Source organism: Rattus rattus, chromosome 17 (assembly GCF_011064425.1).
Source record: "Rattus rattus isolate New Zealand chromosome 17, Rrattus_CSIRO_v1, whole genome shotgun sequence".
In the NCBI taxonomy this organism is placed as follows: Eukaryota; Metazoa; Chordata; class Mammalia; order Rodentia; family Muridae; genus Rattus; species Rattus rattus.
The window spans coordinates 44,035,758-44,101,155 of record NC_046170.1 but is presented as its reverse complement, the minus strand read 5'-3'; the positions used below and the strand labels follow the sequence as shown (position 1 = coordinate 44,101,155).

Sequence of the window (65,398 nt, the reverse complement as noted above, 5' to 3'; positions counted from 1 at the left end):
AGCCTTCCCTACAGACTGGGGAATTGGCTCAGGTGGGAAAGCGTTTACGCTACACTCATGAGGACTCTGAGTCTCCAGGATCTGCATAAAAAGCTGGGCAGAGTGGCATCCCCTTATAATCCCAGCACCGAGAAAGTGGAGAGAGGTGGATCTCTCTGAGGTAGCTCTAGGCCAATGAGGGACACTGTCCCAAAAGAACAAGGTGGCCAAGCTGTGGTGGCACAAGCCTTTAATCCGGGAGTTCCAGGCCAACCCCGTCTACAAAATGAGTTCCAAGACAGCCAAGGCATTGCACAGAGGGACAAAAAAAAAAAAAAAAAAAAGAAAACCAAAAACCTGGAAATGGTGGCCTAACAGCTAACAGCACTGACTGTTCTTCTAGAGGACCCTAGTTCAATTCTCAGCACCCAGTTGGCAGCTCACACAATCTGCGACATCATTTCTAGGGAACCAATGTTCTCTTCTAGCTTCTGTAAGCACTACAGATGTGCGGCTGATATGCATGTATGTGTGTGTGTGTGTGTGTGTGTGTGTGTGTGTGTGTGTATGTATACACAAAACACCCATACAGATAAAGCAACAAGAACAAGGTATATGATGTGGCATCTGAAAAATGACATCTGAAGTTGACCTTTGGTGTGTATGTACACACACACACACACACACACACCCCTTCCCTACAAAAGCTTGAGATCCTGGTGGTTTGGTTCTGAGTCCGGTGAGCTCGAAGGACAGCTATAAATCCCCCTCTAGCCCTCACGACATCCCTCACCACATCAAACTCCCCAATCAGGACCTTGCAAGTTCTCAGTGGCCTTGAGCAAAGACGTAGACTTAGGCGTTGTCTGGCCCAGCCTGTCTCCCTGGAATCAGGACAATGGCATCTGAGCAGCTGGCAGTGTCTGCAGCAGGGTTCCCAGGTCTCAGGTAGCCACTGGGAAATGCCAACCAGATCGCTGGTTGAGAGAGGAATGACCTCTAACATCACAGTGTTCTCAAAGGGACCCTGTCAAACCGGTTTGCAGGAAATAGGGCTGAGACTATAGCTCCATTGAGAGAGCACGTGTGTAGCATGCAGGACAGTGCGTTTGATTCTCAACACCACGGAAACAGGCATGGCGATGCGTGTCTGTGATGTCAGCCCTCGGGTGGTGCAGGCAGCAGAAGCGGACATTTAAAGTCATCCTTGGCTACTTAGCCTGGGCTAGAGACTCTGTGGAAAAATGGGATCAGGGAGGAAGGAGCGAAGGAAAGAGGAGAGAGAAAGGAGAAAAAGAGATTTCGTTAACTCCTCCCCATCTGAACTCCACGGTCAAGTTCTCCAGAACACAGAGTCCCTCAGGAGCCTTCTGTTTTCACTCACCATGGATGACATTTTCTTGTGCCTTACTGAGCTGCAGCAAGTGAGACAGCCTTCAGGGTGCGGGAAGACGAAAATGTATGTCACCGAGTATGAAAACCTGCCTCATAGCTGAGGGTTTCGAGTGGGATTTCCTTCCGTGGGAATACAATTTCCGATCCTGTGCTGATCATGTCACATTGACACGGCCGTGCAGTAGGACAAGACGGGAGTGGGGCAAGGAGGTGGTCGCGGAACTCTCTGCGGGATCCCAGACCTGTGTGGTCATGCTGCATAGTAGGGAACGAAAGCATCCCATTGTGCTGGCGACAGACGTGAGCTCACCGTGTTGGACCAGGGGGTCAGGAGACAGGTGCTGTGACTACAGAGAGGAGGAGGGTGCCCTGCATGGGGTTGCACACTAACTGAGAAGGCAGCCTCAGGAAAGCAGCTCTCTGGGAGGGGGGGTTGGACAGAAGTTTGAACAGAAGAAAAAACTCACTTCCGGTGGTGTAGCAGGGCCAGGTAGAGAGAGCTGAACTCTAGAGTCATGAGAGCATCTGACCACCAGGGGGCACTGTTGGAACTAGACCCGAAATCAAGCCCTGGTCCCAGGCTGGCTGCTTCCACAGCGGCAGGGGTGCTCACCAAGGGACCAGGTGATGCAGGGGCTTAGCCGCTAAGATCTCAGACAGAGAGGAGCTCAGTGGCTTCATCCAGAGGCAAGGCAAGCTTTCAGCCTTCCTGCAGGAGGGCTTGGTTCCTTGGGGCAGATGCATCCCACAGAAGGGTGGCCTCTTTCCCACTCTGTCTCCAGAGATGGCCCAGGACCCTAAGGAATATTTCTGGTTCCTACAACTGTCTAAGCCTGACTAGTCCTTGAAGAGATATTTCATACCCACAGGAGAAAGGTCCCATCATGACAGGCTGCACAGTCAGTCCCTCATGAAAAGGGAAGTAGACTCTTCTCCTGTCTTCGATAGGAAGGGTACATTCTTATTTTATCTAGTACTCGTCTTGATCAGACAGCATTCATTAGGGGGTTAACATTGCTTCCTGGAGCTGGGGGAGGGTGACAGAAGGCTCTGTTCCCCAGGCTCTGGGTGAGTTTGGATGAGAGCAGAGGTATTGGGTAGCAAAGGACACAGTCGGAGGAAGGTTACCTCAGGCACAGGGTCAGGTCACCTTTGCTCTTAAACAAAACAAAAACCCAAGCATTTACTTGGGGTGTGTGTGTGTGTGTGTGTGTGTGTGTGTGTGTGTGTGTGTGTGTGTGTGTTATTTTGCCTTTTTTTCCCCCAGAGCTGAGGACCAAACCCAGGGCCTTGTGCTTGCTAGGCAAGCGCTCTACCACTGAACTAAATCTCCAACCCCGTGTGTGTGTGTGTGTGTGGGGTACACGTGGAGGGTGCATGTGTGTGTGTGGTGCATGTGTGTAGGTGCATGTGTGTGTGGTGCATGTGTGTGTAGGTGCATGTGTGTGTAGGTGCATATGTGTGTGTAGGTGCATATGTGTGTGTAGGTGCATATGTGTGTGTAGGTGCATATGTGTGTAGGTACATGTGTGTGTAGGTACATGTGTGTAGGTGCATATGTATAGGTGCATGTGTGTGTAGGCGCATGTGTATAGGTGCATGTGTGTGTAGGTGCATGTATGTGTAGGTGCATGTGTATAGGTGCATGTGTGTGTAGGTGCATGTGTGTGTAGGTGCATGTGTGTTGGGGCCGCACATGCACACCAGAGGTCATAAGTAAAAGTAAACCATTGCTGTCCTTCCTTAGGCGCCATCTTTTTTTAAACCTCAGGGACTCTCACTGGCCTGCAGCTCACTAAGTGAACAAGGGTGGCTGTTCAGTGAGCCCCAGACATACACCTGCCTCTACCTCCCGAAGGCTGGGATTACCAGTATGCACCAGTATGTACCAGTATGCACCAGCCTGTTTGGCTTCCTTCCCCTCGCCCCCCAAACTCAGGTCCTCGTGCCTGCAAGACAAGCGCTTCTGTTTTAGGCACTGTGAATGGTCTCCCACTGGGGTCATCAGTGCAGCATCCCTAGCTGCACGGCTGGAGCACTGCCCCTGACAGTGTGCAAGGCTGCTGTTACACGGCTGTTACACGTCATCACTCAGATGAGCTCAGCATCCATTGTGGCCACTTCCACATGAACATGCAGGCAGTGTGAGCTGCTGAACTCTCCACACGGGCAGCTGTCACAACTTAGTGGCAGGCAAGGAACACCAGCAAACAGAGTTTCCTGGCAGTCCTCCAGTGATGGCCTTTGCTCCTCCTCCTCCTTCTCCTCCTCCTCCCTCCTCCTCTTACTCCTCCTCCCTCCTCCTCCTCTCCCTCCTCCTCCTCCTCTTCTTCCTCTTTCCCTCCTCCTCCTCCCCTCTCCCTCCTCCTCCCCCTCCCTCCTCCTCTCCTCCTCCTCTTCTTTACAGGGTCTTACTCTGTAGCCCACACTGGCCTTGAACTTGAGGTGTCCTCCTGGCTCTATTGCCCTAGGATTGGAATTGTAGCCTGCCCCACCACGCCCCGTATCCACTCCGCCTTGCCCCCTCTCTTCCTCGTCTGCAGTGGAAAGACACTAGTGTTTGTGTTTCCAAATTTCTTTGCTATGTTTTCCATAGGAGAACGGACCATTGTGTAAATATTATTTCCAGAGCTCAGCTTTCGCAAGAGACAGCCTGCCAGACCCACGGGACAGCTCTTCGGACCATTGCTTGGAGCTCTGGTGGCAAGAGGGTGACGACATTTTTCCATAGGAAGGGCCATGACTTATCTGACTCACAGCCTGGGCAGAAGCACCCTTCCGTAGACTTTCCTAGTACCTGCGCCAAGGCAAACACGGAGTTTGGACCGGCAGCATGAGGCTGGGGCTATGGGCGAGAGTGCTAATGAGCTAGAGTGGAGGGAAGGGTTGGGAAACCATACTTTCTGTCTGCCCCGTGGCCTCATTCGGCTCTGACGGAAATAGTACTCTGTGTGTCACAGGACCAACAGGCACCCTGAGGACATCCCCAGAATCTGCCACTTTAAATAGGAGACTTAGTTTTGGCGTGTGTGACTGCCGAGGGATTCTTATTGACAAACAGTTTCGGGAATTGACTCCGTTAAGCTGCCTGAGAGTTGCTCAGTGGGTAGTGTACTTCCTGGCATGGCCGAGGCCCCGAGTTCCCTCTCCATACACCAGGTACGGGCATGCATGTCTGTAACCCCAGCACTAGAGAAACGGAGGCAGGAGGGTCAGGAGATCGAGTCATCCTTGGCTACATTGTGAATTTGAGGCCAGCCTGGGCTATATGAGATGCTTCCTTAAAAACGAGAAAGCCACTAAAGTCATTTTCCTTAACTAGTTGATATATTTTTAACAATACTTTTCCAAATTGACAACCCATACTTCGTTTTTACTTCTATCAGGACGTCAGGTCTACGGTGGGAGTTGGGAGGCTGGCATAGCTCCCTGTACCTGTGCAAATCCACCCCCAACACCATAAAGAAAAGGCCCAAACAAGCAGCAAAACCAAAAGACAATAGAGTCCTGACTTCCAAGGCCCTGGTAATGTCTATCCCTGTCATACACAAACATGCATGCATGCATAAAACACACACACACACATACATGCAAGCCACATGGATATGCACACACACACACAAACTGAGCAAGGCATGCAGCTATGCACAAGCCAACACAGACAAGAAAATATCACATGTGCACGCATGCACTGATCATGCATAAATGCTTGTGGGTACAAGCCACGTACATGCACACACAAGCACACAGACAACAACATACACATACATGCACAGCCTTTCTTAAAGACAAAAATATGCCCATTCGTTTTCCTTCTGGTGCAAGGCTCTCGACTATACATGCACTGACAGGGATTCAGGAAGCTCCAACAGTTGAGCGCAGGAATGTGTGTGAGCCTCTGTGCTCTGAGCCTGGGCTTGTGGTTTCATAAACGTAGCAAACCACAGTGAGACCCCAGGAGAGTCAGGTACCTAGCAGGCGTGGTGTGGGGCAGGTGGCTGGCAGCTGTGAGGGGGCCACTGGGGAACCCAAGCCAAGGGATAAGCCTACCTGTGTATAGGCTTAGGTCAAAAAGAGATCTGGGGAGACATCGTGGCGGAATGGGAGAGACACTTGGCGTGAGCTGGCACATGCTTGTGTGGTAAGGGAAGCCAGCCATGGAGGTCCTAGAATGCAGATGGAGAAAGCTCTGCCTCCCTCTCACACTCTTTCCTAGAGAGTGAAGGAACAGGAGACCATGCTTCAGGCCAGTCAGCTGACCCCCTCAGAGCAGACGGAGGCTACACAGCCAGCCTGGACCAAGAGCCCTGTTGTCTGACTTGCCACTCCAGGTGGAGTAAATGAGTCTGTGGAGTGGTGACCAGCCAGCAGAGACTGACGCAGAGGAGGCTCGTGCTCAGACGGCCTTAGTAGCAAGGGCTACCCGCTCTCAGTACAGCGCGGTTACACCTCAGCCTGGTCCCTGGCTTCCTCACGCTGGACAATTGGCTTAGAACGGCTCCAGCAGTCACGTTGCCTCTGCTGACTGGTTTCTCATGAGGCCCACAGAAATAGCCAGGGCAAGAATGGCTGACAGAACAGGACCTCGTCAGACGGCAAGTACATCTTCATTTCTGGCTGTGTTCCTCAGCCTGGGAGTTCTCCAGACCCCAGGGCAAAGGCTCTTTACTGAGGCTCCCCTGCGTACAGGGCTGGCGACATCCTTGCTATCACTGGCCAGCTCTATATCCACCCTTCTCTCTTCGCAGAGGGCTGAGGCTGAAAGTTCCTTTGGATCGCAGACTCTCTGGTCACTACCCATCTCCTGAGCTGACCGTGAGGCCTTCATCTCCCAGACATCTCACAGGGGACAACAAGATGTTCAGTGAGCTTAAGAATCCAGCCATCTAGTGCTTGCCTAGCAATCGCAAGGCCCTAGGTTCGGTCCCCAGCTCCGAAAAAAAGAAAAGAAAAGAAAAAAAAAGAATCCAGCCATCTGTGGTCAGAAACAGAGAGGAGAGACCTATCTATCACTATACTCGGGAGCTCTACTCTTGTGTCCCCAGCACAGGGCCTCCTGCTGAACCCCAAAGCTACTAAGGCATCCACACACTCTTCTAGGAAATCTATGCACCACTGCCCTTTCCTGAGCTCTTACTCCTTGTACATCCCTTGGTCCTCTGGCGTCCTTAGTCCTGAGTGCAGACCGTCATGGCTGTTGTAGCCTTGATGCCTCCGACAACTGGCCTCCCACTGAGATAGATCTTCTGGTAATTATTTTACATCTGTGCGCAGAGAAGGTCACTCTCTAGAGCCCAGCTCAGACACCATCAAATCCTGCATGGTTCATCTAGTTTGTTCTGAGCCAGGGACTGCTCTGCCAATCCTCCCTTTCTGCCTTCACTTTCCAGTGCCACTTTAGGGTAAAGGCAGGTTGTGCCTGTGTCAACTCCATGGCCAAGAGATTACTTGACGTACTGGATGCAAGGCAAGTTAGTCGCCCACCCATGGTGGACTACAGGGGCAACCGTCTACCAGGCCTACTCCTGCTGTCTTCTCAGCTCCTTGGTATCCACCCGTCTCATTCTCTAAACCTCCATGACTATTCCACACTCAAGGGCGGCGCTCCGAAACCTCCAGCCTCCAAAACAGCCACCTTCCATCCACAAGCCCAGAACATTTTGTTTCAATATGGCTTTACCACAGTTGGGATTTCCCAACCTGATCAGATGTGCTAGAAGTTTCTCAAAGATGCGGGAAGGGACTGGAAGCCCCTGTGCAGAACAGGCAATTAACGTGATTACAACCATTCAAGGTCGACCATCCTGAGAGCTGCTGATGACTTATGAGAGGTTCATCTCCTGCAGGTAGGTCCCTTCCTGGCATGTCCCGAGAGGCTTACAAGCAGATCACGAGGGGCTTACGTCCCAAGGTCTGCATGGCTGGCTTCAGGTTGTCACAACCCAGCCAGTCCTGTGACTGTGATCCCAGCTCCAGGGAACTGAGGTAAATATGTAACTCAACGCCAGCCTTTTTTTTTTTTTTTTTTTTTTTGCCTGAAGCTCATCTGCCACTAGGGCTTCCTGGAAGGGACCCAGCGGAACATCGCCCTGGCCTTGCTCCTCTTGGCTAAGCCTGGATTCCCATGGTCCCCCGACCTGGGTCCTCCCCCAGCCTCTGTACAGAGTAGCCTGGGAATAGATCCATCTTCACCCCCTCGAGTATAAATAAGGCTGCTTGGTTCACCAGGGGATAGCTGTGCTTGTCTGGGCTGGAGCTGAAGGTAAGCAGAGCCCTCTTGGGTCCTTTCTGGTCCTTCATGGGATCTGACTGGGCAGGAGCTGAGCTTCGGGGAAGAAGAGGAGGCAGGGGTTGGGTAGAGACACTAGAAGGGGTTGGATGGCATTTGTCCGGGAGTGAGGAGCTAGAAGTCTGTGGTGGCAGGCGCTTCAGATGTGACCACTGACTTGTGTCTCCTCTCCCGAAAGGCTAGATGTCCAGGTAAGCTGTCCCCTGCGGGTCACCACTCTGGGCTCACCGGCAACTGCTTGTGTTTTGTTAGGGGATGGCCAGGACTTCTGCTTCCCGTGAGCCCAGATGGGTCCTCAAAGGCAGAGGGACTGTCACAGGCTCAGCACCAGAGTGGCTGAGTCCGCTGAACCTCTTCCAGCTCGAAGGGAGAACAAGGCTCCATTGTTTGGACTGCAAGCAGCAAGGAGGGACAGGTCCCATGGTCATCTCAAGTAGCATCTCTGTCCAGGCTCAATGCCGGGGCCTGTGTCTTGTGGCTTCTTACCACGTCCTGTAGAGCCTCAACTTACCCCTCTGTAAGCAGGCTCCTCGTGGTTCGAAGGTTCTCTAGGGCTGGGGATACGTTAGGAGCACCCAGTAGCAAGGAAGAACTTTGATAATGTCAGGCTAAGCAAAAAAGGTAGCTCCTTATTTTCAGTGTGTGTGTGTATGTGTGTGTGTACATGTGTGTGTGTGCATGTGTGTGTGCACGTGTGTCCGTGCACGTGTGTCCGTGCACGTGTGTCCGTGCATGTGTGTATGCACATGTGTGTGCATGTTTGTGTGCATGTGTGTGCGTATGCGTGTGTGCTGTGTAGTGTATGTGCATCTTATTTATTTATTTATTTATTTATTTATTTATTTATTTTTGTTTTTCGAGACAGGGTTTCTCTGTTGTAGCCTTTGCTGTCCTAGAACTCACTCTGTAAACTATGCTGGCCTCAGATTCGGAGACCTGTCTGCCTCGGCCTCCTGAGTGCTGGGACTAAATGATTTTTTTTTTTTTTAATTTTAAGACAGGGTCTTAACGTGTAGCTCTGGTTGCCCTAGAACTCACAAAATTCTGTCTGCCTCTGCCTCTTGATTCTATCACCATGCCCTGCCCAAGGTATGTGTGTATTTATATGAATGTGACATATGTGTATGATGTGTGTGTGTGTGTGTGTGTGTGTGTGGTGTGTGTGTGGTATATGGGGAGTATGGAGACTCAAGAGCTATGAACACAGATAGAGGCCAGAGGAGGACACCAGCTGTCCTGCCAGCTACTGTCCTCCTTAGTCCCTGGAGACAGGGTCCCTTACTGAAGTTGGGGCTAGGCTGGCAGACAGAAGCCCCGGAGGTCATCCTGTCTCCTCCGTCCACATCTCTAGAGTTGGGGGAGTATGTGGTCATGACTGGTTTGCTGAGCCTGCCCCGGGCTCCTCAGTTCCTTCTTTCTTTCAAGAGGAAATGTGCGTCGTGTCTAGATACCACTCATGGAGTCAGGCGTCAGGTCTGAGTCCCAGCCGTGTGACCTGGTGCTGGCCACAAGACTTGTCTGTCCCTCTACAAAGCAGCACTGACAACTCCACCCCGTGGCTGTCCCAGGATGACCTTAGGGAGGTGGGCTAACCTGTGGCTGCTCGGTAGAGAGAAGGTGAGGGAGGGGTGTGGGGAGCCCGGGGTAGACTTTGAGAGGTGAAGAGGATGCACTTAGGGTGAACTTGACTGGCAGCAGCTTATGGCTGAGAGCAAACAGTCACTTGTGCCTGAGGACAGTGGTGACGTGCTTCCTGGGACAGCGGCTGTGGCACAGCTCCCCCCTCCCCCCCTGGACAGAGGCCATTCACGGGGACAGCAATGCAGGAAGCATTGTATTCACCTCGATGGCTCACCCTGCCCATGCACCCCCCCAGGCAGGCCCGACCCTACTGTGCCTTGGTTTATAATAGCACAGTGAACAGGATGCTGTCATTCCTGGGAGGAATGGGAGGGCCAGTGGGTACAGGCAGAGTTTTCTACTCTGCTTTTCCTAACCACAGCACTTTGGGAACAGTGAGTAGAGCCAGATGCGTGTGCCAGGAGGGTGAAGTGCAGGACAGTCAGAAGCCAAAGGTGACCAGTGGGATGACCAGAGCAGAGCAAAGAGTACCTTGCCTGTCTGGGGGCGATATTCTATGTGCGGCCCAGGCCAAGTGCCACGACCCGGGTGTGGGGGAGCCAGGGTGACCTCGGAGCTTTGCAACACCAGAGTGACATCCTGAGATCATTAACTTACCAAGAGAAAAGGTTTGTCTTGGCTCGTGGGGCTGGAGTCACAGGTCAAATTCAGACAGACTTGTTGCTCGGGACCTGCTGGGGGTGTTGGCTATCAACAGCAACAGCGGCATTTGGCCAAATAAGCTGCTTCCCATGTAGCAAGGAAGCAAAACCAGTGAACAAGGGAAGACGCAGGTCCTGCGATCACTCTTAATTGCACGGCCCCAGTGGCCTCAGGGCCCTCACTAGGACTTACATCCTAAATGTTTACAGCACCTCCCACGGACCAATGCTGGGCATTAAGATTGTCACATAGGGACCTTGCGAGGGGTTTGCCGAGCACAGCAGAAGGTAGGAGAAGCAGAAAGGAAGGGTCAAGGTGACCTCCAGTCAGGGTTGAGGCACCAAGGCCCAGCGGTGGTCGCCATGGTGAGGTAAGGGGTAGGAAACCACACATCAGGCTGGTTCCTTCTATTGAAGCAAGAGCACATGGTTCACACGGTCAGAACTGAAGGACGGATAGAGCGCTCCTCCCCACACCAGGATCAGAGGAGTAAGACGTGGGTTTTTCAGAGTCAGCTCAGGACCCTTCTGCTAAGATCGCAGGCTAACTCTATGAACTGTGTGTGGTAGCCGAGGCTGGAGCTGAGGTTCAAGGGGAAAGGCTATCCAGTTCAATGGACCACCTCATCCTTGGTCCATGGCTGGTCAGAGCCCCAAGCCTTTCCTGGGCTCCACAGCCATCTGGGCAGTTGGCAAATCAATCCTCGGCCTTTGGCTCCCAATTCTGGCTGCAGGCTAGGCTCGAATGGACACTAAAGTCAATCAATCCTAGGGCGCACCCATGTGGGTACAACGGCTCCACAGAGTGGGCAGTCCTCATGTCCTTCTCTAGGGATGAGCTCATAGCCTTTGTCACTCGCACGCCTGGTTCCGCCAGGACTATGCTGCGGTCTAGTATGATAATGAGAGGACCTTCAGGAACCCAAAGCAAGGCGTGGTCAGAGCCAAGTTCTTCTGAGGCCTCTCTCTGCCTTCGGCTTGCAGATTCCCTCCTCTCCCTGTGACTCTAATAGATTTCTCTGTTCCTGTATCCTGATATCCCTCTGTGTGTGTGTGTGTGTGTGTGTGTGCATATGTGTGTATGTGAGTGTGTGTGTGCATATGTGTGTATGCATATGTATGCATGTGAGTGTGTGTGCATATGTGTGTATATTTGTGTGTGTGTGTGTGTGTGTGTGTGCATATGTGTGTATGTGAGTGTGTGTGTGTGTATGTGAGTGTGAGTGTGCATATGTGTGTATTTGAGTGTGTGTGTGTGTGTGCATATGTGTGTATGTAGTGTGTCTGTGTGTGTATATGTGTGTGTGAGTGTCTGTGTGTGTGTATATGTGTGTATGTGAGTGTGTGTGTGCATATGTGTGTGTGCATATGTGTGTGTGCATGTGTGCATGTGTGTGTGTGTGCATATGTGTGTGTGTGTGTGCATATGTGTGTATGTGAGTGTGTGTGTGTGTGTGTGTGTGTGTGTGTGTGTGTGTGTGTAGAGCCTGGATGACCACCTTTCGTGTCATGTCAAAATGGTGTCCATCTCCTTTGAGACAGAGTCTCTATTGGCTTAGAGCTCACACATTAGGCTAGACTAATTTGCCAGAGAACCCTGGGGAGTCAAACCCCAGGAATCATCTACCTGTCTTCGGTGCCTGAGCACGGAGGTTATGTGCATCTGCTGCCATACCTAAAGGTTTATTATTTATTTTATGTATATAAGTACACTGTCGCTGTCCTCAGACACACCAGAAGAGGGCATCAGATCTCATTACAGATGGTTGTGAACCACCATGTGGTCGCTGGGAATTGAACTCAGGACCTCTGGAAGAGCAGTCAGTGCTCTTAACCGCTGAGCCATCTCTCCAGCCCCACACCTACTATTTTTACATGGGTCCTGGGGATCCAGCCCAGGTCCTCAGGCTTGTAATAGAAGTACTTCAGCACCTGATCTGTATCCCTGCCCCTCCTTGCCCACTGTGTAGAAAAATGCCAGTCAATTTACATCCGAGCCCACCAGGAGGGCCTCATCTTACCTTGGTCGTGTCTTTAAAGGCTCTGTCTTCAAATACAGTCACATTCTCATGACCTTGGTGGAGCAGGCCTGGAATCCTGGCTATGGCAGGGGAAGAAGCAGGAGGGTCACAGGCTCAAAGCTGCCTAGAAGACAGAGTGATTTCAAAGTTAGCCAGGGCGACTTATTGGACCTTGTCTTTTAAAAAAAAAAAATTAGTCAAAAGAGTGCTAGAGGTGTGGCTCGCTGGGAGAATGCTTTCTGAGCGTGCGCGAGAGCCCGGGTTGATCTCCAGCCCACTTATAAACTACAAGGGGTGGGGTGCAGGAAGTGGAGGCAGGAGGATCAGAACTTCCAAGTCATCCTAATCTATACGTAGGGGTTCAAGACCAACTGGGGCTGCATGAAATCTTGTCTGGGGTGGCATGTAACAGTAAAGCACGTACCTAGCAATTCAAGAGGCCCTGGGTTCCGTCCCCAAACAGCCACACTCCAGGGTCTGGGAGGTGGGAGCAACTCGGCGGGTGACAGTGCTTTCCACACGGATCATCCTGGGTTCCCACGGATCTCTGACTGTACTCCTCCTCCTCCTAACTGACCCGAGCTGTAGGTGCCTCCTCCTGGGTCGTCTACAGTAGCCTTGCTTCGAGCCTTGAGTGAGTTCTTAAGTACATAGCAAACAAAAGCAGAAGCAGATAGCATGGGATGGGTAGAAGCACCAGACACATGGCAAACATCGGATCAGGCTCTCAAGACGCCCAGCAGAGACGACTGAACAAGTGCACCCAAACACCCTGGCATGGGGATGGGGAGTCAGCCCTATTTCCAAAAGCCAGTAGCTTGGAGAGCGGGAGCAGCACATGGCAGTTTAGCCACAGAGGGCATGTTACACACAGCCACGGGGAATACCAGGGCAACTAAAGGTTTGGCTTCAGGGCTCCAAATAACCACTTGTCACTCTCACAAAAAACCCGTTATTCCAGGACACACGGAAGCAAGCCCACAGATCCGTGATGACTCCCACGGGGGCAGGCCTGAAGGCCACCATCTTCTGCATCCTGACCTGGGGCAGCCTGACAGCTGGGGACCGCGTATACATCCACCCCTTTCATCTCCTCTACTACAGCAAGAGCGCCTGCGCCCAGCTGGAGAACCCCAGCGTGGAGACGCTCCCAGAGCCAACCTTTGAGCCTGTGCCCATTCAGGCCAAGACCTCCCCCGTGGATGAGAAGACCCTGCGCGATAAGCTCGTGCTGGCCACTGAGAAGCTAGGGGCCGAGGATCGGCAGCGAGCCGCCCAGGTCGCGATGATCGCCAACTTCATGGGTTTCCGCATGTACAAGATGCTGAGCGAGGCAAGAGGTGTGGCCAGTGGGGCCGTCCTCTCTCCACCGGCCCTCTTTGGCACCCTGGTCTCTTTCTACCTTGGATCGTTGGATCCCACGGCCAGCCAGCTGCAGGTGCTGCTGGGCGTCCCTGTGAAGGAGGGAGACTGCACCTCCCGACTGGACGGACACAAGGTCCTCACTGCCCTGCAGGCTGTCCAGGGCTTGCTGGTCACCCAGGGTGGAAGCAGCAGCCAGACACCCCTGCTACAGTCCACCGTGGTGGGCCTCTTCACTGCCCCAGGCTTGCGCCTGAAACAGCCATTTGTTGAGAGCTTGGGTCCCTTCACCCCCGCCATCTTCCCTCGCTCTCTGGACTTATCCACTGACCCAGTTCTTGCTGCCCAGAAAATCAACAGGTTTGTGCAGGCTGTGACAGGGTGGAAGATGAACTTGCCACTGGAGGGGGTCAGCACGGACAGCACCCTACTTTTCAACACCTACGTTCACTTCCAAGGTGAGGCAAACACTTGGGTCATTGGCCCTGGCTGGGTTTCTATGGCATCCCCACGGTTCATGCGTGAGAGGGAATAGAGATGACAGGTTTCTGCCTCTGTGTTACCAGTGACTCCCTGGAGACCAAAAAAGATAACCTGACTCAAGATGGCATGGCCCTGCCCAACTGCCCTTCTGGGCTGGGTGATGCTCTTGAGGCTAGAGTGGCCGACCCACGCAGGAACACCCAGCTTACTCCCTCCCTCACACAGGGAGCTGCCGTATATCCCTGTCCGAGAAGTTGCCCGTCTGTTTCTACTTGTAAACCGGGCAGGGGGCTCCGAGGGGCAAGAGATCCTGACCCTCCTGGTTTCTCAAGAGACGTCAGCAAGTATGGAGACTCCCCCAGGGCAAATGCCTGGGGCAGCACTGCAGGGAACAACACTAACTGAGGAGGAAGGGAGTGAGTTGTAACAGGCTGGAGAAGGCCACGGGCAGACATCCTTGGGAGACCAGGTTAGGAGTGTGCAGGGGCTGGGCTCAGAGAGGGCAGACCCTGGGAGGATGCTCTTTTTCCAGTGGGCTGAGGGGGACAGTTTTATTCCTAGGACATTGGACCTTGGCCCACGACAGCATGGCAGGGGTGTGTGTGTGTGTGTGTGTGTGTGTGTGTGTGTGTGTGTGTGTGTGTGTGTGTGTGCAGGGTGTGCAGGGGTCCAGGGACACCGTCCTGAGAACATGTGCCAGGGCCCCAGGTCTTCAGATTGATGGTTACTAGGGGAGGGGTGACCAATGGGGCCAGCAGCAGGGAGACATCACAGTCTGGGGTAGAGGTAGAAGGATCAGGGATGACTGGGCCACTGACAATATCTTTGCAGCCTATAAATTCATGTGGGGAAAGACCTTGGCCTGCTTTGAGACTGGGAAAGGGGTGGGGGGCGGGGTAGAATGTGGAGGGAAAGAGGCAGCCCTGAGGCTGGTGGAGGGTGGCTACACCTGTGTGAGTCGGAAAGGAACCCAGAACTGAGCCATAGTCCCTGTGGGAAACCCTGGGAGGACTATCACTGAGAAAGGAGCACTTCTACAGGGCATCAGTGTCACCCTGGGAGGACTATCACTGAGAAAGGAGCACTTCTACAGGGCATCAGTGTCACCCTGGGAGGACGATCACTGAGAAAGGAGCACTTCTACAGGGCATCAGTGTCAGTGACGGCTTGATGTAGAGAATGCCTGTTTTCACACCCCAGACTGTGGGGCCAGCAGGGAACAGAGGAGGGCGTAGGGAAGGAGTGGAGGAGGGGGGGAGAGGGAGGCGAGGAGGGAGGGGGAGAGGAGCGAGAGAAGGAACGGGGAGGAGGAGGAGTGGGAGGAGGAAAAGCAAAGGAAGGGGAAGGAGAAGGAAAAAGAGGAGGAGTGGGAAGAGGGGAAGGAGGATTGGGAGGAGGGAGGAGAGGAGAAATGGGAGGAGGAAAAAGAGGAGGAATGGCAGGAGGAAGGGGGAATAAGGGGAGGAAGAAGAGGAGAAAGAGGAAAGGGAGGGGGAAGTGGAGGAGGGGGAAAAAGAGGGTGGGAAAATGAAGGAAGAGGAAGAGAGGGAGAGGGAAGAAAAGAAAAAAGAAGGAAATGAGGAAGGAAAAGAGGAGAGGTTGGGGGTGGGGCAAAAAATGAGTTGTGCCAGCACTCAGAGGCCTGGATGCTCACTCGTACTCTGTCCTGATCTCACTGCTGTTTGGCCTTTCCTGCCCATCTCCATCCGCCAGAGGCTTGTCCTCTTCCTCACACCCATGAGGTTGCAGACTGCCTCACAAACTCCAGGTCCCCTTAGCAATAGCATTGGGGACAGTTAAGCATTTGTATCTAGCGAAGCCTCAAGGCCTTGGACTCGTGGTCTCTACAGTGTTCTTTGCCCAGTACTTGATGTCTCCAGAGCTTGAATAGCCCTGGTGGGTTCCATGACACTAAGGGACATGACCAGGGGAAGTTTACTCAGTCCATAATAGGACTGGTGAACAGGGAAGGATCCGGGGAGCATAGGGAGAACAGGAAACAGACAGCTTCACATCTCTCTCAAAGCCTTGTCCTGTTTCACATTTCTCATTTCTTTTTTCTTCATTGATTTATTATGTATAGAGTTCTGCCTGCAGGTACACTTGCACACCAGAAGGGGGCATCACATCCCATTACAGATGGTTGTGAGCCACCATGTGGTTGCTGAGAATTGAACTCAGGACCTCTGGAAGAGCAGTCAGTGCTCTTAACCGCTGAGCCATCGCTCCAGCCCAATGCCTGGCTCTTACGAGGGACTGGGGCTGTAGGTGCAGGTCATCAGGCCCATAGAGCCAAGTTATCCATGGAGCCATCTCTCCAGACCATAATAATGTCTGAGGTTCTAAAGAGTGAGTTTGCAAACCAGAACGGGTCTGGGTTGAGCTTGTCTGTTCAGGTAGGAGCAGACTGAGTCCCTCGGGTGTCCGATGTGAGACCTCAGACTCCACACCAACATGGGCTGTGTTTTTTTGCTGCTCTTGGGGTCTCTGCAGGGAACTCAAGTGGCTACAATTAGAAGTAGCATCAGAGAGCACCTGAGGGTGACGTCTCCAGGTCAGTGCAGCATCACAGAGGGCGTAGAGGTGAGGAAGCTGAGGCAGGGGCCAGGGTGGGAGAGTTCCAGCCCTGCCTCCCCATCCTACCCCTGGTTGAGTTTCCTTTGGTCTCTGTTGCTTTCAGGGAAGATGAGAGGCTTCTCCCAGCTGACTGGGCTCCATGAGTTCTGGGTGGACAACAGCACCTCAGTGTCTGTGCCCATGCTCTCGGGCACTGGCAACTTCCAGCACTGGAGTGACGCCCAGAACAACTTCTCCGTGACACGCGTGCCCCTGGGTGAGAGCGTCACCCTGCTGCTGATCCAGCCCCAGTGCGCCTCAGATCTCGACAGGGTGGAGGCCCTCGTCTTCCAGCACGACTTCCTGACTTGGATAAAGAACCCGCCTCCTCGGTAGGAAGCCTGTGGGACCCTTGGGAAGTAGATTTGCATGAATGGTACCCAATGCACGCTCACACGTCAGCCTGTCCAGGTCTGTCCTGTCACCACCCCTCCCCCCATCCTGCCATCGGGAGCAGTGTGGTTGCGGGTATGGCTGTTATCTGTGAGGTTACGGATACAACCTTCCTCCACGGGGAGGCAAGGACCCAACCGGGGCTGTTTTTAGGGTTAATATTTGCTGCAAGGAAGCATCGTGACCAAAATGCAAGTTGGGGAGGAAAGGGTTCATCTGGTTTACACTTCTAGATCATAGCCCATCACTGAAGGAAGACAGGACAGGAACTCAAACGACAGGAACCTGGGAGCAGGAGCTGATGCAGAGGTCATGGAGGGGCGCTGTTCACTGACTTGTTCCTCCTGGCTTGACCAGCCTGCTTTATTATAGAACCAGGACCACCATTCCAGGGTGGAACCGCCCACCATGGGCCAGCCCCTCCCCCATCAATCACTAATTAAGAAAATGCCCTACAGGCCTGTCTACAGCCTGATCTTAAAGGAGGCACTCTCTTAGTTGAGACTCTAGCTTGTGTCAAGTTAACATAAAACTATCCAGCAGGGGTGGGAGTGGGGGTGGGGGCGGGCACTATCTCATTAGCATTTTGGTTTTTAGAGAGCATCTAGAGTTTGTGGTAATTTCCCCACCTCTGATTCTCAAGCGCCTGGATGATAGGGTTGAGGTACTCTGTCTGTCAGGCTAATAGCCAGTTACTCAAAAGCATCTTTGGCTTTTCCAGGGAAGGTGTTCCTCACGCAGGCGGGCTGAGAATGAAGGGCAGACAGCTGCCCACCAGCCCCGAGCTCTCCACAGTAGATGTTCCAGGTTCTCCTCCTGTTTCAGGAGGTTTTGTTGTGTGTGTTTCCAAGAAGTTCCTTGGGGTGACAACGTCCTGTGTTGTGTGACCCGTCTGGGCGTATACACAAGCAAATATGTATTCACCTCAGATAGGGCAGCGACTTCGGAGCGAAGAATCAATTCCCTCCGAGTAGGATTTGGTCATTCAGAGCATTCATTGTGTTTACCTCCGTGAGGCAGCATGGGCGACCACCCGTGGAAGCTGCACCCTTGGAGCTCCCTGAACAACCTGAGGCATCTCTACCAGTCCTCCTACCCCATCCACTATTTCCTGTTTATACAATGCTAGAAGGAGCCCGTGGCTCTCCCAGCTTCCAGAGCACCGGTTCCCAGCTGTGTCTTATGCAACTGTTTCAACTCGGGACATAGCTGCACAACACGGGCTGGCTGAGCAGTTACTCTCCTTTCTCAGTGGGTGGGAGCTCCCCAGCACCCTAAAGGCATTATCTCCACAGGGCCATCCGTCTGACCCTGCCGCAGCTGGAAATTCGGGGATCCTACAACCTGCAGGACCTGCTGGCTCAGGCCAAGCTGTCTACCCTTTTGGGTGCTGAGGCAAATCTGGGCAAGATGGGTGACACCAACCCCCGAGTGGGAGAGGTGAGTGCTGCCCTGGCTGTGTCTCAGGGGAGGATGGGCGGGTGGATGGCCACATGGAGGAAGCTGTGTGCAGGGTCAGCAGGGCAGGAAGGAAAGAGCAGGCCCAGTAGGCACTGCCAGGGCTCTCTGGCTCCCAGTGGCATGGGTTACAGCGGTCTCCCTCAGCTCTCTTGGCATCTCTGGTTCCTGGCCCATCTCTGTTCCTGCTTAGTCCAGCTTTGCATCCTCCACGAAGCTGAGGTAGATTAGGACGGGGATGCCCCGATGCCCTGATCTGCAACTTCTTTGGAGAGCATCTCTGCAGAAGACAGAGAACTATGTAAAACAGAGGAGGTGTCTGGATACTGTTGACGTTGCAAAGGATGCTGGGAAACAGAGGGGAGTCACTAGAGAAAGCATGGGCCAGCCATGCCGATTAGCCAAATATTGGAGAGTTCCCTCAAGATGGCAGGTGGAGACGGGGCACGCTGAACAGGAGCCTCTATGGGAGCTGGGTGTCGGTGCTCAGCCCCCACGTAGAGGACAGTGTGTACACATTGCCTTCTGGCAGGCTGGACAGTGTCCCCCCTCGGGGCAGTTGAGCCCAGTCCCTGTCCTGTAATCCCTCCTGAAGGAGAGATGTCTCTGCTTTGCAGGTTCTCAACAGCATCCTCCTTGAACTCCAAGCAGGCGAGGAAGAGCCGCCCACAGAGTCTGCCCAGCAGCCTGGCTCACCCGAGGCGCTGGATGTGACCCTGAGCAGCCCGTTCCTGTTCGCCATCTACGAGCGGGACTCAGGCGCGCTGCACTTTCTGGGCAGAGTGGATAACCCCCAAAATGTGGTGTGATGCCTCCTGTGTAGCCATGGAGACAAGGCCAGCGTCAGAGAGCTATCCTGGGCAAAAATCAGTGCCTTCACCCCTGGCTTCCCGTCACTCCTTCCAGCAAGGCAGAGGCCGTCTCCTTGGAGATGGCGCTAACTGAGAATAAATGATGAGCAGCGGCCTCCTGGGCTGTGGGTTTGTTTGGACACTGGGGTGAGAGCCAGGAACTGGCACTCTGTATAGGAGGACTGCCATTCTGGAAAAAAAAAATTGGACCAAACAACTGTTCGTGAAATAAAAAAAAAAATTCCCTTTTTATTTGAGAACACAAAGTGGGTTTTAACATTAAAATGCACACTGTCCCCTTGTTTTGGGTTTGCGATTAGCTGAGTGTGAGACCACGACCTCGGAGTCCCCTATACCCTGAGTTCCTATCCCTGGCACCACACATTCCTCACTTAGCTGAGAGTTCCTCTCAGTGGTAAACTCAGACATGGTGTTACCACTGGCAGAACAGACAAACTAGTTTCCCTGACGGACTGAGCAATGTGACTGCAGCTCTTGACAGGTAGGTCAACGTGTGCTGGCTGGGTGGTGGACGAGAGGGCTGTCACCAAGTGTCACTGAGAGATGACCTGGGCGGAGGGGCCTTCCTTTATATGTGTCCAAAGACGACACAGGGTTGCTACTGCTTCTCTACCTGTCCCCTTGAGATTAAACCCACAGCTTCCAGATCTGGGACTGTGCTGAGGAAGGAGCGAGACAGGGTAGGTAGTGGTGTGTCTGTGCGTGTCTGTTTGTCTGTGTGTGTGTGTGTCTGTCTCTGTGTGTGTATGTGTCTATCTCTCTGTGTGTGTACGTGTCTGTGTGTGTACGTGTCTCTCTCTGTGTATGTGTCTGTGTGTCTGTGTGTGTCTGTGTGTCTGTCTCTGTGTGTGTGCGTGTCTGTGTGTGTGTGCGTGTCTCTCTCTCTCTCTCTCTCTCTGTGTGCGTGTCTGTGTGTGTGTGTGTGTGTGTGTGTGTGTGTGTGTGTGTGTGTGTGTGTGTGGCTGCCTTCCTCCTGTACGAACTGGGGAAGCAGGTGAACAATGTGTAGTGTACTAGCCACAGGAAAAGACCAGAGTGCCGATAGAACCCACGGGGCACGGACAGTGGGAAATCCTGTATTAAAACATGGAGTCGCCTTTCTGGCCTAAGCTGGAGTTTTGACTCTGCATGAGCTTAGCCTAACCTCGAAGGCAGGGCTGCTCTGAAGCTTGGATTGAGACCAGAGGGTCCCGTAAGGACAGGTAGAGCCTAGAACATGTTCCTGTGACCGAGGTCCCCACCCCGGGGTTGGGGGTGGAGCTTAAGACGGCCGGCCACTCCCAGTGAACGCACACACATGGACACCACGCCACACTCACATGGGGGTTGGGGGAGAGGCTGGGACTGGTGTACAGCTCACTTTCTTAGCCCATGGGATGCTGCCATCAAGTCTTAAGATGGGTCCCCCCCACATCTCTTCGTCCCACCTAGGAACCCTCATACATGCCCAGGGCTTTGTTTCTTGGATGACTGAATTCCATCGGGCTGACAAGACCAGCTGTCATAGGAGTCCATGGGAGATAGCAGCGAATGGACATCTGGCCAACATTAGGGTTAGTCCTTACCAAAGCAGCCAGGCTTGCCCAGGGTTGGTTGTTCCCCACTCCTCGCTATACACTTGAATCTGGCCTGCACCGTCTTGCTAATCAGCCTGGTGTCAGTGCCCTGGTGGGACACAGCATAGCTGAGCGCTGTCTGTGACTGCGCTGGAAGCCAGCACAAGTCCTGCTGCTCACAGAGAGCCGCCATCCTCGGCATGAGCAGCTTGTCCACCCCAGTGCTGCTGGCTTGGCCCCTCCAGCCATGGGTTCCATGGGTCCTCCCAATGGAGAACAGCTTGAACCACAGGCGGTGGTAAGGACCCGCAGGCCCTCAGGGGAGGTGACAACACACACTGATTTTGAACTTCTGCCTCTACGACAGAACCATTTCTTCCCAATCAGCTGCCATATTTGCGGTCACTGAAAGCCGAGTGAGAAATGAATGCATGTCCTTTGGTTACATAGGAGGGAGATGGTGGGCTTCAGGTCCCTGAATGACAGACTGGCCTCCTCCTCACAGGCTTCTCATACTGGAAAGCAGTAAACTGCGTGGAGACGGGTTTTTAGTGTGAATGTTGAAGCCGGGAGAATGTGTACCTTCAACTTTAAACCTGTCTGAATAAAACTGGCTCTCAGCGGGGAAACCAAGGCAAGGTGACAAGGGAGCTGTTTTGGGGAGCCAGATTCAAGTCTGAGACCGTTAGCTTTGCCTGAACAGCCTGCTCTCAAGGACAGAGACATCCCAGGGAGACTGGAGTGCAATGGTCTGGAGTCAGAGCCAACAGGGTAAGAGAGGCCCACTCTTGACCTCTGGCTCTCTGGGCTCAGGCCTGTGTGTATGTTGAGTACACGGGCTGACAGCTGGATTTGGGGCTAATTTGCCTGGGCTTAAATCCCAGCTGCCAGTCACCCACCCACAGATGGGAAATAGCAATGCTGCAGTTGGGCTGGGCACTGTGCTCTCCCCTTTCTGGGATCAAGTGGCAAAGCCATTGCACAGGGGTAGGCAGGGGTCCTTGGGTATGAACTAACCATGTGTGTTCACAACGTAGCTATGACCTCGTGACTGTCAACAGCATAGCAGCCAGAGGGAGATCTAGAGACAGGATCCTTCCATCTGTGCCACAGGGATGCGTGTCACTGAAGGCAGGCATGCGAGGGCCACTGGGACTGAACTCACAACGTGTGCAGCAGGTACTTCTTTTATTTAGGGATGAATCTTTACTGCCACTCTGGCTCTGACGGAGGTGTGGACAGCAAGATCAGTAGTGCTCTTCCTCTGTGCCTAGCTGGGCGGCCACTTTGTGTCCTCTAAGGAGGCGCAGGCCTGGGGTATCTCCCGGGTCGGAGGGCTGGGGGCAATGCTCTACTCCGCACTGGCGCATCCCGCCCAGTGCTTCCCCTGCAGGGCCAGGACAGCCCAGTAGCCACATTGTAGATTACTTTTACCCTATTGTAGAAATCAGCTTGTCTACACCAAGATTTACAATAAAAATAAAACAATTTGTTCTGTAAACTATAGCGAAAAGCTTCAAATGTCATAAAACTGTCTTCCATACAATGGAAAAGCTTTGGTTCTTTCTGGTGAAAGACGCCCCACACGCAGGCACGGTGCAGGCGTTGCTAGGTGACTCGGAGGACAAGGGTTGCTTTCTTCCCCACTCCAGGACGCCTAGGGCTGCTCTGCAGCTGCCTGGTCCCTGGCAGCAAGGACAAGCTCCGTGAGGGCCGGGAAGCTCTTGATGTCACTGGTCTGCAAGCCCATCTTTTGGATCTGCAAAGGCCATGAGAATGAATTGTCACCGTGATAAGGCCACCATTAAAGCCAGGACAAACCGACCCTGCCCCACTAAGGTGGAAAGTGTCCCAGAGGAAGGAGGGGAAGGTTTTCTGTTAGAGCCGAGGGCTGGCTTAGTGCAAACCCAGTGTGGGTCCCGAGCTTCCCATTCCAAGAAGCTAGCACGTCTGAACCCCTCAGCCCACCACACTAGACTCTAGCCAGGGTAGGAGTCTCTTCTGTGGGCTTCAGGAAATGCTAGGAGAGAGAAACCCACGTGCAGAGGACAGAGAAGCAGATTTTTTTTTTCTTTTTTTCGGAGCTGGGGACCGAACCCAGGGCCTTGCACTCGCTAGGCAAGTGCTCTAACGCTGAGCTAAATTCCCAACCCCGCAGATTATTTTTTAGTTGAAGAGTTTCCCACAAAGCACGTCTGAGCTCTCCATCTTCTCAGCACCTCTCAGAGAGCAATGGGCCAAGACACGCAGCATGGCAGTGCTCTGTGGCTGCCGCGTGTCCCACCTGAACAGCAGCAGGGACCGCACATCCCTACTTCTTGCTCTGCCCATGTCTCGCTCATGAAAAACTTCAAATTCCTTACAGAGTAAACATGGCGGCAGGTATCTGCAGGCTGCTACCTCACTATCTGCTTTTGATATGGGGTCTTACAATCCCACTCATGGCAATCCTCCTGCCTAGGCATCCTGAATTTGGGATAACAGGCAGTTTCCCACATTTGTAAAGGGTGGGACTGTGGATATCGCTGCACCCTCTTAGGAGGTCTTAGAGCTGCCGTCAGCCATCCTCCCTGACGTCAAAGTCGGTGCTTAACACGGCACAGGGCAGGAGGCTGCAGGCCCTGCCGCTGGCTCAGGACTGCGGGCAGCAGGGGCAGCTCTGCTGACAGCCTGGGCGAGAGCTGAAGCACCGGTCACCTGCTGTTGGGTGGGAGAGGACACGCTGGGTCCCTCTGCCTTTTCTATCGCCCACTTCCTGGCACACACCCTTCTTCACAGCAAGTTGGGCCTGACTCTGTTCTATTGTTGGCCCTAGGGGGGTGACACCCAAGCCTTGGCTAGCCTGGCCCTCAAAGCAGGCGCGCGTTGCGGGCACCTGTTCTCCCAGGTGCTCCACATCCAGAGCCAGCTGCAGCCGGATCTTGTCGTCATCACTCATGCCGCCACTGGAGCTGACAGGGTTGGTGGCCGGGGATCTCCTGGCTTGTTTGAGGCGCTTCAGGCTTTCCTCCATCTTCCTCACGGAACTCAGCACGTCCGACACAGTCTCAAAGTACCTTGGACACAAGATGGCAATGACAGGCTGGGAACAGATACCGGTGACACCATGCAGGAACTCGCTTTGTAAAGAAGAGGTTCCTAAGATGGCCATCACATACACAGCAGCTCGACCGGAAAATGTGCTGCCTGTCATGTTTCCTGTCTCCATCATGGCAGACAGCTGCCTGTCATGTTTCCTGTCTCCATCATGGCAGACAGCTTCCGTCTTTTCTGTGCTAGAGATGGAAGCCAGGACTGTAGGAGTGCCAGGCAAACTCCACCCCGGAGCCAAGAGGCCATGAGGGAAGAGATCCAGTCAGCTACTTCTGCAGCCATCAACTTTACATGCACGGTCCCTCCCTCCCATCATCTCGGACAGCTGGAGGATACTTTGTTACAAGTGGTAAATCTCCTGCAAATCTAATCCTGCTGAGGAGAGGAAGGACCTGGCTGTGCCGAGCCAGGGCAGGGAGGGCAGTAAGGGAGGAGGTGGATCAGTGGCCCGCTCATGCCTTGTCCGTCACAGCTGTGATATCTAAGAGCAGCCCACTGCTCCAGCAGCCCTTGTCAGAGTGCAGCGGGGCAGCTCCCCGAGCCCACGAGCTTACTTGTGTGTGCTGTCAGACAGAGCTTCCTGCAGCCAGCGCTGCATCACTGCTGGCTGCACCTTGTCCCCATGTCCACTCTGAAGCTGGTACAGTGGCTTCAGGGCACTGTCCACATATGAAGAGGCTGTGCTGGGGACCTCCTGGAATGCCATCGTAAACAGGAGTTAGGGACACAAAGAAATAAAGTCTCAGACCATTAATGCTCAGCAAACAGCTCTATCCCTCCCAGAAGCGACCAGAGGGCCACAGAAACCACCCGGGGCAGCAGTGCGCCAAGAAGGTGACCCCCTGCCTCTGCTCCACATCAGGCTTGATTCTGAGGCAGGATGCACAGGGCTGAGTCCTGACTCCTCCCTAGACAGATGCCCAGGGCTAGTGCTACAACCTGTTAAGTAACAGGACGGCACAGAGAGAGGACTTGGTCCCCTGCCCTGCCAGTGAAGACTGCCCCGGAGCTCAGGGGGGACTGATGTGCTGTGCACATTCACACACCAAACAGAAGGAAAAAGGAAGGCCCCTGGAATGTGCCCAGGCCCGGCCCAGCTAAGGGGCTTCCGGCCCAACAATAAATGGCAAAGCAGGATACTTTGTTACAAGTGGTAATTCTACTGCAGTCGCTAACTCTCCTCGGTTTGCTCATTTGAGTCAGAGCCTGACTTTGCAGCTCTGGACGGCATCAAACTTGAGCCTCCTCTCAGCCTGTGGGGATTACAGGTGTGGCTACCACAAAGGACTTTGCCAGTCAAACTTTAACATGAAAAGGGACAGCTGGACACCGTGGCTCACACTTGTAAGCCCAGCACTTAGAAGGCTCAGGCATAGGACTGCCACGTACTTGAGGGTAACCTCAGCTACATAATGAATTCTAAGCTAGCCTGGGATACAGAATAAAGCCCTGTTCTCAAGGTGTCGATGACAATGAGATGACAATGGCAATGATGGTGATAACAATAAACAAGAGGAAAGCCACCTCACACAAACTGTGGTCAACAAGGGATCCCTCCCTATACTCCAGAAATCTTGCAAGAAATCTTGCTAACAGTAGCTGGGCCCCTGCACATAAGCAAAAGGAAGGCCATAGGTCATTGTTACAGTTCCTGAGAGTCTGGGGAAATCAGAAAGGCACTAAACTAGGTCTAACCCTTCACCTGACTGTGAAAGACAAGCGGAGGAAGAACCAGTCACCAGAGGGCGGGAACACGGGGAGAATGCATGAAGATGGGCTGGGAATCCTCAGTGGCTCTGCCACAGCCCCAGCACCCACCAAAGCCTCTGCTGCACCGGTGCCCGTGCTCTGGGCAACAAGCGCCCTACCCCGGGCTACCTCACTGGCCGCTGACATAGCCTTAATGCTACTGTGTTCACTAAAGGAACAAGGAAAACCAGGCATTTCCAATAATGATTTGCAGGACTAAGATTAATTAAAACTTGAGGGGAATCTATGAAGACAAAATACATTTAAATGAGTAAGACTTGGAAATGCTTTAAATGGTTCCTTGGTGCTGGAAAGAAGACGTCACTGAGAACACTTGCTGCTCTTGCACAGGACCCAGATTCCCAGCATCCATCTGTAACCCCAGTTCCAGGGGATCCAACAGGCAGGCACATGGTGCTTATACGTGCGCGTGGGAGAAAGTCGTATACAGCAAGTAAAATAAAAATTTAATTGCTTCCTTATTTTTTAAAGAAAGTACTTTTCCAGGCTGGTGTGGTACTGCACACCTTTAATGCCAGCACTCAGAGGCAGAGAGGCAAGCAGATGTCTGTGGAATTGAGGCCACCCTGGCTTATGTAGTGAGTTCCAGGTCAGACAGGACTCACACACATACAAAAGGTAGTTTTCCTTAATATCGAAAGCCCACAGGGCCATGCGCACGCTGTGGGTTTGCTGGCAGCTGGCTCCTGACCCTTGACCTCAGTCCACCCTAAGGTCTGACTGCGATCCACATCTCCCTGGCCCTGCACACCACAGAGCTTCCCCACGAGTGACACTGACCTTATTGGTCCTGCGGTAAAGCCTGGGCACCTCCAGGGCACTCTTCAGATAACCGAAGCAAGACTCGCTCAGGTCCTGCACAATCCTGCTACTCAGAGCTGGTACATGGGCAGACAAAGCACTCTGGGAGTCTTCCAGGGCCGCTGTAACACAGGGCAGTGGAATGAGGCACTGGTCCCGCTTCATTAAAACGTGACCATGGCGTTTAGAGTGTGCTAATAAATCAGGTCATTCGTATAAAACAGCAATCTGGTTTATAGAAGTCAAATCAAAGAGCGACACACAGAAACAGCTAAGGATTTATGGCTGGAGTGGAGTGGAGTTTCGTCTAAACTCTGAGTCTACAGCATTGCACGTTAAGGTATTTCTTATCTGGAGTCGGGTCCACTCTTACCTGAGATAGATGAGAAATTCTTAAAGCCGACCATCTCGAGTTTCAGCCTGACTGTCTCCAGGAGGTCTGGAAGCTGAAACACATTTTGGACACTAGTTCTTCCTTTTAATCAGAACGAGCAGCTTTGCACCCACAACCTCAGACAGGAGTAACAAGTGTTGAAGCCTGTGTCAGAGCCTGTAGGTAAAGTTCCCACCAGGCTCTCACTTCCGCAGCCACTGGGCACAGCATGGGGCAGCTGGCTGCACGGCCTTCACGGCCACTGAAGGCAGAAAAGCAGAAACTCATTTTACAGCTCTCCATGACACCGGAACTGTTCACAGTGAATAGGCCATGTTTTCTCTGAACTCACAGGATATTTGTTCAATCACACAAAATATAAACTGTGAAAAGCAGAATCTATCTGAAGGTGTAAACTCTGTGTCCATAAAGTTCTCTAAATGCTGGGAGCAAACCATGGGCCCACAGAGAAGGTGGGTGGGGACTCTCATTCCATTGACTCTCTCAGACGGCGGGGGCAGTGAATTGGGAGTAGCTACAGGTCAGCCCACCATAGGCCGTGCCCACGATGGCTGAGCTGATAATGGTAGAGCCTGCGGAGGCCGAGGGTTAGCCTTTTCCTGAGAGCAAGGAGCAGTGGGCACAGCGCACTCAGAGTACCAAGGAGGGAAACATCCTGTAGGGTCCTCGTAGGGTGCACAGGACCCCACGGTTCACAGATCCATGCATCTACCAGGGCAGCGAAGCTTACCCATTCCTGCAGCCTGCCCAGGTCTGAGACCACATACACCAGCTGAGTGCTGGAGATGGGCACAGCGCCTGCTTCTGAAGGATGGCTTCCGTGGTCGTCCGAAGGGTCTTTGCTGCCTGCCAAAGGCTTTTTAGTCTCCTTGGCACTTTCATTGGAGATGGGCCTGACAGAAAGCTGAAAAAGAATTTTAAGGATCAAACACTCCCACCAAGACATGGGGCGTTCATACGCGCGCAGGAGCTCTGCACACACACACTGGCTGCGGTGGACAGCGCACACACACACTGGCTGCAGTGGACAGCAGTCTCTCTCAGGCAGCCTTGGCCCTGCTGTTCTTACTGTCGTGTCTTCTGGACAGCCAGTGGGGCAGGGAAGCCTGAGGAAGTCCGTGAGCAGAGGGGGTGAGGACAGCACTTCCTCTGCCCCACCTTCCACAGAGCCTCCCTTCCTCCTGGTACCTCAGCTCACGGTACATCCTCACCACAGCCACACACAGAGGCCATCTGGCCAATGTACAAAGAACTAAAGGTGCTGACTGTCCCAAGCCCACAGGACTTGTGCTGGGCCTCAGCTGCTCTAAGCCTGTGCTCTGCTCCGGACACAGCATGTGAATGCCACTGCCCTGCCCTATGTGGTCTGCTCCTTTTTGAAGACTGTCTCCCTGTTTCTAGATTTCTGCACCATGAGGACTGGCTTATGTGTGTCACTGAGGGTGTCCCTGAGGTGGCTCTGAACACCGATGTCTGCAAGGACCTAAAGCTGTTGCTCAGTTGTTAGTGACGCCAGCCTCCTGGGGACAAGAGCCTTGGGCTTGCCCGTGTGCCAGTAACAGCGAGAACAGAGAGCTGATGCACTTGACTGACTCAGGAGGATCCGGAGAGCCTAGAACGGAGGGTAACAACGTCCGGTTTGATGATCACCTCACTGTTTACAACTTAAACTCATTTACTTTTGTTTTTGTTCTTTTTCATTAAAATGAACATTTTTTTCAGGGTGCTTTAGGAATCTGGTTTTGAGATGAGAAAGTTACTAGGGTGGGACCTCTCAGTATTAACCCTGAGCATGTGGTCAGGTGCCCACAGCTGCATCTGACACCACGGGACACTCTGGACCCCTGTGGGGGTTGAGCCACATGCCTGGGACACTCTGGACCCCTGTGGGGGTTGAGCCACATGCCTGGGACACTCTGGACCCCTGTGGGGGTTTAGCCACATGCCTGGGACACTCTGGACCCCTGTGGGGGTTTAGCCACATGCCTGGGACACTCTGGACCCCTGTGGGGGTTCAGCCACATGCCTGGGACACTCTGGACCCCTGTGGGGGTTTAGCCACATGCCTGGGACACTCTGGACCCCTGTGGGGGTTCAGCCACATGCCTGGGACACTCTGGACTCCTGTGGGGGTTTAGCCACATGCCTGGGACACTCTGGACCCCTGTGGGGGTTTAGCCACATGCCTGGGACACTCTGGACTCCTGTGGGGGTTTAGCCACATGCCTGGGACACTCTGGACCCCTGTGGGGGTTTAGCCACATGCCCCTCGAGGTCCACCCAGGAATAGCTGGATTGAGGGGGGCTGCATGGTGCCCACTCACCTCACTGACAAACACAGAGAATCGGGCCAGAATCTGCAGCGTGAGCCTCCACAGACGATGTGCCAACAAAGGCAGGAACATCTCATCGGACCAGCATTTGCTCAGACTGATCCATGTTCTGTGAGAAGCCAGAAGGCAATACGGACTTCCAGCTGGAGAAAAAGCACGGACTCAGGGCTCGCTATCCAGTTAGGCTGCTGTCCAACTCTAGGTACTGGCGCACAACTCGAGTACAGAACAGGGCACGCTGCACAGCTGCGGCCAACAGAGGTCTAGAGCGGCCCAAGACCACAGGTCTTCAGTGTGGTGTTTGCTAACTCACCTAACACGGTTTCCAGGCATGGGAGCTAGCATCAAACACGATGCTCGACAGCTGCATGGTGAGTGGCAGTGTGCGAGCTTACACTTCAGCTTTCCCTGCCTCAGGCTGGCTACTACCCACAAAGAAGGTCGATCCTTATGACTACTGTAGAGATGGACAGAGACAACTCTATGACTCAGAACGAAGGTTCAGGTCAGACTGGGCTGTGCCAGGGAGGAGAACCTGGAGCCTGTGTGCCACAGAAATGCGCTGTATCTCAATGGCTACCAAGAGCGTGTGTCATAAGTCTGAGCACCTGCAGCTGCCACCTACCCAGAATCCCAGGAGGCCTGGCTTGTGTCCCTCTGAGTCACCCTTAGAAGGGAAAGGGGCACGCAGAGCCAGGTGCTGCCTTCTCATAGCTGGGTTGGGGGCAGGAGGAGGGTGAACCGCAGACGTCTACAGCTAACTGATCGAATCTACAGCCATTCCACACCAATGTGCCCAATCTCAAGAGCTGATCACAGAAACTGGAGGGCACAGCGACTGCACACAGGAGCACAGCCCTGACATGCTGCATCCTGGAGGAAAAGATCCATTTGGAACTTTATAAAGGGTCCTTTGCAGTCATCTCTGTAAGGCAAGGAATTCACGAACCAGGACTGCTTTCTATTTGCTGAACACAAAGTGAAATGTCTGGGAGCTTAGCTCACTACAGAGTGCCTGCTCAGCCTGTTAGCTCACTACAGAGTGCCTGCTCAGTGTGTTACCTTACTACAGAGTGCCTGCTCAGTGTGTTACCTTACTACAGAGTGCCTGCTCAGCCTGTTACCTTACTACAGAGTGCCTGCTCAGCCTGTTACCTTACTACAGAGTGCCTGCTCAGTGTGTTACTTACTACAGAGCGCCTGCTCAGCCTGTTACCTTACTACAGAGTGCCTGCTCAGCCTGTTACCTTACTACAGAGCGCCTGCTCAGCCTGTTACCTTACTACAGAGTGCCTGCTCAGCGTGTTATCTTACTACAGAGTGCCTGCTCAGCCTGTTACCTTACTACAGAGTGCCTGCTCAGCCTGTTACCTTACTACAGAGTGCCTGCTCAGTGTGTTACCTGTTAGCCTGTTAGCTCACTACAGAGTGCCTGCTCAGTGTGTTACCTTACTACAGAGTGCCTGCTCAGCCTGTTAGCTCACTACAGAGTGCCTGCTCAGTGTGTTACTCTACAGAGTGCCTGCTCAGCCTGTTACCTTACTACAGAGTGCCTGCTCAGCCTGTTAGCTCACTACAGAGTGCCTGCTCAGTGTGTTATCTTACTACAGAGCGCCTGCTCAGTATGTTACCTTACTACAGAGCCTGCCTGCTCAGCCTGTTACTCAGCTTACCTTACTACAGAGTGCCTGCTCAGCCTGTTAGCTTACTACAGAGTGCCTGCTCAGCCTGTTACCTTACTACAGAGTGCCTGCTCAGTCTGTTACCTTACTACAGAGTGCCTGCTCAGTGTGTTACCTTACTACAGAGCGCCTGCTCAGCCTGTTACCTTACTACAGAGTGCCTGCTCAGTGTGTTTACCTTACTACAGAGCACCTGCTCAGCCTGTTACCTTACTACAGAGTGTCTGCTCAGTGTGTTATCTTACTACAGAGTGCCTGCTCAGTGTGTTACCTTACTACAGAGTGCCTGCTCAGCCTGTTAGCTCACTACAGAGTGCCTGCTCAGTGTGTTACCTTACTACAGAGTGCCTGCTCAGCCTGTTACCTTACTACAGAGTGCCTGCTCAGCCTGTTACCTTACTACAGAGTGCCTGCTCAGCCTGTTAGCTCACTACAGAGTGCCTGCTCAGTGTGTTACCTTACTACAGAGTGCCTGCTCAGTACCTTACTACAGAGTGCCTGCTCAGTGTGTTACCTTACTACAGAGCGCCTGCTCAGCCTGTTACCTTACTACAGAGTGCCTGCTCAGTGTGTTACCTTACTACAGAGCGCCTGCTCAGCCTGTTAGCTTACTACAGCTGCTCAGTGTGTTACCTTACTACAGAGTGCCTGCTCAGTCTGTTACCTTACTACAGAGCGCCTGCTCAGCCTGTTAGCTCACTACAGAGTGCCTGCTCAGTGTGTTATCTTACTACAGAGCGCCTGCTCAGTATGTTACCTTACTACAGAGTGCCTGCTCAGCTTACTGTTACCTTACTACAGAGTGCCTGCTCAGTGTGTTACCTCACTACAGAGTGCCTGCTCAGTGTGTTACCTTACTACAGAGTGCCTGCTCAGCCTGTTAGCTCACTACAGAGTGCCTGCTCAGTGTTACCTTACTACAGAGTGCCTGCTCAGCCTGTTACCTTACTACAGAGTGCCTGATCAGCCTGTTAGCTCACTACAGAGTGCCTGCTCAGTGTGTTATCTTACTACAGAGCGCCTGCTCAGTATGTTACCTTACTACAGAGCGCCTGCTCAGCCTGTTACCTTACTACAGAGTGCCTGCTCAGTGTGTTACCTTACTACAGAGTGCCTGCTCAGCCTGTTAGCTCACTACAGAGTGCCTGCTCAGTGTGTTACCTTACTACAGAGTGCCTGCTCAGTCTGTTACCTTACTACAGAGTGCCTGCTCAGTGTGTTACCTTACTACAGAGCGCCTGCTCAGCCTGTTACCTTACTACAGAGCGTCTGCTCAGTGTGTTACCTTACTACAGAGCACCTGCTCAGCCTGTTACCTTACTACAGAGTGTCTGCTCAGTGTGTTATCTTACTACAGAGTGCCTGCTCAGTGTGTTATCTTACTACAGAGTGCCTGCTCAGCCTGTTACCTTACTACAGAGTGCCTGCTCAGCCTGTTAGCTCACTACAGAGTGCCTGCTCAGTGTGTTATCTTACTACAGAGTGCCTGCTCAGTATGTTACCTTACTACAGAGCGCCTGCTCAGCCTGTTACCTTACTACAGAGTGCCTGCTCAGTGTGTTACCTTACTACAGAGTGCCTGCTCAGCCTGTTACCTCACTACAGAGTGCCTGCTCAGTGTGTTACCTTACTACAGAGTGCCTGCTCAGCCTGTTAGCTCACTACAGAGTGCCTGCTCAGCCTGTTACCTTACTACAGAGTGCCTGCTCAGCCTGTTACCTTACTACAGAGTGCCTGCTGTGTTACCTTACTACAGAGTGCCTGCTCAGTCTGTTACCTTACTACAGAGTGCCTGCTCAGTGTGTTACCTTACTACAGAGCGCCTGCTCAGCCTGTTACCTTACTACAGAGTGTCTGCTCAGTGTGTTACCTTACTACAGAGCGCCTGCTCAGCCTGTTAGCTCACTACAGAGTGCCTGCTCAGTGTGTTACCTTACTACAGAGCGCCTGCTCAGCCTGTTACCTTACTACAGAGCGCCTGCTCAGTGTGTTATCTTACTACAGAGTGCCTGCTCAGCCTGTTACCTTACTACAGAGTGCCTGCTCAGTGTGTTACCTTACTACAGAGTGCCTGCTCAGTGTGTTATCTTACTACAGAGTGCCTGCTCGGCCTGTTATCTTACTACAGAGTGCCTGCTCAGCCTGTTAGCTTACTACAGAGCGCCTGCTCAGCCTGTTATCTTACTAAGAGCGCCTGCTCGGCCTGTTACCTTACTACAGAGTGCCTACTCAGCATGGTATGGGGGCCTTTTTTGTTTTGTTTTGTTTTTGTTGTTGTTGTTAAGATTGTATGCCAGTGTCCTTACAGCCCAAATCCCTGCCTGGTGAGAAAAGGCAGGAGCATGCTCAGGACCAGGGCTGAGCTGGCTGGTAAGCTCAACAAGCCCCTTCAGGACGCCTGCTGTTTCCTGTTGAACTTACCTGGGGCGTCTTCTAGCCCATCTGTGAGGGATGCTTCTAAGGATCCTGCCACTTCTCTGAACCTGAGGAAGAAGGACATGGGTCAGTGTCATGTTAGGGTGCATCTGCAAGATGCCTCCCCCTGCGTAGTCTCCTCTCCTGCCCACGGACACCTGGTATTCTCAGCATGGCCCGGTGCCCTTTTCCTCTTCACTGTATCAGAGATAAACTCCCAGACGAAGCCGCTGCTCTGCAGGGTTCTTTGCTATCTGCAGTCAGTCTCCATACATGTCACCCAAGCCTTACTGAGAGGATCCCCTTAGTCCCACTCTCTAGTAACAGCTCAAGGCCATGCAGTGTTGTCTCCAATCCCGTGTGTCAGCAACACCACAGTGAAGAAACACCCTAAGCCAAGACACAGAAAGCTTGGCACCTGCCTTTGCCACTTGAGGAAGACCCTAAGGCCCAAGTCAGCCCTGGGCTCAGTGCACGTGCCCTTCAACCTCTGCTGACCTTCCTGTTGCAGCTACATCCTGATGGCAGCAGACCCAGCGTCCAGCCATGCATCAGACCGGCTTCACTAACAGAGGCAGTGTGTTTGACAACTGGCTGCTTCCCTGGGCACTGTTTCTAGGCTGCAGTCACTTGCTAATTCCCTCAGTAATGGGGAATCCTGACTAACGTTCAAGACGAGTTCATCTCAGTGACACTCAAGAGTCATCTGTGGTAATGACCTGATAGGTGCCAGGGAAGCCAACAACAGTCTGGTCTTGGCAACCGCAGCGGGAAGACACAGGAGGAGCAGCGGGAAGACACAGGAGGAGCAGTGGGAAGACACAGAAGGAACAGGAAACAGAGAGAGGTGGTGAGAGCCCAAGAGCAGCCTAAGAAGCAGAGATCAGGTGCAAGGAGCAGAGAAAGGGCTTCGGGGGGTGGAGGTGCACAGCCTAGAACTCCGCCTCAGCCCCACATCACCTTTCAAATTCTACACAAAACACAGGTAAGCAGGCTGATGCAGGCCAAAGGCCTGGCTCTCCTGTCCACAGTGGAAAGGTGGAACCATGGAAGAAGCCTGAGTGAGGATGCATCCCTGCTACGGTTGTCAGTGGACTAGAACACAGCACCCACAGAGAGCCTGAGGCTTAGTCAGCAAACCAGGTAAAGGCTCGAGACCCAAGTTATGTGAGTGCTGATGACAGCTCATGGAAACAATGGGTGTGGAGCCCTGACAGCTCCACACAGCAGTGAGACGTGTGCTGCTGCTGAACCGAGCATCCTGCAAAGCTGCTACACCAGGGTGAGCCCCGAGCAGCCCCGAGCAGCCCCGAGCAGCCCCGAGCAGCCCTGCTGTGGCCTTCAGATGTCACTGTCTGTGGGAGCTCAGAAGGAGAGGGAACATCTAACCTCTAACATCTGGGTTTGGGGAAAGATTCTACTCACATCTTCCCCTAAGCATCATGGTCTATGGGGAAATAAAGCACTCTGACAAAATGGCACTGTGGCCACCTAGTGTGGAGGGCGCCGCTTTCCTCTGCTCTAACTACCAGACAGCATGAAGTGCTTATGTGCTGTGGACATGCAGCTCTGAGAAAGGACAGGGAGAGGCAGTAAAGTTACCTAAACCTTCACGCCACGGAGTCCACATAGTAGAAGGAACTGCAAACTGTACACTCACATGAATGTCCTAGCAGCATACTCCAGAAACCTCACTCCTCTGCACAATCTACAGCTATGTGGGTCATGTGGGATTACTTTCCCGCCAGGGACTGAACATCTATTTCCCAGCATCTGTGGAAAGGGATGCAGTGAGGGACCGACCTTATCTGGAAGTAAACCGGCAAGTTCCACTTATTGCTGAAGCTGAGGTAGGCGGGATGTGCTCGCAGTCGCTTTACGCTGGCCTGGGATCCACACTGCCGCTCAAACCTCCTCACGAAGTCCATGCTCACCGTGTATTTCTAGAACAAGAACACACGGTGGGATCTTCCCCGTCAGCCAGCGAGATAGTCAGACGCACATGCTCAGAACTGCACCAAGACTGCAAAGGTCAACACGGAAGCAGGCGGGAGCGACTGTCCTCAGGGCAGCCTCCTAACAACTCCAACTTCTCCTTCATTAGAGCTTTGGCCATGACCACAGACTCTGCCACTCCCCAGGTGGGAGGGAAAAGCCTATCTGAAGCCGGGTGTTCTGCTACAAGGCCAGGGCTTCCTAAATAACACTCTGCTTCCCAGCAGCCCTGTCTTCCCATGGGATCACGGACAGAAGATTAAGTCGAAGGATGCAGAAGTCTTTTAAAAGGAAATGAGGAAAGAAAATGCACTGGAGGAGACATTGTATGATTCCTGTGGATGAAGACGACAGGACAGATGGACACACTAAACATGTGCACCGTCACCATGGCAACCAGACACAGCTAGGAAACACAGCAGGCTACACTTGCCTTCTGTGGGGTCTCCATTCTCTAAGTCCCAGGCTCCCTGCAAACCGTGCTGGACTTTCTCAGTCAGATAGGGCTCAATCCCATGTCACCAAATCCCCGAACATAGTTCCTGTCACACAGACAGGACCTTCACTGGAGACTAAGACACAGATCTTGAATATTTTTAACTAGTTCAGGGACCTCTTACTCTGTGGGATATTCTAGGTTTATGGAGCTGAGACAAAGGTACCTGAACTGTCTCTGGAAACAGCAAGGCTGAAGGAGTACAAAGGCCCACTCTTTCAGAAGAACTGTGGCATGGGCTTCAAGACGGAGGCATTTCTTCAAAGAAGTGATGGATACCCACGGAAATGCAGCCACTAACCCTGGGCCAGGAGGCCTGCTCAGTCCTGGTCTAGAATTTGGAGTTCAGGTTCTCTCAGAAAGGTTCCCTTCTGAGCCCAAACCTCTGCGGAGCCACCATGGTCCACATGAGTGTCTGAAGAACACAACAATTCAGGAAGACCCCCGATCAGCTCACATATACACGCTCCTTCACCCCACGTATAGTATCCAGTCTAAAATATACCGTTTCTAAAATCATGAGGCCTGCTTACACAGCTCATGGAAAACACAAGTCACCACATCATTCAATATTCTACATGCAGGACAAACAGCATAGCGGACAAACGGGTTTCTCTGGTACAAGCTCCAAACCTGTGTGAGCCAAAGTCTCAGCTAAGTTTCCTGTGCCTCTCTAGACAGTGGGGAGCACTAACATGAGACAGTGGGGAGCACTAACGTGAGACAGTGGGGAGCACTAACGTGAGACAGTGGGGAGCACTAACATCAGACAGTGGGGAGCACTAACATCAGACAGCGGGGAGTACTAACATTAAACAGCAGATTAGAACACCCACAGAGGGTTGGGGATTTAGCTCAGTGGTAGAGCACTTGCCTAGCAACCACAAGGCCCTGGGTTTGGTCCCCAGCTCCGAAAAAAAAAAAAAAAAGAGAACACCCACAGAACCAGAAATGACCAAGAAGGTAATTAGCATGGAGCCCTGAACGCTCAGGAGAGACAGACCGTTCAGGCACAACTGAGGACACCGTCGCTGCCCAGAAGGAAGATCCTGAGCACCATGCAGAGTGCAGCGACAGCAAGGGGCTGAGGAGGATCCAAAGCCTGAGGAATAAAGTACCAGCTGGGAGACAACACACGCGACCACGCCAGAATGGATGAAAACACTGGTCTTCAGTCGAGCTTTGGAGTTTGACCTCAGAGCAAACTACCTTCCCAAAAGAAAAGCAGGGTCATTACATACAGACAAGCCAGCTGATTGTATTATAAAGGCAAGACACGTGCTATCAGAAGCCTTACTATTAAAGACATGACGTGTGTTGTCAGTAAGCCTCACTATGAGGCAGTGGTTCTCAACCTTCCTAATGATCTGACCCTTTAATGGGTTCCTCATGTTGTGGTGACCCCAACCATAAAATTATTTTGCTGCTACTTCATATCTGTAGTTTTGCTACTGTTATGAATCATAGTGTAAATATCGGATATGCAGAACATCTGATATGTGACCTCTGTGAAAGGGTCATAGGACCCCCATGAACAGGTTGTGACCCACAGATTGAGACTTGTTGCTATAGAGCCTTCCAAGAGAAACACGATTAGGAAGAGGGATGTGCTGACCCCCCAGGGAGCAGCAGTCAACAGCAGGAGGGGAGCATTCACAGAAATGCCTAGTGTTAAACACACCACACAGGAAGTGGCAGGGAGCAGCACCGGGAGCTCCTGTGAGGAAGACCGCACAGAACGTGAATCCTCTCTAAGTTTATTGAGTGAAGAGGGAGCACACGCCTGCCTCTGTAGATGGGAAAAATCAGTATAAAGGAGAAAATCCTCCACAGCCTAAATTACTAGAGGGCAGGAAGAGAAGGAGAAAGAAAGGGGAGGGGAGGTAAACACAGAAGTGAAGCAGAGCAGAGAGGAGCAGAGTGCATCCCACTACGCCTTTAAAGTCACTAACTGAAATAAATACGGCTTATGAGAAAGAGCCCAACCAACCAGGCTCCAGAGCAAGCGCCCCGGCAGGGCTCAGCAGCCACCAGCTCAGACACCTGTGGTGCACGCTGTCAGCCACAGTGGGCAGCAAGCACACATGCGGCTCCTGCGATCTTCACGGCTTGCTCCTCTCCACCACGATATACGTCACGCGGTGGGAGGTGCTGGGGATCAGAACTCAGGCTCCCATGCCTTCCCACACGGGAGCTCTTACCCAGCCCTCAGCTGAGTTTTCATGAAAAACAACTGCATGGATTTGGTTTTGTGACGTTTTAAGACTTTTTAGAGAAATGTAGAAAGTGTCGTGTGTATCTATACACAACGGCCTCTAGATTGACTTATGACCGCAATCTAAGATGAGAATGGGTTGGAAAGGCAGCTCAGCAGTTAGCTTCCTTCTCTGTAAATGGCTGTGATGTTTGCCTGTATGATGTCTGTGCCAATTGCAAGTCTGGTGCCTGAGGAAGTCAGAAGAGGCTTCAGGCCCCCTGGAACTGAGCTATAAGCAGTTGCAAACCGTTATGTGGGTGCTAGGGACCTACCTTTGTTCTCTGGAAGAACAGCCAGTGTTCCTAACCATTGAGCCCTCTCTTGGGTCCCCTGCATATGGTTCTTGTAGAGGGCCTGAGTTTGGTTCCCAGCACACACGTCATGAAGCTGACAATCTACTGTAAGTAACCCCAGTTCTGGGACCTGACGTTTTCTGAATCCTGCACTCGTGTGCACAGACCCATCTACTCACACATACATAGAAATACAATCTGAAGGTGAAACGAGAGCATTCTCATAGCCACACTTGAAAGAGGCAGTGTGTGTTCAGTGAAAACACTCCATCGACAATCACAGTTTGCCTTTCAGTAGCCTGAAACTACATCAATGAAACTGTGACTTTCCCAAGGCACAGGGTATTTTTCCAAGTGACAAGCCATTACCTGGTGAAAGGCGTCAGGGTCCCCAGGGTTGAAGAGTGAGGGTAGCTTTTCCTCTAGTCCTCCAACTATTTCCGGCCACACAGAATTCACCAAGAAATCATAGCCGGGAACGATAGTGCCCTTCTCACTGTGGGACAAGGAGACAGGAGCGTCAGGTCACTCGACTTCTACTTTCTGCACTGTGCTTACTAAGAGCCTCATCCTCGTCTTATTCTAACTGTTTTGGAGACCGTGTTTTCTGTCTTGATTATTTAGATTTCACTCCTGTGTCTCACTGTTACACTGACCCTGACACCCCCACCTACCCTTCCCCACACTTCCCCAGCCCTGCAGGATACAACTCTCCTACTCACAGGCCGCCACCCAGACCCTAGCTTGAGAAACAACAGCCGTAAGCCAAGAGTGGCACAGGTCAGCTTTCTCAGCACCCAGGAGGCTGAGACAGAAGAGTTAGGAACTCAAGGCCAGCCTGGGCCACAAAATAAGACTTGGTATAAACCAGCAGCTTATACTACGGGAAAGTAATCTTTGCATTCAAGAAACTGACTATAAGGTGTGGAGGTTCACTAACTTATCTGTGCTTCTCACGCGTAAGTGGGTTTGGCTCTGAAATTCTGTTACAGTTCCTGTAAAATCTTGGCCACAAATCCTGATTGAGAAGACACTAAGTTAGCACGTGTGCTTTGTTCTGTAGTGTCCTACACTACGTGTTGGATTTCTAATTTGAAAACTTAGCACAAGTTCAGAGTGCACTCGAGCTCACAGAGAACTTCTGAAGGATACAGTCAGCCCGCAGTGTGACAGACAGCTAAGGCCTCCTCCACTGTGCCAAAGAGGCTGCCCCATCCCCATGAGCACTTAGGAGTCCTGAGAACCGGGAGAAAGCTCAGTATGCTAGCCTGAGAAGGTCTACGGCTGGAACCAAGAGGCCTGGAGCCTGAAGCCTGCTCAGGGCCGTCCTGAGTCAGATATAGAATGGTCAGAGGACAATAGTTAAAGCAAATCAGTGTTTATTGAAGAATGGAAACTGACCAAAGGGAGGAGAACTGTGGACACTGGGGCAGCTGGATGGTGGGTAGGAGGTAGGGAGGAGAACTGTGGACACTAGGGCAGCTGGATGGTGGGTAGGAGGTAGGGAAGAGAACTGAGGATAGACACTGGGCAGCTGGATGGTGGGTAGGAGGTAGGGAAGAGAACTGAGGATAGACACTGGGCAGCTGGATGGTGGGTAGGAGGTAGGGAAGAGAACTGAGGATAGACACTGGGCAGCTGGATGGTGGGTAGGAGGTAGGCCTGGGCAGCTGGATGGTAGGTAGGAGGTAGGCCTGGGCAGCTGGATGGTGGGTAGGAGGTAGGGAGGAGAACTGTGGACACTGGGGCAGCTGGATGGTGGGTAGGAGGTAGGGAGGAGAACTGAGGACAGACACTGGGCAGCTGGATGGCAGATAGGAACTAGGTCTGGCACATAAATGGCCACTCTGAATACAGAACAGGATGTGGGCCATGAAAAGAATGCACTTTCAGTTTAAATTGGACTTGGGAAGAAGGCAGCTGAGAAAAGGAACATGGAGGAGTGCGGAGGGCTCCAGCCAGAGACCCAGCCCGGGCCTTGGCTTCATCCTGCACTTAAGCTCAAACTGCTTTCTGCCAGCAGGGGAGGGGCAGTGACACACGCGGCCTGCTCACTGGGCTAGCCTGGGGTGCAGCTCACCTTGACACAGCTCCTCCTGTGACTTCCCGGAGAAGGCGGCAGTGGTGAGGGACGAATTCCAGGAGTTTGTTGTACATGAGCTGCAGGCCACTGGGATGAGACTCAACGACCTGCTCAACAATCACCTTGGACAGACGGAAACTACTTAAGGATGGCATTCAGAAGCCATGAAGTAGACACCACAAAGGGGGGAGGGGCACTTGGGCCGCTCTCTGGTCAGCTGTTACTGTCTGTTTAAGACTCTCCCTGAGTAGCTAGATGGAACTCACTATGGAAATCAGGTTGGCTTCAAGCTCAGCGAGATTTGCCTGCCCCTGCCTGCCCCTTGCCCCTGCCTGCCCCTGCCTGCCCCTGCCTCCCCCGTGCTGCCCCTCCCGGCTCCTGGCTCCCCCTCCCCAGCCCTGCTGCCCCTGCCCGCCCCTGCCCGCCCCTGCCTGCCCCTGCCCGCCCCTGCCTGTCCCTGCCTCTACGGTGCTGGTAGGCTAGAGGTGTGGATCCTCACCTGCAGGTCGGCTGTATATTTCCTAAATAATAACCCTAACTGTCACACTCAGAACCATTGCTATGTTTGCCCATAGCTCTGACCTGAAGTGGGGAAGGAGGAGGCAGAGATTGGCCTGAGGATGAAGAACTTGCTTTCCCCAGAACAGGCCTAGGTCAGAGCAAGGACCCATTTCAGTTCCTGCAGCCGAACCTTGGCCTCTCCTGTCACTACGGGGCTTAGGACAGGGTCTGAGGCAGACAAACAAAAATATATTTCATGCCTATATTTTATTTTGGCTATAAGGACGAAACTCAAAGTATAATATAACAAAAATCCATTAAGTTTTAAAAGACAGGAGGCTACAAGTTACTTGTTGGTATCCGCAAATGAGAAATGCTGCCCACAGGTTCATGTTCGAGTGCTGGGCTCCCAGCGGCAGCGCCCTGTAGAGAAGTATTCACTATGGGCGTCCTTTGAGGCTCGCAGTCTTACCTACCTCCTATTCCTGCCCTCTGCCTCCTGCACCAGATAAAAACGCAAGCGGCCACCTTCCTGCTCTTGCCAGCACTGCCCTCTCTGCCTTTACAAACTCTGTCCCTCTGGAGCTGCACGTTAAAATTGTTCTTTTTCCTGAACTTGATTTTGATCATGGTGTTTCACCATAGCAACAGAAAGCAAACTAGTGCACTCAGTATACCACAAACTCCAAACTTCTTTCCTTCAGACTCAGCGAGTGAAACACTCAGGCTCGTTCTGTGTCTGAGATGTCCGTCCACTGACTGACAAATGCCAGCACGGTTTGTTATCTTCCCTCCACAGACAGTTACAGGGTGTAACAAGGTAAGAACATGGGGAACTGAAAACTCATCTTAGCAGTTCTAAGGCTGTCCAGGATTAAAATCAATCTCTGTGCTTAATAACAAACATGTATAGAAGCAGGCGGGAGGACAGGCCAGCCGTCTGCCATCACAAATGCTGATGGTTCCCAGCAGGACACACAATCCCCTACCTGACAGCTGACCCAGCAGGTGAAGGACATTATCTCTGAACATCCCACCTTCCCAGCCCCACAATCCCTCCCCGTTTCTCAAGCCTTGACCAATGTCTTCCGTTCCCTGAAGAGCTGTGGGCAATTACCCCACCCACCCTCTGGCTGCCTCACTTCACTGACTGCCAGTGCTATTCCAGCTGTTTGCTTAATCTATTCCGCCAATAAATGACCGGTGTTTTCTCGTGATGTAATTGGGTAGAGGTCACCACGTTAACAAAGCTGAAATGTTCTACCTATGCCTTCCTTCTGGGTGGAATTCACAGCAGACCTGAAGCCATATGCAAGCTGCATCGTGAACATCCACCAGAATGCACTCAGTTCCAGTTGCTAACAGGACCCTCCCACAGCTAGCATGCAGAAACAAGCATGCAGAAACAAGCATGCAGAAACAAGCTCCTTGCTTCTGCTGTACCCAGCTCTGTCCTTACACCCACGGCACAGACCTCACTGACATATGGCTTCACCAGGACTTGGCCGACCAGAGCTTCTGCGTCCCGTGTCTTGTCAATGGTGGCGTAGGTCCGCAGGCAATGGCGGATGATGTCCACATTTGAGGTCTGCAAGCCCTCTAGCAGGAGGCCTTCCAGAGATTGCTGCAGCATGGCTGTGATCCCAGCTATGCGCTGTGGGAAGGCAGCAGATAGCAGTTCACGCTCAGTGGTTCCCCAACTCCAAAGGTCTGTATGCACACTGGTGTGTGACCCCACCGAAGGCAGCCTGTGGACATTTAAGGGGGAAACCCTGCCTGGGTAACAGCCAATCTCTTCCCGTGACCTGTTCTCCAAGGAGATCACCGGCTGGAGACTGTCAGAATGAGGAATGTCACTTTTCTCTGAAGTTACAAGGTAAATTAGTTTCTGACAGAGTTCAGTTCCCCGCACCCTCACTGTGTGATTCACACCCACCTCTAACTCCAGTTCCAGGAGACTTAGAGCCTTCTTCTGGACTCTGTGGACATCTGCAGACCCACACCCACACTAAACGGTTAAAGAAAAGGCTCAGTCTAGGGCTTCGGGAACACTCAGTGCTATCTGTGCCATCTGGCGTCAGATTTCCAGTGCTTCCCCTACGACTTGCAGCATGTGACTCAGTCTTCACAAAGTCTGTAGGGATTGACACTTGGAAAATAGGAGTTACAAAGCCACAACCCAAGCCTGGGGTCAACATCCTGAAACTCACCATCAGGGCCAGGCCTGCTGCTAGATCAAACCACTCCCTGAGATTCTCTGCAACCCACAGCCCAGCCCCAGCCCACACTTACGGGTCTCACTTTGTCCAAAAGGGGCAAGCCCTTGCTTTGCACGGCGTGAAACTGAAGCTGGTTAAACTCTGTGGCAATTCTCTCCAAAACCTGTCCAGTCAAGAGTGGGCTGGGAGACACAAGCAGAGAATATGGCTGCCTAGGTGTTGACTTCCCAGAGAACATGGCAGCTGGCTGCCCATGAGTTCGAACCACAGTGCTCAGCTTTGAGACAGTGGCCACCTTGCCACAAGGTCAAAATCAATCTTTATTTCCTCCCCAGGGCAGGCCCAGCCCATTCCAGCCACAGCAGTGGCTGCCCTGCTAAAGAAGTGCCCGGGAGTGACTGGTGCTGCTAGGTTTTGTATCTCAGGGCTGCCAGGCTCACAGGACGCCCTGTCCCACCACCTCTCCAAGGCCACCCTCTCCAAGGCCTGTGCCCAATGCCCTTGCTGTCCCTGCCCGTGCTGTCCCCTGCTCTGACTGTATGTCTCTCTGCTTCTGTGATCCCTCAACCTTCTCTTCTTGTTATCACATAATTCCCTGCTTCTAAATTACCTGATCCTTCTTTAAGCCTTAATACCTTTGTCATTTATTGAAGCTTCCTTCTAGTAGCAATAAACACAACCTCTGAGATACCTTTCAGTTTACATGATAGCTCAAAGTTAGAAACCAACAGTTAAAAGAGCACGCTCTGTATGCTGCAGGGCCTGCAGAGAAGGCATTCAGCAAGTATCTGGCAGGAAATACAATGTGAGCACCAGCCTAACACATGCTATGGCACCAATGCCATTTGGGGAGGAGGAGAACAGCAAGGGACAAGTGCAGCTTACAGGAGGAGCTGAGTTAGGAAAAATGTCCCTAGCATAAGGGCAGGGGAAACAGCACAGTGAGGCCATTGGACAGCCTGACCCTGGACTGTACCATCAAAGCTAGTTCACATGGAGGAGAAAGGCTGCCCAGAAGATGCTTCTGTCTTTAGTGTCTGTAGCTCTTCTCCTGGAGCCTGGATTGCTTCTGTCTAGTATCTAAATACCTCTCAGCCTAACTGTTCACTAATACTTCCTTGCCTTCCCTCTGCGACAATGACAAGTGCTGATCTGAGCTAAGCTAACCTCCCAGAGGTGACACAGAGCAATGTCACAATGTCACAGGTGTAGTTAACAGGAAATCTACTCTTTCCTAAGGGGCACTGAGGGAAATCTTTATTGGAAACCTGCTAACAACTGACATTGGTAGTGAGGATGGAACCCTGATGCCAGGGACCCAACAATCTGACAGGAAAGGGCTCAAGTCAGCTAACAGCTTCTGTTCCTGTTGGGTGATCTGCAGCAGGAAGGTGGAGGTCAGGGGAGGCTTTCTGTGGTAACTTCCGTGTGTCTTGTGTGTACATTCTGATTCAGAATGCATCAAACTTTCCAGAGCAGGAGAGATCAACAGTCTCCAAGACAACAGAGGGATGTCACCAACAGACAACAGAGGGAATGTCACCAACAGACAACAGAGGGGATGTCACCAACACACAACAGAGGGAATGTCACCAACACACAACAGAGGGAATGTCACCAACACACAACAGAGGGGATGTCACCAACACACAACAGAGGGGATGTCACCAACACACAACAGAGGGAATGTCACCAACACACAACAGAGGGAATGTCACCAACACACAACACAGGGAATGTCACCAACACACAACACAGGGAATGTCACCAACACACAACACAGGGAATGTCACCAACACACAACACAGGGAATGTCACCAACACACAACACAGGGAATGTCACCAACACACAACACAGGGAATGTCACCAACACACAACACAGGGAATGTCACCAACACACAACACAGGGAATGTCACCAACACACAACACAGGGAATGTCACCAACACACAGGGAATGTCACCAACACACAACACAGGGAATGTCACCAACACACAACACAGGGAATGTCACCAACACACAACACAGGGAATGTCACCAACACACAACGCAGGGAATGTCACCAACACACAACAAAGGGAATGTCACCAACACACAACGGAGGGAATGTCACCAACACACAACGGAGGGAATGTCACCAACAGACAACAGAGGGAATGTCACCAACAGACAACAGAGGGAATGTCACCAACACACAACACAGGGAATGTCACCAACACACAACACAGGGAATGTCACCAACATACAACGGAGGGAATGTCACCAACACACAACAGAGGGAATGTCACCAACAGACAACAGAGGGAATGTCACCAACACACAACAGAGGGATGTCACCAACACACAACACAGGGAATGTCACCAACAAGCCGCACACTTTAAGCTTTCACTTCTACTTACACAGTGTCACACAGCTTGTCATGCCTTATGGGCAGTCAAGGGGAAGTTAGAATGAAAGAAAGGCCCTGAGAAAGGACGGGTCTGGACTCTGGGTTCAAGTCCCAGACCTGCTGCCGTCACAGAGCCACAGCAGGCTCCAGTAACTCTGGAGAACTGTACAATGAAGGGGGACCTGGGGATTTGAATTCACAGACTGACAGGGTGGGAGGTCAGGCCTAATCCGGCATGGAGGGGAAGGTAAGAGGAGGCAGGTGCAGCCATGACACGGCATCAGCCTGCAGAGCCAGCCTTGTGCATAGTGGGAGACTGCTCCTCCAAGACTCCAAGCTGGCACCGGGGCGAAGGAGGCAGTTCTGGGGATGCGAGACAGAAGGAAAGGGGAAAGCGCTGATTCACCCTGGAGAGCAGGGAAGGACAGCAGCACTCCCTTCCTGGATGAGGGAGAAAGGCATGAGTGGAGCTCTCCTGCCTGGGCAGAGCAAGGAGAAATACAAGAGTCAATGTCTCCTCCATGACGGCACTGTCTGAGCAGCAGCTGGAGAGCCCTGGTGGGTTGCAGCACCCAGGCTGGAGAGCCTTGGTGGGTTGCAGCACCCAGGCGGAGGCTGGAAACCTCAGTCGAGGGTCTCTTGCACGGTCCCAGCGGCCTCCAGGGTGTGTGCTAAGTGCAGAGTCCTGAGGCTGTGCCCTAGACTGAGCAGGAACGTCAGGAAGGGCAGCAGAGCAGGTGTCCGGGAAGGAAGCTGGGGACGGTGTCCAGTGCCGGCTGAGGACAGCCTGGGAAGGGCTGTCCCAGTGTGGTGCGGAGCAGGCAAGGCAAAGTCAACACCACCGGCCCCTCAGCGTGACATCCGGCCCCCGGTGCTGGTGTCATGGGCATGCGCCCCCCACACCTGGCTGAGTCATTTTTAAAAACACTAAACTGGACTCAGATTTTCTCTTTATTTTCCAGAATCGAGTGCCACTCAGACGAGTTTTAGGCTGGATGTGAAGAACTCGGCAAGGACACGTACCTGCTTGCTTCTTGTGAGGATGCATCCTTAGAACTTTGGGAGTTCAAGATTTTTTCAATTTTCTCAACCGATCGAATGACTTGTATAAGTCTCAGCACGCTCATCTGTGAAGCCAATCAAGAACACACCGGAATGAAACACCCATCAGGGTGAATCTTAATTAGTTATTTCCTCGATTTAATAGGGGGAAAAGGTCGGCATCACACATCTCGGATATTCCTACACAGTTCTCAGCTCCCAAGGTGTAATTCGATTCTGGCTTTCCTACAGTAAACTTCAAAATTCTACCCCAGTTAAATGACACAAAATAAGACGGTGAGCTATCCTGCTGGCCCTTATATTTATTTTCTTAAAATGCATCTCCACATTTTAGTTTCCAATATACTTATCGTCTTTAACTACCTGAGCACAGTAACCTACATCAAGTGTCAGGTCAATAAACACACTTACTACCGACAAGACCGCCCGAAGTGGTCACAGGGAACACAGGCTCCATCACTGAGGTGATGCCCAGAGGATGAACTACGGCAGACACTGAGCTCCCATCTCTCTGTGCTGGGAACACTTCTGTGCTGGGGACAAACAGCACGCTAAGCTTCACTTTTGCTACCTAACTGACTTAATCTGGTCCCTCAGGCTCGTCTGCAGTTCTGTCTTACTTCAGTAAGTCCTGACTGATGAACATGTGCGACCTGGGGTGGGGGTGGGGGTGTTTGTAGCATGTAATACACTGCCTTAAAGTTAGCATTATCCTCTCTCCTTAGGGAGACCAGCAATGGGAAAACCCATGTGCACAAGCACTGACGTCATCATTCTACTCAGCACGGTACCCAGGGAGAGGGACCACAGGCCCCACAGTGGCGATAGGGCACTAGACTGAAGCAAGGTTTAGGGTAGACACCACGGCGTACCTTTTTCTTCCTAATGTCGTCTTGCTTAGACATCCGTTCCTCTACTGCCAGAATTCCTTCACTGACTGATGACCTCAGACTCTTGAAAATAATAAAGAAAATATTTTGTAAAAATGAACTGTAACATTATAAAACCGAGACATTCAATTCTATTTCCTAAGACTTAGGACACCCAAGCCAATATCCAGACAGCAACAAAGTTACCAAGCATGAGACAGAACGATCCCTGTGAGGCACCGAGGATATGGAGGCACAGGGAACACAGGGCCAAGGTCATGGCAGATTAACGGCCAAAGAGGTTACATACGAGACACACGCAGTCAGCTGCAGTGGAGGAAGGACAACCAAAGCCTGTGTTCCAGAGCATCTGGGATTTAAAGAGGGTGAGATATGGGGGGACCTTGCCGATCGGCAAACAAGCATGGGGAGATCCTCGGAAGGCCAGAGAGAATGAGAGGAGCCCCACTCCCGGTGGGAGGGGCACATCTGGCTCTGCAGGCTTCCTTTGAAGAGAAGGGGAAACTAGGGGGCAGGGGAGCAGGGGGCCGGTGTTAGCCTCTTTAGACCAGAATCTACTCAAGCGATATGGGAAAGCATGGTAAGAATGGGGACGTTCAGGACAGGAGGCTCGGAGGGGAGGCCAGAAGAAGAGAGGGCACAGCGTACCCAGGAGCTTCTGTCCTAGGACAACTGGGAGACAGGAGTGGATGACGGTGATGGAACCTAGGGTAGGGGGGGAAACCACAAACGCTCTGTAGAAAAGCAAATTCATCATTCACTAATACTGTAGTACTAGCAAGCCAAACAATAAACCCCATCTCAGGATCTCAAAGGCCAGCTTCAGGGCTGAGGACCAAAACCAGCAGAGCCTGACTGATGTGTCTAGGACACAGTGGCAGCAAGGCAGACGGTACAGTGGCAGCAAGGCAGACGGTGGGACAGAGGGAAGGGCTGAGGGAAGGAAGAACAGAGAACAATCAGCATGAGAGCTGGCCACTGGCAGAGTCCACAGAAAGCTGAGAGATGGCGCTGTGGGAGCTCCAGGCAGTCACAGGGATGTGGAAGCCAGCAGTGGACCACAGAACCACTCGCTTTCATTCTGTGGAGAGTATTCAGAAGAGCTTCAGAAGAGCCAAGCAGTACCCCAGCAGCCAGAGCTCCTCGAGAGCTCAAAGCCACGCTCGGGTGGCACTGCAGGCTTCCTTCCTGGTGTCCCCTCTTACGGACGCCTGCTATGGACTCTATTTCCCCAACACTGCACGCACACGTCACATGTTCAGACATGGTCTAAGGCTTTTCACGATCAAGGTGACACACAGGTCACTAGGGACAGAACGCCAAGCATGTCAAAGCCTCACAGTACCCAAGGGTCTGGCGGTCAGGGACGTGAGACTGTGGGATGAACCAGCAGGCAGAGGACAGGTGACACCAACCTCCCCGGTAGTGTTCACCCAGAAGTCAACCCCAGTGGCTTGCTGCACCGCACGGAGAAACATTTAAATTCTTGTAAGTAGGGTATTCTGTTAAATTGGTATCTTCCTTCAGTTGCTTGGGGTTTAAGAGCTCTGTGGGCTAGGACCCTAACCACACACTGTTTATCACCTGGGAAAATACTTATAACAATTATTAGGATACAAGCCAGTCCCAGACGAGTGGCTGGTCACTAGCGGGCTGAGTCTTCAGCCTTCCCCTCCTCCAACCACTTTAAAGCCATGTACTTGAAGACTGCCCTCACGTCAGTCATGCTGCAGATGGTAACATCACATGCTACAGCCGAGAATCCCTCATCTGCAACATGTAAGATGAAAAATCAAACACTGACCACTTACACCAGCAGACGAACTAGAATCTTGAACTCCTAAGCAGACAGAAGCGTCGTGCTTTATAATAGAACACTGAGTAACAGCCGGGGAACTTACCAGAACCTCTTCCCGTAGCTGTCCCAAAGGCACAGAAAGCTGGTTGAGGGCTCTGTCCATGCCGACCTAGAGGCAAAATCGTGACAGCTCAAATCATCAGCCCTAATCCAGGGGAACGATCTAAGCGTCCAGGGCCACTGCTGGCAGAGCATGGCCACTCATGAAGACTGTGAAAAAGGCCGTCACGTACAAACCTCCTTGCACACAAGTTTTCTTTGGGAGATTTGGGGTTTCTGCGATGTTGGAGTGAGCTGAGGACAAGTGCTCACTGCTAAGCCCTGGCTGCCACAGTGAGTACAGTGACTGTTATCTGAACATGGCGGTTTCCCATTGGCTGGTGCCAAAGTCTACGAAGGAGCATCTCACCTAAGTCGGATATAACTCGTGGGGAAATCAAACTATGCACAGGGCCGTAATCTTTGAGTTTCTAAGTCTATTGGAACAGTCACCTTAACGACTGCAGAACTCTCGCAAAGCAATAATCAACCACACTGACACACGACCTACACTCCAGAGGCAGAGGCAGAGGCAACCTCGTGCAAGTTCGTGAGCAGCCCAGGCTGCACAGTAAGTTCCGGGACAGCAGGACAACAGGCTGAGACCCTGTTTCAAAAGTCAGGTAGGGCAGCACACACCTTTACTCCGGTACTTGGGAGGCAGGGGCAGGTGCGTCTGAGTTTCAGACCAGGCAGGGCTATACAGAGTCTCTGTCTCGGTGACAGCAGCCACAAAGCCCATCTCAGGGAAACCAGAGGCACAGTGAATCCTAAAGCCACCGAGTTTTATGTGAGCAAGAACTGAAATCAAACACTGCTCAAGCTCGGCTCTTCCACAATGGACTGACTGACGGACTGCTTGAGCCCTGAGGCTGACTGTACGGTCTCTGAAGCGCTTTTGAGCACAGGGAGAGCCTGTGAGCTGCAGCACTGGAGGGAGAGGCCTGTGCGCTGCAGCACTGGAGGGAGAGGCCTGTGCGCTGCAGCACTGGAGGGAGAGCCTGCGCTGCAGCACTGGAGGGAGAGGCCGCAGCACTGGAGGGAGAGGCCTGTGCGCTGCAGCACTGGAGGGAGAGGCCTGTGAGCCGCAGCACTGGAGGGAGAGGCCTGTGCGCCGCAGCACTGGAGGGAGAGGCCTGTGAGCCGCAGCACTGGAGGGAGAGGCCTGTGCGCTGCAGCACTGGAGGGAGAGGCCTGTGCGCTGCAGCACTGGAGGGAGAGCCTGTGCCTGCAGCACTGCTGCAGCACTGGAGGGAGAGCCTGTGCGCTGCAGCACTGGAGGGAGAGGCCTGTGCACTGCAGCACTGGAGGGAGAGCCTGTGCGCTGCAGCACTGGAGGGAGAGGCCTGTGAGCTGCAGCACTGGAGGGAGAGGCCTGTGCGCTGCAGCACTGGAGGGAGAGGCCTGTGCGCTGCAGCACTGGAGGGAGAGGCCTGTGCGCTGCAGCACTGGAGGGAGAGGCCTGTGCGCTGCAGCAGCACTGGCAGGAGAGAGGCCTGTGCGCTGCAGCACTGGAGGGAGAGGCCTGTGTGCTGCAGCACTGGAGGGAGAGGCCTGTGCGCTGCAGCACTGGAGGCAGAGCCTGTGCGCTGCAGCACTGGAGGGAGAGCCTGTGCGCTGCAGCACTGGCAGGAGGGGAGGCCGCTCACCAGGTTTGTAGAGAGGTTGACGAAGTCGGCGTAGTCCTTGTTGATGAGCTCTACCATGGCTGTCTTGAGCAGCTTGTAATACAGCTCCAGGTCGTCTCTCAGCTCCTCCAGCTGCACCCGTTTCCTGCAGTCAGACACGAAATGGTCCACATCGAAGTCCTCCTGGAATGAGCAGGAAAGCCAAGTCAATGGCGCATGAAGACAGGGGCGAGGGACCCTCCACCACTCATGCGGCCTGTCGCTTGCGCAGGCGCCCACAAGGGCCAAGGCAGCCTCCTTGTGATCTCGTTCTACAGGCAACTCAAGTTTCTAAAGGGGGACAATTCAGCCAAGGCTCTTCTAAAAAACAGAGGCTGTTTTCTCCCCTTAACTTTAAAGGTATTAAATGTCCAGTGTGAAAATTTCAAGCCAATAGACTATGAAAACCAGTAAAGAGAGAAAAGACAACGAACTCTTCGTGCCTTACAAGGTACGCACTGGTCTACTTTCCACCACTCAGCACTGCGCTTCACATGCTCACACATGCACCTAATGCTTCTCCCAGACAGCCACATGCCTCCGGTGTACTCTGTAACACAGCAGTGTGCACTCAAGTGTCCACAGCAAGGGCTTCCAGGGAGCAGGCATGGAGCCCAGCACTTGTCACTGCAGTCTCTCAGGCCACGCAGGCCCTAAGTCCTCCTCCCAGCACCAGACGCTCCTGGGAGGCTGAAGCACCTACAGCTTAGCAGGTCACTGTCTAGTTCACCTGTGACTGAGCCTCTTACCCTGGACCTGCTCCACCTCTGAGATTCAAGTGTAAGATTCCCAAACTTGTTCAGGCCTCAGATGGCACTGTTATGACAGCATAGTTCAGTATAAAAACAAGTATATATATTCACAGTGTATAAACCACGAGTATGACTGAGAAGAGGCGCTCACTGCTGTGAGAAGTAAACCAGCGCTGTGGGAGACTGGAAGCAGGTAATTGCTAAGACCCATTTTATTGAATCACGTGAGGGTGATGTAAACCCAGCAGGGCAGGGTGGGGAAATCACAGATCCAGAAGGCTGCAGCAGACCCTTTGCAGATGTCCTCAGGCTCTCCCGCCACCGAGAGAAACAAAGTGAGCACGGAAGAGCCCATACCGAAATGGAGCCGGCAGAGTGACTTCAGAGTCACGGCAGTGAAGAGAAAATGGATATTCATCGGTCCTAAACTGAAGTACTAAGGTCTGCACACACCACTTCTTCAGGTACGTTAACACTTCAGCCAGCCAGACAAACACCCACCTCGATCACCTAGACAGAGACTTCCTCCGAACCAACACATCGCAGCCACCCGCAGAGAAGTCATCTGCTTTTCTTGGGAGAGCACGGCCCCCGACCCCAGCCAAGTATAAGCAGGCATGTGACCTTGGACAGGACATCTGACAAGTGAACTAAGGGTCTTATTCCAAGTGACTTTTATTTAGGGTTGCTTGTTGTCACAGCGGAGCGACGTGATATAGAATCAAAGCTATTCTAAGCAGCTTGGTTCTAGCCTTGTCCTTAGCCAAAAGGCTAGAAATCAGTAGTAACTTAGTTTACTGAGGTAGCAGGAACGAGAGTTCAAGGCCAGCTTGGGGTAGACAGCAAATCACTGTTTAAGAAGGGGAAAGAGGAGAACAGAGGGAAAGAGCTTCGGTCTTCGAGGTCGGGCAAAGGAGGGTCTGGGTGACTGTGCCAGAGCTGTGAGGGGACGGAGGGGCGAGGGCGACCTGCTGTGATTTAGGAGGGAAGATGAGCATGACAGTTGATCCTGTCAGCTTGGTGGGATAAGAACCACGGAGGAGACAAATGTTAGGGCATCTCTGTGAGGGGGTTTCTAGAAAGTGAGCTTAGCATTACCATTCACCACTGTCTGCTCCCTAGCTGCAGGTGCAAAGTGACCAACAGGTAGCTTTAAGCTCTGCCACCGTGATTTCTGCCATGATGGTCTGGCTATGACCCCTCAAACTGTAAACTGAAACAAACCGTCTCTGAGTCGCTTCCTGTCAGGTATTTGGTCCTAGTATTGAGAACAACACAGAGAGACAGCAATAACACCTCTCCAGCCAGAATCTGTGAGCAATAGGGATTAACACATAGAGAAGGAAGATGGCTAGAACCAGGTAAGGCGGAAAGCCAGCAGGAAGGAAGGCGGAAAGCTAGTGGGAAGGTGTAGCAGAGAGAACAGAGTGGGACTTGGGTATGTGTGCTGTGGAAAAAGAAAAAGAAGGGACAATCAAGCCTGCGGATGTCTCAGGGCAGCTGACAGCATAGGAGGGGGTCAGGCCACAGCAGCCACGAGGAGGGAACACACAGATGCAGGACTGGCGATGTCATCAGCAAGGTGAGGGTGTTGTGTTTCCTGAACAGGAATGACGTCACGTGCTGACACAGATGGGAAGGAGGTGATGTCAGCGTGTGCGAGCACATGGTCTGACCTCTGTCAGCAATACCACTGCTTTCTAATACCAACACCTTCCATCCTACTTCATTGGCTAGCCGGCCATCTCCTTCATCAGCCCCCTCTAACACAATGCCATAATCCTGAGGCCCATTCAAAGGTGACCTCAGCTTCACGAGGAACACTGGGCAGAACACGAATCCCCCGTATGACACTTGGGGCACACTGCAGTTCCCATCCCGTCCCACCTACATTTCCAGTCTGGGTCCTGATGTTGCTCCACACCCCAACCACCACTGACCAAGCACAGTTTCTGAACCCACACGTGCTTCCCCTCGCTCAACAGCCAAGCCACACCTTTCGAGACTTGTAGTGGCACACAGTAGGGCAGTCGATGTGTGAGCAAACAGCTGCTACCACTGCACGGCGGGCTGTCATCCTCTTGGCAAGGCGTTTCTAATCAGATGACCGCAATCCGTGGAGCCTCAACTCTCCTACTGTGTATCTGATATGCTAACCTTGTAAAAAAGGAATCTGTGCCACTGGAAAATATGTTGAACAAAATACAAATGTATGCATACAGTCTGAATAACAGGCGTTCCTCCTGCCCTTTCTGCCACCAGGCTAACTCATAAAACGCTTCTTTAAAGGAAGCGCAAATAACAAAGCGCCTTAACTCCTGGCTCCACCTAGAAAAACCAACATTACACACAACGGCTGTTCCGTGTCGTTTCCTCTGCAATCAAACTGGTCCCATCAGCAGAACTACAAACTGTGTGGCACACTCAGAGAGCTGACAGTATAAAGAGCACGGAGCAGCCCAGCCATTCCGTCCCCAGTCTGCTGATGCTGTCTTACTAACTTCCCGCGTTTTGTGGCATCGACTCTCAGACACTGCATTTAACAGAGGCATCACGTCAGCGTGAGTGAGGAGGACACAGGCAATGCCCAACGCTGAGGCAATGGCACAGAGAGGCTGCCGCTGTTGCTAGGCCTGCAGGAGGCCTGAGCTAACGGTGAACACAGTGAGTTTTCTCGCCTAAAGTCAAACAGGCCATGATACCCGGACAAGCGTTCTTTCTCCAGACTCCTGTCCCTGTCAGGTACCTTCCGCTCTTCTTACCCTCTCTCCAAGGTATTTGTAAGTCGAGGGATGAAAGAGCGGCTTTCTGAATCCTCCTTTCAAGCATCCCATTGGAACTCACATACTGGGGCTGGAGATGGCTCAGCAATTAAGAGCGTTACTACTCTAATAAGAGGACCAGAGTCTGGTTCCCAGCACCCACATGGCAGTTCACAAGCATCTGTAATTCCAGTGCTAGGGAATCTGACAGTCTTTGGGCCTCTGAGGGCTTCTACACACACTCTGCATGTGAACTCAGGAAGGCAAACACATGTACACATCAGAGTGCTTCATCCCTGGCTCTAGAAAAGCCTATCACACACGAAAACCTATGTGAGCACAGTAAAGACGACACATATAAATTAAACCACACATAAATTAAAACCAAACTCCAAAACCCCAGCGCTTTGGTCATGTGACCTAAAATGCAAAAATCAAAACAGAGATAGGGCAACTAAGTCAGAGGGAAAAATTACCATGTGAAAGGGGAGCAGGGTACGCCCACATGCAAACACACAACACATGCACACAATCATGTAAGACGTAGACTCACTTGCTTAATATTTTAGGTTCCAAAAGGCAGAATTTCTAACTTCCTAGCCTTGGAAGCAGCTTTGAAATGGTCCCTCAAATCTCAACTGTTAAGTGACACAAACTTTTGGCTCACATTTGTCATGTCAGCCTTGGGAGGCTTGAGACAGGAGGATAGAGACCTGCGCGGGCTACAACTCAAAATCCTCCCCGTCTCAAGAAAGAAACTGGGTGTAAATATGTTTTGGGGCTGTTTGAAGTGACAACAGCGGAGAGTACAGCTAACTGGCTAAGCTCCTTCAGTTCCGGCTCAAAGCCTGCGACGTTCCGAGGCTGTGCCTGCTTGGTGAAATGCTATCAGCGAAGTGTTTTCGGTTTGGATTTGTAAGCAGAGACGCTGCTGGGCTGCAGGGTGGCGAGGCTGTCAAGCTCCCACTCCTTAATGTCAGAGCGATTTCAGCCTGGACACCCCTGACCCCCGCCAGCTTCCATCCCGCGTCCCTGACACCCGCCCGAGCCTCCGGGAATCGCAGGGTCTCAGTATCTCATCTGCCGGGTGCCCTCACCTTCATGAATTCATCCTTATCGAAGCACAGCGTGTCCGGCCCGGTGGGCAGGTTCATCCTGCGTTTCTCCATCGCGCTGGCCGCCGCCCCTCAGCGCCAAGACCGCTGGGGACGCGGCAGCCCAGCCCCCTCACGGTCCCAGCTCCACTTCCGCTTCCGCCTCTATGGCGGCGGCGAGCGGCAGCCAATAGACGAGCGTCGCGGGCGGCTGCGCACTGTTGGCGAGAAGAGCGGCGCGCTGGAGTCCGACGCTCGCAGCCCAGCGCTACTGCCTCCGGTAGTCGAACGTGGTACTGCAGCTTCACGCACGCACCACGGCAGCTGTCCCAGAGAAACGTCAAGAATAAGGACAGGGACAGCCTTGTTCTTTTCTCCTGGGGAGAGTCGCAGAGCGGGCGCCTCCGGGGAGAAAATGTCACTGCCCTTAAAGTTGGCCCTTAAAGATGGTCCGGGGAAGGTGATCCCTCTGCATTTCAGTTTAGCCCAGATAGGAAATCAGCCCTCTAACTGAATGTTGGGGTAAAATTCTCCTGAGCCTGTGCTGGATGGACAGGCCTTCTTAGAGAGACTACAAGTCTCTAAAAAGATGTGTGTGGAAAAGGATACAGGAAGAAGACTGCAGCCTATGTCCCTAACATGTTGGTTTGTGTGTAGCAAAGAAACCCTTGTTTTCTTGCTAATATTTTATTATTACCAAGTCTTTCACCCTCACAAGTCTAGGCAACATGAGCTCCCCACGCACTGACCACTCTCTGATAACCCCAGCCTGTCTCCAGGACCTCTTTACCCAGGGCACCACCACCATCGTGGCTGTCATCGGAAGATACTGTAGAACAGGTCACCAACAGCTTATTTAGCAATTCCTCCTGTAAAAGAACAAATAAAGCCCTTCTTGCCAACTCCAAATATTATCACTGTACCTAACAGGGTGAACAGTTCTCTGCAGATACTGGTCTGAAAGATGTGGCCTTCAGCCTCTAGCTATAATTCCAGAGTGGCAAATTGGAAGCATCAAAGGAGGGACCCAGGTGCTGGCCGAAAGAGAAATGAGGACTCCTAGGAAACCTGCCTGATTCCTAGAAGCTTGGAGCCAGAACTTGCCGTTCTCTTCTGACACTGTTCTCCATCCTTTATCAAAGAAAGTAACCTGATCATGTACAGCCTGGTGTGCTAATCCTGGAATTGCTGAAGGGACTCAGTCGTGTACTGGCTGGCTTTGTGTGTCAACGTGACACAAGCCAGAGTCATCAGAAGGGAGCCTCGGCTGAGGAAATGCCTCCATGAGATCCAGCTGTAAGGCATTTTCTCAGTTAGTGATCACTGGGGCAAGGGTCCAGACCACGGTGGTTGGTGCCATCCCTAGGCTGGTTGTCCTGGGTTCTATAAGAAAGCAGGCTGAGCAAGCCATGGAGAGCAAGCCAGTAAGCAGCACCCCACTGTAGCCTCTGCATCAGCTCCTGTCTCCGGGTTCCTGCCCTGAGTTCCTACCTTGACTTTCTTTGATGATAAACTGTTATACCAAGCTGTGAGTGAAATAAACCCCTTTCTCCCTAAGTTGTTTTTTGGTCATGGTGTTTCATCACAGTCTGGACATCCACTCAGAGCTGCCCCTCAACTGGCACGACCACTGTCTGCTGTGCTACATGGTGCACACGGCACCTCCTCAGAGGTCAGTGGACAGCCTCTCTCCAGAACTGGCTGCATCTCTGCCGTTTGTTCTTATTCCTCTTGCCAAGAGCAGCCATGAGGGGGGTCACGCCAGCCTCCCACTTCCCAGTGCCCACTCTTTAGATATGCATCTCTTTCTTCATATTTAAGTGCATGGTTAATTCTTGATTGTCAACCTGACTGGATTTGCAATCACCTATAAGTCTCCACGCCTCCACGCGTATCTGTGGCAGTGTTTCCAGAGACGTTTAACTGAGGTTCAGCCACCCCGATGGGATAGTAAGTGGCCCCACTCCACAGGCTCCCAAACTGACTGCAGAGGGGGCTGGCTGAGTACCAGCATTCACCTCTGCTTCCTGACTGTGCATGTCATGTGACCAGCTGCCTCGGGCTCCTGCCAAGACGGACCGAACACTCGAAGCTCCTCCTTTAGTTAACTCGTTATTACATATTTGGCCACAGCAATGAGAAAATTAATGGACACGATACCATCTCTAGTAATAATGAGGCCTCTCTCGCTGCAATTGAAGACAGAGTAATTAGGACATGAAGTTAATTGAGCAGTGGCAGACCCGGTAAGTGGCTGACATTTCTCGTGTCCCATCTCTGATTTACACCTTCCCTCGGGGGACTTTATGCTGACACATTTCTTTTCCTGTCTTGTTCGGTCTCTTCTGTTCCTTGATCTCTCCCTTCCCCGTGAAGCATGCACCTGCGACTTTATTTCTAAGTAAACAGTCGCCCCGCATCCACTTGCCATCTCTGGAAAATTCTTAGTTCCCCTACTTCCAGTGGCACTGCGACAAGTCCCGCTTCTTTCTTCCCACTCCGTCCTATTTATAGGCTCCCCGTTTTTGGCAGGTTTGCAACTGAACACTCAAAAACTGCAAAGAGAAATATCACACTCAGGAAACTCATGTGGGCATTTTCTTTGGTCATCGCCACACAGAACCAGAGGCCTGCTCGCTGCTGATGACAAAGGATTTTCCAATTTTAAAGAGATTCTATACCCACCCCAAAGACTTGAGCGTGTAACCTGACCTCAGAGGTCCTTAGAGACAGTCGGGCAAAGTGGGTGTCATAGTTAGGGTTCCACTGTCGGGAAGAGACATCGTGATCATCGTATCTCTCATAAATGCAAACATTTAATTGGGGCTGGCTTACAGGTTCAGAGGTTCAGTCCATTATCGTCATGTCGGGAATCATGGTAGCGTGTAGGCAGACGTGGCGCTAGAGGAGCTGAGAGTTCTACATTTTGATCTGAAGGCAGCCAGGAGGACACTGGGTGTGTTTCACATTGGGCACAGCTTGAGTGTTTAAAACCTCAAAGCCCCACCTCCACAGTGACACACTTTCTGTAACAGGGCCACGCTTCCTCCAATAAGGCCACACCTCCTAATAGTGTCCCTCCCTAGGACCAAGCATTTAAACACATGAATCTATGGGGGCCATACCTATTCAAACCACCACATGGGGTTATTAGGGGGAGGAAGATCACTCTCAGCTCCCATGTCCCCAAAACCTTGGGGAGCTCACAGGATACATCCAACCGATATGTAAAAAGTCTTTCTCGGATCCTACCAGGTCTTTATCCAACTTAAGCAGTAGGGATTAAATGAATTTATGTGCTGTATCAATAAACTATATCCTCACTCTTACATCTACTTTTTTTTTCTTTCTTTTTTTTTTTTCCCGGGGCTGGGGACCAAACCCAGGACCTTGCGCCTTCTAGGCAAGCGCTCTACCACTGAGCCAAATCCCCAACCCCTACATCTACTTTTTAAAAAAGTATTTTATTTTTAATTGTGAGTTTACGTGTGTACACATAAGTACAGGTGTCCACTGGCTGAGGCTAGAGGTATCAGATCTAGTTGGAGCCGGAATTATAGGCATTTGCAAGCTGTCTGACATGGGCCCTGGAGCTGAACTTGGGTCCTCTGCAAGAGACGTGTGCATTCTTAACTACTGATCAATTCTCCAACTCTACACACACACACCCCGTTTTTAATTTGAAACAAAGTTGCACTAAGTTCCCAAGGCCAACCATGAACTCACTGTGTAGTACACGGAGCTTTGAACTTGTGATGTTCCTACCCCAGCCTCCCCACAGGCTGTCTGTCCATCCTTAGACTTGGCTTGACCCTGCGTTTCCCCAGTATCTCCTGTATCTCTCTCTGTTACTCACAGGACAGCTGCTAAAGCAGGCTGTAGTTGCCGAGCTGAGCTGTCCCTGCAAGCTCCCTGCAGAATATTGTGCAGAAATACATTTGAGTGAGTCCCACTTCAGAGCTTCTGATTCTATGTACAGTAGTCAGGGAAACTGGCGCAGATGAGGCCGGGTGTTTGTGTGATGGTTCACATTTGTTAGTTCTAGTGCTTGGGAACATGAGGAAGGAAAATTGGGAGTGCCAGACTGGCTTGAGTTACGTAGTAAATTCGAGTTGAGCTTGGATTTGCAGAGAAAGACCTCGTTTCAAAGAAAAAAAAATCGTAAACTAACAAAATTGTTTGCCAGAGAACAAGCAGAATGGGAGTCTGCCCAGCTCAAGCCCTGGGCTGATGGTAAAGGTGAATTGATGCTACGTTCCAGGTAAACGCCCTCTAGAGGACGATGTTGGTACTGGCAACCCTTGCTTCTGCATCGCTCTCTTTAAAGTGATAAACAAGGTGGTTTTTTTTTTACTATTATTAATAATCTTTTAATCTTTTTTACAGTCCAGTCGCTATCCTCCTCCCATTCTGCCCTCTGACAGTTCCTCATCCCATTCCTCTTCCCCTTCTCCAAGAGGATGCCCCTACGTCTATCATCCTTCCACCCCACCAGCCCCCTCCATTCCCTGGGGTTAGGTGTGTCCTCTCTCACCAGGAAGTCCTTTGCTGTATTTATGTCAGGGGCCTCGGGCCAGCTGGTGAATGCTGCCTGGTTGGTGGCTCAGTGTCTGAGAGATCTCAGGGGTCCAAGTCTGTTGAGACTGCTGGTCTTCCTATAGGGTCCCCCTCCTCCTCAACTTCTGGCCTTTCCCTAATTCAGCCACAGGGGTTCCCAACTTCAGACCATTGCTTGGTTGTAAGTGTCTCCTTCTGTCTCAGTCAGCTGCTTGTTGGGCCTCTTGGAGGACAGCCATGCTAGGCTCCTGTCTGTAAGCACCCCATAGCATCAGTAATAACATCAGACCTTAGAGTCTCCCCTTGAGATGGTCCCACTTTGGGCCTGTCACTGGACCAGCTTTCCCTTAGTCTCTTCTCCATTTTTGTCCCTTGTTGTTGTAAAAAAATATAAAAAACAAAAAAGGTAAGGTTGTCTTTTACCTCACTTAGGTCCAGCACCTCAGTGCCCCAAGATATCTGCTTGACATCTTGGCGGAAACACATCCCAACTTCATGGTGGCCCAGACCAGCCGCCCCACACTCCATTACACTTAAATTTATACATGAAAGACCACAACAACACAATAATCTTTGACCCAATTGATAAGATATAATTGCCCACTTAAACATACAAAGCCTGGTACCATCCATCCCTTAAGAACATTAATAACAACCTGTAAATACACAGAGCAGAATCTTTTTTTTTTTTTTTTGGTTCTTTTTTTCGGAGCTGGAGATCGAACCCAGGGCCTTGCGCTTCCTAGGCAAACGCTCTACCACTGAGCTAAATCTCCAACCCCCTCAGAGCGGAATCTTAATGTCAGCCTCCATTGTCCTGCCACTGCTTCTCTCCTTCTCCCTTCTGTCTCCTCCTTTCCATTCCAGTCTCCTCCTCTTCCTTCAAACTTCTCTCCTGCCCATCCTTCCTTCTCCTCCAATGACAGGCCTCCTTCTGTCCTGTACCTGCCCCTCACCTGTATTTTACAAATTCAATGGGCAGAAGGTTCTGCTGAAGTCACCTGAGCCCAGAGTTTGTGCCTGTCCTTGGGGCAGTGGAATTAGCATCAAAATACAGATATCTCGGGGTTGGGGGTTTAGCTCAGTGGTAGAGCGCTTGCCTAGCAAGCTCAAGGCCCTGGGTTTGGTCCCCAGCTCCGAGAGAAAAAAAAAAAAAGGGGGGAAAGCATCTTCAATAAATGGCGCTGGCCTAACTGGCAGTTGGCACACAGAGAAATGAAAATAGACCCGTATTTGTCACCTTGCACAAAGCTCAGGCCCAAGTGGATCAAGGACCTCCACATAAAAAAAAAAGCTTCTGCCTCTCTTATGAGTTCGAGTTGAAAGTTCAGTGGCGAGTGTTGAAATGCTTCCATTCAAGCGATGGATAGCGGTATTCTAATATTAAAATGAATTTTTTGTTTTGAGGGTTTACCAAGTTACCATATTTTCATACACAATAGAAAAAACCCCCACAAGTGGCAGTTTCGATTTGTATTTTTCAGAGTCCAGGGAGTATAGTTCATGAAATAATTGGAATAGAGATTGTTAGTGTCTTTAAAAACCCTAATTATTAGGAACGTTTTATCCCAGTGAAGTTATTTTTTCCATATCGTCTTGATAATAACATTTTCAATCTCGTGTTCATGAACACTAAGCGTCAGCTTCTAGGAATCACCTAGGAAACAAAGCCCCGGGCACGTGAGGCGTTTCTGGACAAGATTAAGGGAGGTGGGAAGAGCACCCACCCAATGTGTGGTACCATCCTGTGGACTACATAGAAAGGAGAAAGATGCTGAGCACCAGCATCAAAGGGCAAAGTAGCCAACAGCTTCTCTTAAAGAAGACAGTCCCGGGGTTGGGGATTTAGCTCAGCGGTAGAGCGCTGGCCTAGCGAGCACAAGGCCCAAAGACAGTCCCAAACCTTAAAACCACGTCAGCCCTGCTCCCCCACACGCTTCTCCTCTCACACCCCACAGATCCCGTGCTGTCGCTTTGTCGTGCAGCTCAAGTCTCACCACCCCTCCCAATCTGCTTATCCACCACCCTCATGCTGGCTCCTGCTCAGTGAGAAGGGTGGTGTCCCCCACCTCAGATTTTTGGCAAAGACTGGAGCCATTTAGAACCAGCACCTCCAGAAGTCAGACAGCAGAGATGCTGGCTCAGGCCCCCTGAGGAAAAATCGCCTGACCCATATACCCATAGTACAGCATATGAGTCACCTCCTAATGGCTCCTGCCCTCCAGGCTGGCCCTCCACAGGAGCCTGAAGGATGCTCTCTAATCCCCCATGGCAGTCTTTCTTGGATTCAAGCATCACCCTTGTGGCCTCTGTGGCATTTCTTCCTCTCTTACCTGCTCCCAGCACTGTTTCTTGGGCTCTCTTTTCTCTCCTACACTGACCTCTGTGGCTTTCATTACTGCACAGGTCTTTCCTGGCCTTGTCTCTGCCACCCACTCTGAGATGTGCTCCTCCAAATCTCATCACGGCTTCACCTTATCTCCCTTGGACCTTATGTAAGTGGCGGAAATCTCCAACTTGGTTCTACTTGCCCCCCTTGTGGTCCACCCTCTCTGCCCTGAGTTCTGCTTTCTTTTCCTTTCAACTCCTGAGATAGGAGATGGACAGGAAATAGGTAAGTAGACAGACAGATATACAGATACATGCATGCATACATACATACATACATACATACATACATACACACACATATATGTACAGATATGTTGTGGTTTGCCCTGGAGTTATCTGTATTTTGATGCTAATTCCACTGCCCCAAGGAGAGTCACGTACTCAGGGCTCAGGTGACTTCACCAGAACCTTCTCTCCATTGAATTTGTAAAATACAGGTGAGAGACAGGTACAGGATAGAAGGAGGCCTGTCATTGGATGAGATGGAAGGATGGGTGGGAGAGAAGTTTGAAGGAAGAGGAGGAGACTGGAACAGAGAGGAGGAAGAGACAGGAGGGACAGGGAGAGAAGCCATGAGAGGTGATGTTAAGATTCTGCTCTGTGTATTTACAGGTTGTTATCAATGTTCATAAGGGATGGATGGTACTGGGCTTTGTATGTTTAGGTGGGCAATTATATCTTACAATAGGATCTAAGGTTATTGTGTTGTGTGTTCTTTTATGTGACGGTTTGAGTGTAGGAAAGTGTGCGGTGGCTGGAGACACTGGGCCACCGTGGCAGAGTTGGGATGTGATTCCGCCAAGATATCTAGCAGATATCTTGGGGCACTGCGGTGCTGGACATAGTGGGGGATAAAAGACAACCGTACTTTTTTATTTTTTATATTTTACAACAACACAGATAGCCACATAAAAAGTAGATAGATGGAAGGACTGGAGACAGCACTCAGAAGCACATGCTTAAGGCCTTGGGTTTAATCTGTTTTAATACTGTAAAATAAAACAGAAAATATGATGATAGGTAGGTGGAATGATATTAGATGAATGGATGGATGGATAGATAGATAATAGATAGATAGATAGATAGATAGATAGATAGATAGAGGCAGACACATGGACAGATACATGGATGAATGGGACAGATAGCCAATGGATGGACGAATGGATGGATGGACAGACAGATGGACACATAGATGGATGATTGACAGGTAGAAAGATGGGTATTTGTTTACCGTTTGTCTGACACCTGCAGAAGACAGCAGTTCTGCCAGACAGCACCTTGACCCTCTGCTGAGTTGTCCTTCTCTGTGGTCTCTGTGGCAGCTGCTGCCCAGCAGGCGCCCACAGACATCGACCAGTGCCCAGCCTCCTCGTTTCTGCCCTGCCTCCACCCCACCTACTCCCCACAAAGCAGCCAGATTGACCTTTTAAAAAGCAAAGGCAAAAGGAACCCTCCGTGTACACAGTGAAAGCCGCCTCGGTGTCCCTTCCTGTTCTTCAGCTGCCTGCTTGCCAGCCAGATCCCACCAGATCCCACCAGATCCCACCAGATCCCACCCCAAAGCCCCCAAACGGTGCTGCCATTGCCGCCGGATGTCATTGGTTTAAATTTTTAAACATTTTTTAAATGTTAAACTCTAAAATAAACGCACAAGAAGCCCATTAGCCTAATGGTTTCCAGCCGCTCATCCTCCCCTCCTGCCTCGCCCCTCTGCCAGCCTGACTCTGCACTTCCAATTTGCCTCCCACCTCCAGCCATCTGCCTCCTTTGCCTCTCTCCCCACAGACTCCAAAGGGATGATTCTAGAATCCATGCCCTTTACTGTCCTCCTGTCCAAAGTCATTCAGTTCCCTCTCAGGTGTCCATGTCTCCTTGGTTAAGGATCTTTAAAAACACAGACAGACAGACAGACAGACAGACAGACCATCATCATTTGCTGTAGCTGTGTATTGGCTATTCTTCTTGTTGCTAAGGCCAAATCCCTGATGAAGAGCAACTGAAGGAGGGAGCGCCTATTTTGGTTAACAGTTTGAGGACACAGTCGGTACTGGCTGGGACAGCATGGCAGGAGAACAGCTCTCAGCTCTGGTGGGAGAAGTGGGTGTCTGCTTGCTCACATTTGGGTAACCAGGAAACAGAGACAGGAGCGATGCTACTCCGCACCCCACACTGCCTCTCAGAACAGAAACAGAAATAGTTTATTGAGGAAAAGAAAGCATTCCTGAGGCTGGAGTGGCCAATGACCAAGGGACAATCCTCCTAAGCTCCTGCTCTACTCAATCTGGAACCCTATGGGATAGTACCACTTCCCCAGCTGGGGATGCCCTCATGGGCATGCCCAGAGATGCGCCTCATTAATGCTGTAGGTATTTGTTCTTATAGTATGTTTGTATGAGAGAGTGTGTGTGTGTGTGTTTGTATACGTATGTTTATATATGTCTGTATGTGTTTATGTGTGCATATATGTGTGTATGTATGTGTTTATGTGTGCATATATGTGTGTATGTATGTGTTTATGTGTGCATATATGTGTGTATGTATATATTTATGTGTGTATGTCTGTCTGTATGTGTGTATATGTATATCTGTGTGTATGTATCTCTGTGTGTGTGTACGTGTATGTGTTTGTATGTATGTTTATGTGTGCATATATGTGTGTATGTATTTATGTGTATATGTCTGTATGTATGTGTGTATATGTATATCTGTGTGTATGTATCTGTGTATATGTGTGTATATGTGTGTATATGTATGTGTTTATGTATATATGTGTATGTTTGTATGTGTTTATGTGTGTGTTTATATGTCTATATGTATGTGCTTATGTGTGTGTATGTGCACATATGTGTATATGTGTATGTATGTGTGTCTGTGTGTGTTTGTGTGTATATTTGTGTA

The 65,398-nt window shown here is 51.8% G+C and overlaps 2 protein-coding genes across 2 annotated transcripts; one reads left to right on the top strand and one right to left on the bottom strand.

Annotated features, from left to right (window-relative positions):
- The first annotated feature begins 12,931 nt into the window (after positions 1-12,931).
- Positions 12,932-19,431, top strand: Agt (angiotensinogen). The gene is made up of 4 exons (XM_032887807.1): positions 12,932-13,786; positions 16,492-16,759; positions 18,116-18,260; positions 18,896-19,431. Exons 1-4 carry the CDS (start codon positions 12,958-12,960, stop codon positions 19,085-19,087), a joined length of 1,434 nt encoding a protein of 477 aa, XP_032743698.1. The 5' UTR covers positions 12,932-12,957; the 3' UTR covers positions 19,088-19,431.
- Positions 19,432-22,104: 2,673 nt separating this feature from the next.
- Positions 22,105-55,710, bottom strand: Cog2 (component of oligomeric golgi complex 2). Its single transcript, XM_032887591.1, has 18 exons — positions 55,556-55,710; positions 50,927-51,088; positions 49,282-49,347; positions 47,363-47,443; positions 46,452-46,555; positions 43,112-43,220; positions 42,294-42,473; positions 40,316-40,440; positions 38,605-38,731; positions 34,998-35,137; positions 33,201-33,262; positions 29,089-29,240; positions 27,495-27,668; positions 26,744-26,816; positions 26,350-26,492; positions 24,354-24,493; positions 23,582-23,762; positions 22,105-22,465 (listed from the first exon to the last, which is right to left on the bottom strand). The coding sequence occupies exons 1-18, from the start codon at positions 55,625-55,627 to the stop codon at positions 22,364-22,366; spliced, it is 2,193 nt and encodes a 730-aa protein (XP_032743482.1). The 5' UTR covers positions 55,628-55,710; the 3' UTR covers positions 22,105-22,363.
- Positions 55,711-65,398: the final 9,688 nt, after the last annotated feature.

Bases quoted from the DNA above. Each gene is read 5' to 3' on its own strand.
- Agt (XM_032887807.1), top strand. From the start codon at position 12,958: ATGACTCCCACGGGGGCAGGCCTGAAGGCCACCATCTTCTGCATCCTG. The intron at 13,787-16,491 runs GTGAGGCAAACA...TGTTGCTTTCAG, and splicing joins CACCTACGTTCACTTCCAAG to GGAAGATGAGAGGCTTCTCC. The intron at 18,261-18,895 runs GTGAGTGCTGCC...TCTGCTTTGCAG, and splicing joins CCAACCCCCGAGTGGGAGAG to GTTCTCAACAGCATCCTCCT.
- Cog2 (XM_032887591.1), bottom strand. From the start codon at position 55,627: ATGGAGAAACGCAGGATGAACCTGCCCACCGGGCCGGACACGCTGTGC. The intron at 51,089-55,555 runs GTGAGGGCACCC...TGCTCATTCCAG, and splicing joins ATAAGGATGAATTCATGAAG to GAGGACTTCGATGTGGACCA. The intron at 47,444-49,281 runs GTAAGTTCCCCG...ATTATTTTCAAG, and splicing joins AGCTACGGGAAGAGGTTCTG to AGTCTGAGGTCATCAGTCAG.